At 36.6% G+C, this 72,089-nt stretch overlaps 2 protein-coding genes and 1 pseudogene across 2 annotated transcripts; 1 reads left to right on the top strand and 2 right to left on the bottom strand.

The window, feature by feature from the left end:
- Window positions 1-9,657: 9,657 nt before the first annotated feature.
- Window positions 9,658-11,393, bottom strand: LOC114255084 (annotated as a pseudogene).
- Window positions 11,394-33,535: 22,142 nt separating this feature from the next.
- Window positions 33,536-34,063, bottom strand: LOC105833454. Its single transcript, XM_012675203.1, has one exon. It carries the CDS (start codon window positions 34,061-34,063, stop codon window positions 33,536-33,538), a length of 528 nt encoding a protein of 175 aa, XP_012530657.1.
- Window positions 34,064-41,340: 7,277 nt separating this feature from the next.
- LOC105841122 (putative nuclease HARBI1) lies at window positions 41,341-48,717 on the top strand. The gene is made up of 8 exons (XM_036289619.1): window positions 41,341-41,750; window positions 43,117-43,210; window positions 43,288-43,383; window positions 47,430-47,524; window positions 47,691-47,826; window positions 47,956-48,075; window positions 48,208-48,430; window positions 48,542-48,717. The coding sequence occupies exons 1-8, from the start codon at window positions 41,341-41,343 to the stop codon at window positions 48,715-48,717; spliced, it is 1,350 nt and encodes a 449-aa protein (XP_036145512.1).
- The last annotated feature ends 23,372 nt before the right edge of the window (window positions 48,718-72,089 follow it).

Raw genomic sequence — 72,089 nt, 5'->3', positions numbered from 1 at the left:
CATTGGTTAACATTCTGACATCATGTTATCTTTCAAAAGTCTCTTTATGTTATCATTTTCAGAAGCAGGATATCTTTTAGAGATCTTTTTGACAACATATTGCTCACGTCATTCCAGGACGTCAAAATACGGTATATTTCATGACGTCAGGAATTTGTGACATTCGACCGTCATTTTAACGTCATAAGGGCGTCATTTCGTGACGTCAAGAATAGTCAGTAAATGACTATTTTGGGACGTCAAGATGACGTGAGCTTGCTACCTGGGAATATATTATTGTTTCTTTTTCGTTTTTTATCATTTCGTTTTTTTATTTTTGTTTCTTTTTCTTTTTTTTCTTTTTTTTCCCTTTTTTTCTTTTTTTTTCCGTTTCTTTTTCCGACCAAAAGAGGGATACAGCAATTGGTCTGAGTCAAGCGCTGTCTCTGACCTAGTTTACACCGAGCACTTGGTACGCGTATCAAATAGTAAATAACTAGTGAATGTGTTCAATCATTGGCTGATCAGCTTAAATTCACTACTGATACGCGTACCAAGTGCTCGGTGTAAATTAGGGGTCTGTCTAACCAGTAGCATAATGGGCGCTAGACAGAGAAAGAAATTGACCCGGACCATGTCTCCTCTTTGTCTTTCTGCTGGACACTTTTCAAGAGCTTTTTGCAGAAAATGCGCAGTCCATGCTTTATGTCGATGATTTTTACAAAATTTGGATTAACCCACTATTGCAGCAAGTTTTTTAATTGAAAAAGGCCCAAAAGAAATAATCAAACCATAATAGGTCCAAAATTTGGTTTATTTCGGACTTTCTATGAATGTCCGAAATTGTGACAAACGTATATCCCATGGACGTCCATTAAAGGACTTTCTATGAACGTACAAAGTTGTGCCAAATGTATATCTTATGGACGTCCATCCAATGTCCGACGGACCTTATTTGAACTCTTAATGGACGTCCGAATGTCCAGAAGCGGATATACATTGGACATACAATGGATGTCCTTGTGCTATCTGGGTAATAGAATATGCGAAAAATAACAAATATGCAATTTGCATATAATCCGAAGTCTACTGATAATAAATTATTATATTAATTGTAAAGGTACTCTATGTAATTACATGAGTAAGTTAAATTGCTCTCAAATTTCAGACAGTTCCAATTGTCTATACATTAATGGAAGGACGCACTGCTGAGAATTACATTGATGTTTTGAAAAAAGTAACCGATATTGTGAAAATCGTACCGAATGTAGCAATATCAGATTTTGAAAAAGCTGAACGAAAAGCGCTACAGACGGTTTTTCCCAGCGCTAAAGTAATTGGTTGCTTTTTTCATTACAGCCAGGTAATAAGAGATAACAATGCACATAATAATAAACAAGAAATACATACATGCTAATTTTTCTTATATTGCTTTCTTATTATAAGCATTAGTACATAATGCAGAAAAATATAATATTCTCAAAGGCGACAATAAAGAATTGGGTTGGGGTGCAGCAAAGCTGTTAATATCTTTAGCTTTTTTGCCCGAACCATTAATAGAAGAAGCCTTTAAAATAATACATAAAATTATTTTCGACGATTGCAAGTATTTGCAATCATATTTTAATTATTATAGGGAAACATGGTTAAATGGATTTAAGCCCGGTTCGTTTTGTGTTTTCCAACAAATACACAGGACGAATAATATTTCAGAGAGGCACAACCGGGAACTTCGAGAAAGTTTAAAGAAGCACTCGACAATTGTTGACTTTTTAGGTATATCGTGAACGCTCTATTGCAAATACTATTTCCAGAATATTTTTACTGTTTTTACAATTAAATATTATTTATAGGTAATCTGATTGAACACCAAAAAGATATTCGAAGTTTAACGAAGCACCCGAAATTTTGGGCGAGATCGAAACGTAGCACCTCTAAACATGGAGAGGATAAAATACAAGAAATTTGGCATCAATTAGAGAATACAACAAATTTAGACATGTTATTAATATTACATTCACTATCAGAACTGGTTGGAAAAGGAGAAATATATTAATAAACATTTTAATGCCTCCCATTCTTTTTTAATTTGGTTGTTTTACAGACTTGTGATTCCCTGGTTTCTCACGGCTCTTGCGTCGTTCATTTATAATATATGATTTTTTATTTTTGATGTTACTACGGTTGTCTCCTTTAAGGATCGATCCACGACTTTTTGGAAAGCTTTCCACCACTTCCAATCTCAAACCTCAATAACCATTATTGCAGAAGCAAATGATCCCGTAGGCAATAAATCCTAGCTGTTTACTGAAAGATAAGAAACGTACATCAGTTAGCAGACTACATGACAATACCTGTCGAAAGAATTGATGAAAGATTGACGGTATATAAACATTGATTTTACGAACCAGCTCTCGGTTTGTTGCGTCAATCTGTTGTCGCACTACTGGTAATACAGATCTACTCTGATATTCGCTGTTAGGATGTGACTTCATCTTTTGCTTACAACTAGGGCGCATTCAATGACACAGTAAGCTCAGAATTTGGAATTGTTCTCCGACTATTAACATTTTGCAAGCATATGGTTAACTGGAAAACTGGAACAAAAATTAATGAAAGAAAAGAATCGGTCCAACAACATCTACAATTACAGACAGCACATACATACATAATCTTTTATTTTATGAGAATATATTAGCTACTTATCTGATATATATTTGTATATTCTTCATTTACTTCTATCTTCCTCGTTTATGCTTCTTTCATCTTGCACAGGTTTCATCCCGCAGTTGATGATAATGGCACATTGATCCCAGTGAGAAGAAGGATGCTACAATTATGAATGATATTAATTATTTATCAAAACACGTATAAACACTGAAAAACTGAAATTGTTTAATCACATATAATAATCTCCTCATACATCTCATATATATATATATATATATATATATATATATATATATATATAAATCATAGTTTTTCATTTTGTTCATCTCTATACACTTTATGTTTTTACTTTTTGTCATTTTCATTTAATTTTATTTTATTTCAATGCTACAAAGTATTTTGCATTTACATTTATAAAATATAACGGCTATAATATAATTTATTATCAGTAGACTTCGGATTATATGCAAATTGCATATTTGTTATTTTTTGCATATTCTATTAGAGCATTAATAATGTGCACAAATTATTATGTTTTTAACTAATTAACATTAATTAATTAAAAACATTATAATTTGTTCACATTATTAATGCTGTAATAAAATATGCCAAAAATAACAAATATGCAATTTGCATATAATCCGAAGTCTAATTATCAGAATTGGCTAGTAACTAATTAAAAAGTTATAACTTCCTAATTTAATAAATATAAATAATGCTTTCCTAAAATAATTTTTAACTGGAATTAATTTGTTGTTATGTAACTTTTAACGTAACTTAATTAATTTTATGAGCTATTAACTTTAACTTAATTTAGTTAATAAAGAATATTAACCTCTCTTACTCAGTCTTGTTTATTATTACCCACATAGAAATTGACATCCAGTGGATGTCCAATGGACGTCCATTAAACCTCCATAGATCCATGGGACGTCTATGTCCATGGTGGAAGTCAGATGGACGTCCATTAGAGGTCTAGTAAACTTCCTTAGCTCCATTGGAGGTTTACCTCCATGGCGGAAGTTAGGTAGACGTCCATTAGGGATCCAGTAAACTTCCATGGCTCCATTGAAAGATTACCTCCATGGCGGAAGTTAGACAGACGTCCATTAAAGATCCAGTAAACGTCCATGGCTCCATTGGAGGTTTACCTCCATGGTGGAAGTTAGATAGACATTCATTAGGGATCCATTAAACATCCATAGCTCCATTGGATGTTTTCTTCCATAGTGGAAGTTAGATGGATGTCTATTAGGGATCCACTAAACTTCCATAGCTCTATGGAACATTATTTCCATGATGGAAGTTATACAGACGTCCATTAAGGATCCATTAAACTTCCATAGCTCTATGGAACATTTATTTTCATGGTAAAAGTTACCCAGACAACACGCTTGTCAGAATGAAAACTTTAAGAGAACTTTTTTAAGAAAACATTTAGATATCTTGGAAGTGATGTCCAAATGGTAACATTTATCAGAGACGTCTACTAAAATAGGTCTTTGAGATATCTCATGGAAGAGTTTCATTTAAGTTTCTTGAAAATGTTATCCTTATGATATCACAGCTAAATGATATCAGCTTAATATCTCATAAAAGATATCACAATGCTGTCCGATTTTTGAGCCGTCCATGCGCGTCGTAGTTGACTCAGAAATCAGACAACACTATAGCATCCTGAATGAGAGATCTATTTGATATTAAAAAAAATTATCATAAAGATAATGTTTTCCAAAATAACGGTTTGTCTACAATTACTGCGCACAAAAAATGCACAAAATCTAAATTTATCATGTACTGAATACAAAAACAGAATAATAAACTATTCAATTTTTCTTAAAATATATGATTTATATAGTTAAAATTATCTAATTAACCATTTGAACGCTTCAAAGTATTAATGCTAAATAGATCGCAATTTCCATCAAATTATTAAGGTTATGGAAAAAGATAAATTTAACAATGAAATTAATAAGTAAATAAATTAATGCTATTTATTTTTAATGTTTTGCAAAATTTAATTGCTTTTATAAAAAATAATATAATTGCGTCAGTTTATAACATATATGTATATGTAGACAATAACAAGTACCCATATCGATGAGTCAAATTGGCATAGCAGATAGAGTACAAGGTTTGTAATCCTAAGGTCCCGGGTTCAAAACCAGAGGCAAGTAAGAATAAAATAAAATAATTTAATTTAAATTTAATTAATTAATAAAAATTTGTCCTAAATTTAGTATGTACTGTTGATAAAAATAATTTAAAAGAAATAAAATTTTTATTTTAAATTTTTATTTTGTCAATCATCCATCGAGGCTCCGTGAAGCCTCTATTAATGATCCACACAACGTCTAATAGACCTCTTTGACGACCTCTATTGAAGGTCTAATAGACGTCCACAGTGCGGAACTGTGGATTTCTAATGGCTCTATATAGGACGTCTAATGGACGTCCACTGGAAGTTTAAACTTCCATGGCAGACGTCCATTAGACGTCTACTGGAGGTTTCATTTCTATGTGGGTACTTTATTATTTATATATACGCGCGCGCGCATATGTCAAAAAGGTTACTCAAACTAACAGATTACTACTTGAACAGTGTTACTAACCTGCAAAAAATAAAATGATGTTTCCATAGAAGTTTTCGTTGGTACCTTTTCGCCTCCATTTTTCGGGAAAATGTCGTGTAACCTTTAGATCTAACAGGAAGTAAGTGCAAGAACCAATCGTGTTGACGAATTTTACAACAGTTGCAAAGCTGCTTTTTCTGCTGAACGCAGCAATAGTCATTCTGAATATTTTTAAACATAACCTGTTTTTTTTTTAATTGAACTTGATGTACAGTTTATCTTTCCTCTTTTCCTTTTTCCATTAGAAAGAAAAAGAGAAAAGATAACTGTACAAGAATTTCAGGAAAAAAGATCTTGTTTATTTACTTATCTTATACCCAGACAGCACATGTAGATTATGAGAACGATAATAGGATATTGCGAAAGTATATTGCAATATTCGTATAATATTAGAGATACGTCTGTGATATGGCGAGTATATACTCATAACGTACTATGTCCGCGTTGCCTTATCCCATAGAATTTCGCTGGCAGTTTATGAGAATATACCGAATATATCTTAAGAATGTTATACGTATGTCTAAAGTATATCTTCAGTATATTCACAATATGTCTACAGTATGTTCACATTATATGGGCTCATGCATAATGAGAGGAATAAGGAACAAGGAATTAAACATACAGAATTAGCAAGAAGAAATAAGAAGAGGAATTAATCATTTCGCACATCAGGAAGCTATCGCAAAAAATGAAGCGTAATATCTGTTGAATACGCTGGGGTGCTTTGGGAAATTATGCTCAGATAATTGTAGGTTATAACCTAAATAATATATGTATATATACAATATATATATATTATTATAGTTTACGTTACTATATTATATCTTATGTACATACCAGAGTTATCTGGGCGTAATTCCTGAGAAAACCACGTTGTCCGTGAGTTCGTGTTCGCACGTTCACACCCTACACTTCACCACGTGTCTGCATCACACGGCAGACGAAAATGCGTAACGTTACAGATCATAGATAGCGTTGACATGATTCACTTTCGATATTACGCGGATATTTTGAAAATATGTGATAGATATACATGAGATATATCATGGGATATTTTACGGATGTTTTGAGTATATTAGATATAATCTCAGTATATTCAGTAAGAGTTGCGAAGTTCAGTCGCTATATTCTAAGTTTATCTTGAGGATATATCAAAATGACATTCTACTGAGACGTTATATGAATGTTTTACGTATATTCGGTATGCTCACAGTACATTACGTATGAGAGTATAATATTCGTACGATATCTGGTGCTGTCTGGGTATAATTCGACTTTATATTCATATTCAGACACCGATTTTGCCTTCTATTATAAGATAATTACAATTAAGAGATATAAAATACTTTTTGTTTTTAATATGTAATTTAAATTCCCAGTGAACACATTTTATAGCGGCAATATAACATGGAAGTTACATGTAATTTAACATTGTTATTCTTGTGATATGTAGGTGCTATATGACATGGAAATAACCTGTTACGTAATATTTGTTATACGCAAGTAATCTAGCTGTTATACATCGTTTTGGCGTTACAGTTATTCAACAAAAATTGTATAATCGTAACATAACACGTTCGTATCAATGTTATTACGGAACGATGCGTCGTAGTTGACTCAGAAATCAGACAACATTATAACATCCTGAATGACAGATCTATTTCATAATAAAAAAAATTATTATAAAGATAATGCCCACACAGCACACTTTATCCTGAGGATGTCCCAAATTATCCCAGACAGACGAAGGCGATCCCACGGATATCTCAATGAGTAGCTCCCGGGATATCCTACAAAAATATCTTAAAATATCGTAAAATATCTTAAGATATCATATGATATCTTATTAATATATTTCGATATCCCAAAAAAATATCTTAAAATATTATAAGATATTGTAAGATATTCATTAATATCTTACGATATTCTATTACATCCAAATAATATCCCATCATATCTTTTTTATCTCTACAATTAATGGAGCATAAATCAAGTGTAAAGAGAAAGTTAATTATAATGTAACAAAAGAGTGACAGAAGCGTAAATTAAATCTTTAAGAAACGTAGATTAAAACGTCAGAACATAAAGAAAATACACTTATGGAAACAATGTGGCATATTAATAATATGCTACATATACTAAAAAAATATAAAAAATGACATTAAAAAAATTTTTTTATTTTATACAAACAGAGCAAAAACAGATTTTTTAATAAGTTAGTCTACATACTATTTTGCGCGCCGCATATATAAAAATAGTAAAAAAAGTAAAAAAAAAGGTAAAACTTCATATTTATTTATAAAAATATAAGTTAACTATACATGTTTTATCCTTCTGACAACATCTATTGTAATGATCTATAACAAATATGAATCCATAAACAAGAAGTGTTTATGGATCACCACGAATCGTTAGAATGCGTACGGTCTTCAAAGTCAAGCGACATCGGCGAGAGTTGACACTTGGATGGGTGACCGTTTTTTCAGGTATAGAGATATTAAACTATTAAACATGCTTTAACGGGTACGACGGCTTGGCTGAAACATGTTATATTATAGTCTTCTTTCTTTTACAAAATTGCCGTAAAAATAATTAGAATTTTTTATTTTTTGTTCAAGTTTTTTTCAGTTCTTAGAAACTCTCAAAAATACTTAGAAATATTCAAAAATTTTTTTAATTAATCAAAATTTTTTATTTTTAAAATTTTTCCTAGAAACGTTTCAATTATAAAAAATCGAAACATTTATCAGAAATCCTGAAAAAAATTTTTTTAATTCTGACAAATTTTTTTACTAAGATATATTACGATATCTCAGGAAATCCCTTGGACATCTTCTGGATATTGTTTGAGATATCTACAGGATATCAAATCGGTGGACATTTGTGCATCCCTTGGATATCCCTCGGATATCGCAGACGGTCCACGGATATCCAACGATATTGCGATATCCCAAAATGACATCCCAGGGACATCCCTAGGATAAAGTGTGCTGTGTGGGTGTTTTCAAAAATAACGGTTTGTCTACAATTACTGCGCACAAAAAATGCACAAAATCTAAATTCATCATGTGCTGAACAAAAACAGAATAATAAATGTATACCATTCAATTTTTTCTTAGAATTACGATCTATATAGTTAACCATCTAATTAATCATTTGAACGCTTCAAAGATTAGTGCTAAATAGATCGCAATTTCCATCAAATTAATTATTAAGGTTATGGAAAAAGATAAATTTGACAATGAAATTAATAAGTAAATAAATTAATGCTATTTATTTTTAATATGTTTTGCAAAATTTAATTGCTTTTATAAAAAATAATATAGTTGCGTCAGTTTATAACATATAAGTATATGTAGACAATAACAAGTACCCATATCGATGAGTCAAATTGGCGTAGCAAGTAGAGTACAAGGTTCGTCATCCTAAGGTTCCGGGTTCAAACCTAGCAGCGGCAAGTACGAATAAAATAAAAAATTACATAATTTAAATTTAATTAATTAATAAAAATTTATTCCAAATGTAGTATGTGCTGTTGATAAAAATATTTTTTAAAAAATAAAATTTTTATTTTATTTTATTTTTCTTTGTAACTGTTGTGTAACGGTTAGATAACATGTAATTATAACATGTTATATTGCTGAGTCGGAAATTGTAACTTACATGTAAGTTACGTGTAATTTCAGAGTAACGTAACCTGTTATATTCGGTTACATTGCTGTTACACTGCTGCTATATTACTGTGTTCACTGGGTTTTGTTTTCTTATTTTTAAAGATTGTTAATAATTTATCTTATTTTAAGCAATTACGAATATTTGCAAAAGAGATAATATAAAATATTTTTTGTTTTTAATATAATAATTTTAAATCTTATAGTTTTATTATTTTATAAGAACTATGATGTAAGAAATAAAGTAAAATAACATCAAGTATGCATAGTATCAATTAATCAAAATTCTAAAAAAATTACTACGTGTTAATATATATAAGATTTTCATATTTCTTGGATATATTTCGACCCAAATGTGATTCTTTTATCATTTATCTTCATCAATGCATACGCAATTTTTATCTTTCTTCTACATCATAATTATTATATGAAATTTTGTGTTGTGTATTGCAAAGTAGATCGCTAAAATATTATAATGAAGATTATTATACTAAGAAATGTGATATTGATGTGTACTCTTTTTACAACAGTTTAAGTTTTATATTCTATGCTGTATTGTTAAACAGAAATATTGAAAACGTTGCTTCAGTTATGTAAAAAAATTTAATTATTACTTAAAAGGCTCTGTCAAATCTGTGCGATTTTGCGACGGACAACATCTAACGAAAGCTTTGTTTTTTTTTTTAAAGCAGAACTCTTATTGAATATCCATAGCGCAAAATCGTGCTGGTCTATCGGAACTCTTAACAGAATAGAACTAAAATCGTCGCAATTCTAAAATAAAACTTAACTTATCTATTGTAAAAAGACTAATTTTATGTGATATTATTATTACAAAAAATTTTGTGATATTTCTCTTATTATTAGTATTGTGCAAAATAAATAATCCTATTTGAAATGTGATTAATGTTTAAGTAGCTTGTAATATATAAAATTATTTAAATTAAGATACTTTGTGTTTAAGTAATTTTTAAGAAAAAACTATATTATTATATTATGTAGTTTTCCAATACAATTTTGTGAATAAAGTTTTTAAATAAAACTATATTTTTGAAAAAATCGAAAGTACACCATAACAGAGTAAGTAATAAACTGTAAAATATAAAAAGTAAGTTGTTAGATTGGATAAAATAAAACCAATGATTTATGAAATTATTTGACTTTTATTGAAATGGATACAAATTTTCTGCGATTCTGTCTCGTAATACGTGACCTTCTCTTCTCAGTCTTTCAAATTCTTGTTCATTTATATTATAATTACATACTTTATTGACATTGTCAGCGTTATTCATTACAGCCTGAAGCCCTTCATTTATAAACAAATCTAGTATCTCTTGATTTTCTTGGTTATTTAAGCATATGTTATGTAAAACGCATACAGCAATTATTATTGGTGCTATGAAGTCTATTCGATTTATGTCTAGATATTTCAAACGTCTAAATCTTCCATATAAAAGAATAAAACAACGTTCAATCACTTGGCGAAACTTGACATGGCAAGTATTAAAGTGTTTTTGTCATATTGTAATATTCCTTCTCTCAATATAAAGAGGTATACACCACTGCAAAACAGGATATGCTTTATCCCCGATAATAAATTGTCTGTCATCAAAGTAATTATTTGGATGATTCATGCATTCTTTGTATATTGATGAATTTCGAAAAATCCTTAAATCCTCTGATACTCTGCTGGGGTAACCCGTAAAGCAATCTAGAATTGACGTATATGTTATTATCGCATATTACTTGCAGAGTTATGGCATGAAAACATTTTCTGTTAATGTAGACATTAGAATTTATACATGGAGCCTTGATAAGAACATATGTCCCATCAATAGCACTAACTATGCCTTCTATTCCAGCACAATTTTGAAATGATAGCGCTATGCGTTGGCGTTGTTCATTATTTGACCAAAATACAATTTTTGGAGAAATCTCATTTAAAGCCGTTACAACTCGCATAAAAATAGCAGATAGTGCAGATTTTGCTAGGTTAAAACGACAACCGACTGATCTGCAAAACGATAAAAATGTTAAACAACAAAATAAATATTTTGTACTTTTTATAACTTAATTGCTTACCGAAAACTATCTAGTGTTGCTAATAACCATAAAAAAGCAAGTAATTGTTGTTTTGGATCTATAGTTTGATGTCCAGCTACTCGACTACTTTCTAGTAGAGGAGCTATTCGATTTAGAAGTCATTGAAAACTCGTTACAGTTATTCTAAAGTGGCTTTGAAATTCGGAGTAGACATATCGACAACTCTTTCGATAAAATGTTCAATGCGATGAGGATTGGTTACTGGATTATTAATGCGAACTTTCAATCTGTATAAATACAATTTTATTTCTTCGTCACTATCTTCATCATTATCACTGGTTTGGTCAAAGAATATTAATTTATTTAAATATAATTGATTGCAATTAAAATAGCTGCCTTAAAATTTTCCATTGATATGTTCTACCTACAAATAAATAACATTAAACTCTGATATAAAACTTCAAACATAGGCCCGTTTCTTTTAGTAAACTTTTCGTACAATTTATCTTTTTTCCTTTTCTTTCCCGATAAAAACTGTGCAAGTTCAAGTGCAAGTAAAAAAAACAAACTTATATTTTTTATATTTACATTAAAACACAGACCTGTCAGAACACAAACATAACCCAACAATTGTCCACAATGCAAATCTCTGCGTTGAATGACCGTAAAAACTCGATCCGGGCAGATTGAAAACGCGTGTCTAACCCCAAAAAACACACCTCTGTGAAGTTAGTCACCCAACTTCGGCTTTATTAATTTTCACTAATTGGTATCGTTTGGTGGTCGTTTGGTGGTGTTTGGTAGTCCAGTCCCATCGTTTGGTGGTTAGCCGTTCTCCTGTAATATTAAAAATAAAATTTGGGTTTGAAGTTAGCCCGACATTGTTTATTTTTGCACCAATTTTAATTTCAAGAAGCTCATTCGATTCGGAATCGTTTGGTGGTCACGAATATGCTAATGAAAACGTTTGGTGGTCAACCGTTTTCGTAGAAATTAAAAAAAATCGTTTTTGAGTGGCATCGTTGCAAAATTTCTCAAACAAATATTATTTTTCATACAATTTCACTTTTAAAGGAGTTATTGGATGTAAAATCGTTTGGTGGACACGAATAAACTAATGAAATCGTTTGGTGGTCATCCGTTTTCCTAAGAATTCGAAAAAACCGTTTACGATTGGCATCATTGTAAACTCACTAGGCAAATATTATTTTTCGTACAAATTCACTTTCAAAGGCATTATTGGATGTAAAATCGTTTGGTGGTCACGAATATATCAATGAAAACGTTTGGTGGTCAATCGTTTTCTTTAATATTGCAGAAAAAATGCTGCCGAATGGCCTTGCTGTAAAACTCCCTAGAGAGATTTTAATTTTTCAAGCAAATTTACTTTGCAAAGAATTGTTCAATGCCTAATCGTTTGGTGGTCGCTAATTTCGTAATTAAAACGTTTGGTGGTTAATGTCGTCGTGAAAAAAAAGATAAATGACGACGTGCGCGCGTTTTATGCGGATAGGTCATTACACGACATCGCGGAATTAGCGGAAAAAATTTCATTTTTCTACCAATTTCACTTTGCAAAGGGTCATTCGACGCGTAATCGTTTGGTGGTCGCGAATATCATAACAAAAACGTTTAGTGGTCATCCGTTTTTGTAAAAATTCGATAAAACCATTTTCGATTGGCATCATTGTAAACTCATTAAAAAAATATTATTTTTCATACAAATTCACTTTCAAAGGCATTATTGGATATAAAATCGTTTGGTAGTTACAAATATATGAATTAAAACGTTTGGTGGTCCACCGTTTTCTTTAATATTACAGAAAAAATGCTTCCGAATGACCTTGCTGTAAAACTCCCTAGAACCATTTTAATTTTTCAAGCAAATTTACTTCGCAAAGGATTATTCGATGCGTAATTGTTTGGTGGTTGCAAATTTTCCTTATGGCTTAAGGCTTACTACACTATTGTAGATCCGGGCTAACACGAGTCCAACAAACGACCAATCCGAGCACCCATTTACACCTACAGAACGCATACGGGTTTTACAGAACGCAACGATTTTACTCTGTTGACGCCTTTGAAAGTGAATTTGTATGATAAATAATATATATCTGGGGAATTTTAAGTGATACCAAAACTAGTGATACTCAAAAACGATTTTTTCTAATTTCTACAAAAACGGTTGACCACCAAACGTTTTCATTAGCATATTCATGACCACCAAACGATTCCGAATCGAATGAGCTACTTGAAATTAAAATTGGTGCAAAAATAAACAATGTCGGGCTAACTTCACATCCAAATTTTATTTTTAATATTACAGGAGAACGGCTAACCACCAAACGATAGGACTGGACTACCAAAGATCATCAAACAACCACCAAACAATACCAATTGGTGAAAATTGATAAAGCTGAAGTTGGCTGGCTAACTTCACAGAGTGTGTAAAAAACACACACAAAAAAACAATGCAAATCTCTGTATTTGACCGAGTTTTTACACTACGCCGTTCTGCGCATGTGTGACGTTTCTTGTCGAAGTCTCGAGCATGACGAAAAGTTGTCACCCGGGCAAAAATTGGTAAAACAGAACGCGGTTATGACGTCACATCTAGGTAGCCTGAATGATTTTGGATGAAAAATTGTCTGGAAGTTAATACGGAACGCACCCCTGCGATGCGCGATGCGCCAGCAAGGCTGTCGTTTCAGGGGGTCTATTACAGTTCTTAGATGAGATCACTCACTGTGAAAATGTGAAAAGTGAGCTACAGTGATTGGTGTATATTGTTAGTTCTAAAAGTATACACCAATCAGTGGAGAGAGTGCTGGAAATGTGAAAAGTGAGTGAACTCACCTAAGAACCGTAATAGACCCCCAGGAGTGGAGAGTCAAATATAGACACACGTTAGAAAAGGACGGACCTGATCTAGACACGTTGAAAAGAGAAGGACTGGGTACATTTTCTCGTCTTGCTTCTCGCCCCTACGCGCCGATAGGCACACGTATAGGCTAGAAAAGGACGAACCTAGACGTTGAAAAGAGAGAGCCTGGATACATTTCCTCGTCTTGTTTCTCGCCCCTTACATGCCTACAAGGTTGACGATGACGACCACGACGACGTATCTTAAACAAAATTTTTGACATTTGGACTTTGCAGCGTGATATCTCCTCTCATAGATTACGTAGAGGAAAAATAAAAACAGTTTTCTTATACAAATCGACCCCAAGCTTTCGATTGAGCCTAGTTAGAACTCGATTGGTTTAGCCGTTTCTGAGATCCGATAATCTCGGGTGTTCGCAAGTCGCGTACTCGCGTAAAAGAGCACGGTCGGACTCGCGCTGCACTTTCACTTGACGCGAGTCATTACCGTCTCTTAAAATTATAATTTATTAAATCAAGTATAATATTTCCATATGAATAATAAAAACACATATTTGTAACAAAGTTCTTATTAATAAAACAATTAAATTAATAAAATATAATTTGCAAATGTAATTTAAAATAAATATTTTATTTATATTTATTAAATTAAGAAATCTATTCTCGATTTTAACGACAACGTCGGTATCCCTACTGCCGTTACACAAATATTTTATGGTAAAAAGCTGTGCAATAATAAAATGTTAATAACACTAATGCATTAAGAATTACAGAATAGATCCTTGAATCTTGGAAGTATATTTTTTTATTAAAAAGTTGTTTGAAACGTAAATACATATATAATATGATTTTGTAATTATGTACATCAACAAGTTATGATTAAAAATTTTATTAATTTGTATATATAGGAAATACATGTACAAGAAAATAACAATTATTATATTTGTATTGTTGCCGTCATGATGCTGTATACGAAAATAATAAATCAGTTGTTGTCATGTTGCTGATAACATAACGTTTTAATTCATTGACTTATTTGCTCTTGAAATGTTGTCAACTAATTTCGTATATGAGCACTCATGTTGCTGTATTTAATATCGCGATGCATTTCAATGTTAGCAAATTTACAGCAAATATATGACAACATATGCAATGCATTAGTTTGCTTAATATGATTAATCACACATAGCTATCTGCCCTATTCAAAAAGTACGATAGAAACTGATAGAAACATATAGAAATTTGATCGAAATTTAATATGATTTTATCTGAATCTATCGTTTCTATCGGACACTAGATTTCCTGCCAGATAGAAAAGTTATAAAATTCTATCGTTTCTTATCGTATCTGAAATAAACGATTAAAACTTTATCTAAATACGACTACTTTTCTATATGATCCTATCTACTTATCGTACTGAATATGAAAATTACGATTCAAGGTCTATAAGACTCTATATGAATTAATCTGTAATTGTTCCTATACGTTTCTATCAGATGTATTCCAATTTCGGCGGACATAAAGTTCTATCGTTTCTTATCGTATCTGAAATAAACGATTAAAACTTTATCTAAATACGACTACTTTTATATACGATCCTATCTACTTATCGTTTTGAATATGAAATTTACGATTCAAGGTCTATCCCAGGTAGCAAGGTGACGTCTAATTGACGGCATTTTTTGGTCATTTTATGACGAACCAGACGTCATAATGTCGAGATAAAATGACGTCTAAATGTCGTAAAACTGACGTACATTTGTCTCATCTTAACGACGTCATATATTGACGTCAAAAATACGTCATTATTTTCATATTATTGACGTTATTTTCAAGAAGCTAGTATCGTACATTTGACGGTATTTTATTGTTATTTTTATGAAAAAACATAGGTTTTTAGGTTACATTTAATAAAGACGACATTTTAACGTCATTTTTATGACTATCCCAGGTAGTAAAAGCCGTTATTTTGACGTTTTAGAAAATATTTCGGGTACATGTCCTATATATGCAGTACTTGCATTATGAAAATATCGAAATAACATAATTATAATGTAAAAAAAATCTACGTTGTTTCTCAACAAGCATCACGACCCACTACACCATAGTCACATTTGGAATTCCAAATTCCTAACTTCCGCGGTCACCCATCCAACTCTGAACCGCCATCGACGTTGCTTGACTTCGAAGATCGTACGCTACTTAGCCCTTTGTGATGATCCATGAACACTTGATGATCATGAATACATATTTGTTATAGATCAGTTCAATAGATGCGAGGAACATGAAACTTGTAATTAACTAATATTTTTATAAATAAATATAAATTTACAGTTTTTTTCCTGATTTTTACATATGCAAAATAACATGTGGAATAACTTATAGAAATATGTTTTTGCTCTGTTCTTTTGATAAAGCTAAATTATACCTCAGACAAAACGCAATATTTATAAAATATTTATAAAATATTTATAATATTTATTTAAATATTTTATAAATATTTATCTAAATATTTTATAAATATTTATCTAAATATTTTATAAATATTTTTGTGGTCTTAGATTTGACAAATCATAAAAATTTATCATAAATATTATAAAAACATTTATGAAATATTTATAAATATTTACAAAATATTACTTATACAAATCTTTATCTTTTATTTATCATAAATATTAAATTTATTTATCATAAATATAAAATATTTAATTTATATTTTAATATGTTGAATAAAGATTTTTTTTTTGTATATATAAAATATGTGTAAAATATTTAATATTTTGAAAAAATAAATATTAATAAATATTAATAAATATTTATCATAAATATTATGTGCTGCCTGGGATGATTCTAAAATATTGATAGTATTAATTATATAAAATATTATATTAATTTTAATAATGTTGTTTATTAACCAATCTTTAAATAATGATAGTTATAGGTAGCAAGGTGTCGTCCACTAGACCTCAATAATTCGTCATTTGAGGTCAAATTGTCAATTATTACAAAGAATTATAGTTAACGTCAGTAATTAGTTACTAATAAAATCTTATTAATACGTCGTAAAATGATCAATTAACTGACGTTATTAATTAGTCAAGAATATGACGTCGGAAATACGTTGTAGGATGGATAAATGACTGACGTAATTAATAGGTCAAAAAATGACGTTACTATTACGTCTTAATTTGGTAACATGACGTCTGCGACCTTAAATGACGAATTATTGACGTCGTATTAACGTCACCTTGCTACCTGGGATAAGACTCTATATGAATTAATCTGAAATTGTTCTTATACGTTTCTATCAGATGTATTCCAATTTTGGCGGACATAAAGTTCTATCGTTTCTTATCGTATCTGAAATAAACGATTAAAACTTTATCTGAATACGATTATTTTTTTATATGATCTTATTTACTTATTGTACTAAATATGAAATTTACGATTCAAGGTCTATAAAACTCTATATGAATTAATCTGAAATTGTTCTTATATGTTTCTATCAAATATATTACCATTTCGGCGGACATAAAGTTCTATCGTATTTTATCGTATCTAAATTAAACGATTAAGGCGATGCTGGACTGCCTCTCAAACTTGATCGAGGTCGATAATGTAGAGTCATTCATGCACATCATTAATGAGATTTCGTATATATCTTTTTTATAAATTTGGAAATTCTTTTCCAGAATTAAAGTACACATATTAATATCCATCTGTGAATTGGACTTTATATCGAGAACAAAAAAAATTTTTTTTTATTGCTCTACTTATCGACTTTTTATGCATATATAACCTAAATTTTCGTTTCACAATTTCGTCTCAACTAGACACTAAAATCTAATTTTCGAAACTCGACACTGTTTGTTCTCGTCGTCTACTAGTCTGTGAATACGAATTTCGTACGTACAAACTGTAGATCTTTTATATTAAGCAAACATTGTTATGATGTGACAGCAAATTAACAATTTTTTCTCGTTTTTGGAGGAAATTCCACTCCACAGACTGATAGCAATGCGTATTCTTTTATTCCGGAGAAGGATTTCCAAATCTATAAAAGAAATAAAAAGATATTGTTAAATAAAAATTACTATCTTTTTGTTGGTAAAACAGACAACTCCAGCATCCCCTTAAATCTTTATCTGAATATGAGTATTTTCCTATAAAATTTATATGGCTATCTTACTGAATATAAAAATTATGACGTAAAGTCTATATAAATTAATCTGAAATTGTCCCTATACGTTTTTATTAAAAATATGTTATATACTATAATAGTTTTCTATCATTGTCTATATAATTGGAGATATTTTAAACAGGGAAAAATTATTTCGCAATTTTGCCGAACATAACATTTTATCATTTTTTATCGTGTCTGAATCAAACGATTAAAACTTTATCTGAATATAGAATTATCTGAATAATTTATATAGACTTTAAGTCGTAATTTTTTTAATCAATAAGATAACCAGATAAGATAATATAGAAAAGTATCCATATTCAGATAAAGTTTTAATCGTTTAATTCGGATACCATAAAGAACAACAGAATTTTCTGTCCGGCAGAATTATAAAATAACACAGAACACAAAAAAAAGGTTGGTCCGGCGGACTAGACTAGTCAATTCTTATGTATTTTGACCCGCTGAATACGAATCCAAAGTCAAAATTGCAAAGTTAGCTCGCATTTCCTAACCTCAAAAAAAAATTTTTTTTAATGTTGGCGGACCAGACTATATAATCAGTCAATCCTTATGTATTTTGACCCGCTAAATCCAAATCCAAGGTCAGAATAAAAGAGTTAAATATAATAAGAAAAGGGAGTGAATTTTCTACGCTATTCATTCACAGAAGCTCAGACATGTTATAAGTATTGAATTTTCCCCGGATAATGTGCTTACGCAAGCTTGCACGTTCCAAATTATACATTTAAGATCCAAGCTTTTACAAGGTGTTTTTTTGAGGTTAGAAAAAAATAAGCCAATTCAGCAATTCTGACCTTGAATTTCGATTCAGCGGGTCAAAATACATAAGGATAGACTACTCTGGTCCGCCGGACCAACATTAAAAAAAATTTTTTTGAGGTTAGAAAATGCGAGCTAACTTTGCAATTCTGACCTTGAATTCGGATTCAGCGAGTTAAAATACATAAGGATTGACTAGTCTGGTCCGGCGGATCACTTTTTTTGTGTGCCTGTGATAATTGTTCCCCCTTGAAATATCTCTTAATTATTATAAAGACAACGATAGAAAACGATTATTGTTCCATAACATATATTTGATAGCAACATATAGGGACAATTTCAGATTTATTTGTATAGACTTTAAATCGTAATTTTTCTATTCAGTAAGATAATTAGGTAAGATCATATAAGAAAGTATCCATATTCAGATAAAGTTTTAATCGTTTAATTGAGATACGATAAAGAACGATAGAATTTTATAAATTTTCTATCAAATTTCTATATGTTTCTATTATTTTCTATCCAACTTTTTAGTTAGTACGCGGCGCCGCCGATAGGCTGGTAGGCGATTACTCTCTCGTGAGTCAAATGCAGCCGACCTGCTATATAAAGACCACCCGCAATACGATTAAGACAAGCAATAATCAGTTTCTTTCGCTACGAGAGGACGATGTGCAAGACGACTGCCACATTACTTTTATAATTTACTCATTTTAATTGAGTAAACGATTCTGTACAAGAAAAGTAAAACGTTTACATTTTTTAAACTAGATTTACGATAGGTAATCTATACGAAAAATACGATACAGAAAGATAAAAAGTCTATCATAAGTTTCAGATAAGCAATCTAATATTTGCGAACCAAAAACACGATAGAATACGATTAATTTATATAAAACATGACGATAGAAATTGATTAAAAACGATAGGTAATCTATACGAAAAATACGATACAGAAATATAGAAAGCCTATCGTATATTTCAGATAACCAATCTAATATTTACGAATCAACAACACGATAGAATACGATTAATTTATATAAAACATGACGATAGAAATTGATTAAAACCAATAGGTAACTATATGAAAAATACGATACAGAAATATAGAAAGTCTATCGTATATTTCAGATAACCGATCTAATATTTACGAACCAAAGACACGATAGAACACGATTAATTTATATAAAAAATGACGATAGAAATTGATTAAAAACGATAGGTAACTATATGAAAAATATGATACAGAAATATAGAAAGCCTATCGTATATTTCAGATAACCGATCTAATATTTACGAACCAAAAACACGATTCAATTAGATAGAATTTTTTCTTATCTGATTCTATCGGATTTTTTGAGCAGGGTGGGTTAAATAGCATTAATTTAATTACTTACTTATTAATTTCATTGTTAAATTTATCTTTTTCCATAACCTTAATAATTTGATGGAAATTGCGATCTATTTAGCATTAATACTTTGAAGCGTTCAAATGGTTAATTAGATGGTTAATTATATAGATCATATATTCTAAGAAAAATTGAATAGTACATTTATTATCCTGTTTTTGTTCAGTACATGATGAATTTAGATTTTGTGCATTTTTTTTGTGCGCAGTAATTGTAGACAACCCGTTATTTTTGAAAACATTATCTTTATGATAATTTTTTTTAATATCAAATGGATCTCTCATTTAGGATGTTAGAGTGTTGTCTGATTTCTGAGTCAACTACGACGGCTCAAAAATCGGACATTGTGATATCTTTTATGAGACATTAAACTATCATTTAGCTGATGTTATAAGGATAACATTTTCAAGAAACTTAAATGAAACTCTTAATGAGATATCGCAAAGACCTTTTTTAGTAGACGTCTCTGATAAATGTTACCATTTTGACATCATTTCCAAGATATCTAAATGTTTTCTTAAAAAAATTCTCTTTAAGTTTTCATTCTGACAAGCGTGTTGTCTGGGTTTCCACCATGGGGCAACTCATGTACATTGCAAGCAAAGTAAAACCCACATGGCTTAGTGACTTGGACGGGATGGGTGCGGGAGGGGCAGGGCCGAAGGCCCCCTTGCACCCACCGCGCGCGCGCGCGCGCGCGTGTGTGTGTGTGTGTGTGCGTGCGCGCGCGCGCGCGCGCGTGTGTGTGTGTGTGTGTGCAAAGCATTCTATGTACCACATGGGTTTGCGACTTTCCACGCAAAACGACAGGTATCCTAATCTGGTGAGTAGTCAACTTTAACAATTAATATTTTGCTTACTGAGGCAGAGCGACGCTTTTTTCTACCAGATTCTTTCATTTCGTGCAAAAACGCGTCGAATGAGCATAATTTTATCGATTTTTAAGAACAGGCCCCCTAAACTGAACAATTACCATTATTTTTTAGATATTTTGTGTATGATGAAAATCTTTTCGTAAAATTATTATATTATTTAAGAAAAAAGATAATATTTTTATAGGTAACTTAATTTTACATTTTTTAGGGTTATTTTGGGAGTTTTATTAAGCAATATTTTTAAATTATTCGTTTATTTAACAGTGCCATGCCTTCAAAAATAGAAATTTGGTCTAGTGAGAAAAAAAAAATTAATATTTGAAATTGAGAGACGGCCAATGTTATGGGATCCGAGCTATGAAACATACAAAAGAACTGATTTAAAATATAATTAATGGAATCAAATAGCTGAAATATTGGGTTCATCCTTTACTCATAAAAGCATTTTTATTGTATTTTTAGGTGTATTTTATAAATTTATTAATTTTTTAAAGTTATATTTAATGCTGATCATATATTTCTTGAATATGTTGTACCAAAAGTATACAAAATAGAAATTGTTTGCTTATTGTAGTATTCGTGAAGTTAATTTTTTATATTAAACTAAAGTAAAAGTGTCATTCTCTGTTTATTTTAATTACATATTATATCTTTTACGTTTTACATCTGACATGGTACAACATCGTTTTATTAGTATTAGACAAACTTTTCTTACAAATTTTCGAAAAGAACGTGAATCAAGAAACAGGTGTAATGGAAAAAGTCCTGAAGAAATATATAAAACTAAATGAATTCTGTATGATAAGTTAAAATTCTTAAAAAAATTATGTGCTCAGACAGAGAGTTTGTCTAATTTACAAACTTTTTTAAATATTTCATATTCTGACAAAACAGAATCTTTAACAGATGATATTGTTACAACCCAGATAACACACGGACGTCCTTAGGACGTTCTCAAGACGTTCAGGACGGACTTCGCGGATATCCTGAGGACATCCTGATTTTATCTCGGGACGTCCTTAGGACATCCTGAGGAATAACAAACGAGCGCCACTTTTTAGTCCTCGGACATCCTGAGGACAGTCCACCGGACGTCCTCAGGATACCATAGGATTTCCTCAGGACATCCTCAGGAATAGCAAACAATGACCACTTTTTGTCAGATTTTTTAGATTTTTTAGGGATTTTTGATAAATGTATCGATTTTTAATAAGAGTTGAAACGTTTCTCAGAAAAATTTAAAAAATAAAAAATTCCGATTAATTTAGAAAATTTTTTAATATTTCTAAGTATTTTTAACAGTTTTTGAGAATTGGAAAAAAACTTTAACAAAAAATTAAAAGTTCAAATTATTTCTACGATAATTTTGTAAGAGGAAGAAGACTATACATGTTTCAGCGACAGTTGTACCTGTTAAAGCATGCTTAATCTCTGTATCCGAGAAAACGGTCACCCATCCAAGTATCAACCATCGCCGACGTTGCTTGACTTCGAAGACCATACACATCCTAACGCTTCGTGATGATCCATGAGTATTTTTTGTTTATGCATACATATTTGTTATAGATCATTACAATAGATGTTGTCAGAAGGATGAAACATATATAATTAACTTATATTTTTATAAATAAATATAAAGTTTTACAGTTTTTTAAAACCATTTTTACATATGCGCGCGAAATAGCATGTGAAATAACTTATGAAAAAAACCGTTTCTGCGCCGTATAAAATAAAACAAAAAAATTATTTAATGTCATCTTTTATAATTTTTTAGTATTGTTAATATGCCATATTGTTTCAATAAGTGTAAACATTCAATCTGACTTTGAAGTCAACATTTTTACACATTTGATTTTGCAATACATTTTAGAAATACGTACGATATATTCAAAGATTTCTCACTTGCTATATTAATTTACCCGTCTTTTTCAAAAATTACTATACGCCCAGGATATCCCTCAATACTAATATTTTAGGATGTCCTGAGGACTTTTGTAGGATGTCCTGAGGACTCTCTTAGGACGTCATAAGGACTGTCTTAGGATGTCCTGAGGACTGTCTTAGAATGTCCTGAGGACTGTCTTAGGATGTCCTGAGAATTTTCAGGACATCATATTCTTAGAATGTTCTGTGCTATCTAAAATGTCTGGTATTTATAGAGTCATTATATTTAAGTTTATCTTTAGACATTTTGTAGCTAATGAAACTCTTTATACAATATTTTAAGAATAACGTTTTCAACTAGAATACATATATCCTCAGGACATCCCAAGGATGTCCTCAAGACATGAGTAAAATTTTAATTTATATTAATACTATTACAGAATCTAAACATTGTAAACTTACTTTAGAAGTCTAATTTATACATAAAATATTTATATAAAATATTTACAATAATACAACTATTATATCTTGAGAAGATCCCGGGACATCCCGGGACATATTCAGGATGATCCTGAGGACGTCCTGTGCTATCTGGGAATAGAATATTCAGAATCTTCAGAAAATAATATTGAAAATATTGAATATTTAGAAAGCGATCTTGCAGATTTTACAGGAACGCCAGAACTTAATTTACATAATACACAGGTGAGACAGTTTATTATAAATCTCAACAAAACTTAATAAAATATATTTTATATATTATTAATTTTTTTATGTAATGAAATGTATTAAGCATATTCTTGAAATAATAAGTTATATTAATAAAATATATGATTTTATATTTAAAAAATTGTTTGCACCTAGAGAGAGAAATTTTTTAAATTGTATAATTTATTGTTGCATAACATATTTAATTTTAGCAATGGCATATCCCTGTTGATATTGAGAAAAAAAATGTTCATAGATAAAGCATCTTGTTCTACCACCAATAATTGGTCGCACTCTTTGTCTTCGCCTGATCATGATTCTCAATCAAGTAATACATCTGGTTCATCAATATCATGGTGGAAGAACATAAGGTGTGCTCGTTCTCGAGACGAATTTTGTACAGTTCTACGCAGATGCCAGATGCGGCCATATTTAAATGCATAAGAAATTCGATTGGTTGAATTTCTTATGCACTTTGCTTATAGACCAATTAATTTGCTTATGTACATACGTTATGCGTTATGCAAAAGTGTGTGCGGGGGCCTTAAAGGTTATATGATAACAATCAAGGGGCGTATACCTGTAATTTCGTGAATAATATAAATATCGTAATGAGTACGTGCTCAATTAAATCTTGTAAAAATGACTCGCGGAAAAAACCAAAAATATTCAATTTTTTTTATTTCCAAAGAATAAAGAATTATTATCGAAATGGGTGGTAGTTTGTAGAAAAGAAAATGTGAAAATTGGAAATCAAGTACTCTCCCAGGTAGCAAGGTGACGTCTAATTGACGGCATTTTTTGGTCATTTTATGACGAACCAGACGTCATAATGTCGAGATAAAATGACGTCTAAATGTTGTAAAACTGACGTACATTTGTCTCATCTTAACGACGTCATAAATTGACGTCAAAAATACGTCATTATTTTCATATTATTGACGTCATTTTCAAAAAGCTAGTATCGTACATTTGACGGTATTTTATTGTTATTTTTATGACAAAACATAGGTTTTTAGATTACATTTAATAAAGACGACATTTTAACGTCATTTTTATGACTATCCCAGGTAGTAAAAGCCGTTATTTGACGTTTTAGAAAATATTTCGGGTACATGTCCTATACATATATGCAGTACTTGCATTATGAAAATATTGAAATAATATAATTATAATGTAAAAAAAAATCTAGTTGTTTCTCAACAAGCATCACGACCCACCACACCATAGTCACATTTGGAATTGCCTAACTTCCGCGGTCACCCATCCAACTCTGAACCGCCGTCGACGTTGCTTGACTTCGAAGATCGTACACTACTTAGCCCTTTGTGATGATCCACGAACACTTGATGATCATGAATACATATTTGTTATAGATCAGTTCAATAGATGCGAGAAACATGAAACTTGTAGTTAACTAATATTTTTATAAATAAATATAAATTTACAGTTTTTTTCCTGATTTTTACATATGCAAAATAACATGTGGAATAACTTATAGAAATATGTTTTTGCTTTGTTCTTTTGATAAAGCTAAATTATACCTCAGACAAAACGCAATATTTATAAAATATTTATAAAATATTTATAATATTTATTAAAATATTTAATAAATATTTATCCAAATATTTTATAAATATTTTTGTGGTCTTAGATTTGACAAATCATAAAGATTTATCATAAATATTATAAAAATATTTGTATAAAATATTTATAAATATTTACAAAATATTACTTATACAAATCTTTATCTTTTATTTACCATAAATATTATATAAAATATTTAATCTATATTTTAATATGTTGAATAAAGATTTCTTTCTTCGTATATATAAAATATGTGTAAAATATTTATATATTTTGAAAAAATAAATATTAATAAATATTAATAAATATTTATCATAAATATTATGTGCTGCCTAGGATGATTCTAAAATATTGATAGTATTAATTATATAAAATATTATATTAATTTTAATAATGTTGTTTATTAACCAATCTTTAAATAATGATAGTTATAGGTAGCAAGGTGTCGTCCACTAGACCTCAATAATTTGTCATTTGAGGTCAAATCGTCAATTATTACAAAGAATTATAGTTAAGGTCAGTAATTAGTCACTAATAAAATCTTATTAATACGTCGTAAAATGATCAATTAACTGACGTTATTAATTAGTCAAGAATATGACGTCGGAAATACGTTGTAGGATGGATAAATGACTGACGTAATTAATAGGTCAAAAAATGACGTTACTATTACGTCTTAATTTGGTAACATGACGTCTGCGACCTTAAATGACGAATTATTGACGTCGTATTAACGTCACCTTGCTACCTGGGCTTATTTATGCGTAATGAAAATAATAGGTTATATTTTTCTAGAACGCATCTGTTTTGTTTATTTTGGTGCAACAGATATAGTCCATTTAATATAGTGTAACATAAATAAAAAATTAACTATTATTGAAAAATATAAATTATTGTGTTATTGTAAGCATAAAAATAACTCAATAGAAGCACAAGAGTACAACTAATAAAATAATGATACGTACGCCAAATTCAAATTGCCGCGACAAGATGGCGGTATCTGGCATCAATTTTTTATTGGTTACGCGCAAGAGCACACCTTATGTTCTTCCATCATGATAAATATCAAAGTTGCCAACATAGACATAGGCTACGGTCCACTTGACGCTACAAACGTTTCGAAGCATTCTTTGATTGGTCAATTCGTAAAAATCTTTGTTTCGATTGGTCAATCAAACGCTTCGAAGCATTTGTAGTGTCAAGTGGACCGCAGCCATAGTAAGTATAGACCGAGCATTTATTGTATAAGTGTGATGCATACGAAAAGAAAGACAAAAGATATGTAAGATGAGTTTCTTTCTCTCACTTCTCCGGCATTAAAAAGAGAAAGAAACACATCTTATATCTTTTTGTATTTCTTTTCGTATGCATCAACGCTTATACAGTGGATGCTCGGTCTATACTTACTATGGTTGCCAACAACTGCATCTTCTTCTGCCAGTTTGAAACCAATTTCACACAACAAAGAAACATGTATACAGGGAGTCCCAGAGCATACTGGTCACTGTTCATAAAAAGGTAGATGAGATCGAGATGAACATAAAAGTTCAATATTGTTGTGGGTTTGGTCTGCTAATAATCGAGATATAAATTTTTTAAATTATGCGAATGAGAGCGCGCCTTGCGCGCCGAAGGAAGGGCTCGAGCCGCTCCAGCCATAGCACGGCCTACTGTTTCAAGCATTGGCTGCCGACGGCGGCGAGGGAAAGAAGGAGAAGCGTGGCGTCGTCGCCGTTCCCACGTCTCGCCGCACCGCGCCTAAGCTCGCGTCGATGGCTGCTACGCACACTCGCGATTACATGACGAGATTATAAATTATTAATAAAAATAGGACAAATTTAAATCGTAATAAACTTTTGTAAATAAGAAAGTCGAAAGAGAGAAAGCGATGGAAACGTATGGAACCTGCAAATAATATAATATTTGCCGCATCAAATTCTCTCGCTTTTTATAGAATATTAAATTAACGAAGATTTATCACGATTGATTCTTTATACATTCTCCTTTTGTAACTATCTTATTAGAAAATTACGAAATGCACGAAATACTATCCCTAATATGCACTCTTTGTAAAATAACACGATAGAAAAATATTCACGTTTGATCTGACGACTTCAGGATAAATTATTCGATGCAACTTCTACGGTGATTATAGGTAATTAGAGATCAATGTTATGTCAAGTATCGTTAGTATGGTTAACTAGAAATGATTTTCTCTTGTATGTGATAGAGAACTTCGAATTTCTTCTATCGTTAATACATTATAAGTCATTGAAAATCTGTCGTAATTAATAATGCAATTAAAGGTAGAAGAAACTGTAAGTTTTCTATGGTTATAAAAGAAAATCCTTCGTTGTGTTAACAATACATGATATTGAACATTAATTTTTAAGCATAATTATCATAGCATCGCGCCTAAGCTATCGTAAAATCGTTACATCAAGAGGGAATATTTTTCTGTGTTATTACAAAGAGTGTAACATACTATGGATAAGTATTTCGCGCATTTTAATATGACACCTCTCTCTCCCCCCCTCTCTCTCTCTCTCTCTCTCTCTATCTCTCTCTCTCCCCCTCTTTCCCTCTCAAACACTACGTAGTACACAAATACAATAAATATTACCACGTTTAACAACATCTTTAGTTTGTACTATTCTACTTTCATTATGTGTAATTTGAATAAAATTTTAACAATTATCATTTCTTTATATTTTTAGTGTTACACACAATCGAAAAAAAAATTATCAAAAATTATCACTAAAACTGCGATAAATAATCAGCACGATACTTTCTTTCTGAGTGTCGTATCGTGTTTAATGTTAAAAATGTTAAAAAATAACAATCTTGTTAAAAAAATTTTATGACATTTAATGAAACTCTAATAATATTGATTGGAACTGTTGTTGAAAATGACGTTTATCGTGTTTCTGTAAATACTTTAAAGGGAAAGATATTCCTGCTAAATTACAAAGTATAAAAGTACAAAGTTCAATTTTACATACGAATCAAGAGTAAATAAAAAATTCAATAATGAATAAAAGAATTCAGAGTTTCTTCTACCTTTAATTGCATTATTAATTACGATAGATTTTCAGTGACTTTTAATGTATTAACGATAGAAGAAATTCGAAGTTCTCTATCATATACAAGAGAAAATCATTTATTGTTAACCATACTAACGATACTTGACATAACATTAATCTCTAATTACTTATAATTACCGTAGAAGTTGCATCGAATAATTTATCCTGAAGTCGTTAGATCAAACGTGAATATTTTTCTATCGTGTTATTTTACAAAGAGTGCATATTAAGGATAGTATTTCGTGCATTTCGTAATTTTCTAATAAGATGGTTACGAAAGGAGAATGTATAAAGATTCAATCGTGATAAATCTTCGTTAATTTAATATTCCATAAAAAACGATGAGAGAATTTGATGCGGCAAATATTATATTATTTGCAGGTTCCATACGTTTCCATCGCTTTCTCTCTTTCGACTTTCTTATTTACAAAAGTTTATTACGATTTAAATTTGTCCTATTTTTATTAATAATTCATAATCTCGTCATGTAATCGCGAGTGTGCGTAGCAGCCATCGACGCGAGCTTAGGCGCGGTGCGGCGAGACGTGGGAACGGCGACGACGCCACGCTTCTCCTTCTTTCCCCCGCCGCCGCCGGCAGCCAATGCTTGAAACAGTAGGCCGTGCTATGGCTCGAGCGGCTCGAGTCCTTCCTTCGACGCGCAAGGCGCGCTCTCATTCGCATAATTTAAAAAATTTATATCTCGATTATTAGCAGACTAAACCCACAACAATATTGAACTTTTATGTTCATCTCGATCCCATCTACCTTTTTATGAACAGTGACCAGTATGCTCTGGGACTCCCTGTATATGATATACGTAGAACGTGCAGCTGTATGTTTTATGGATAAACAATGGATCTCATATGGAGTGCATTTGCTGATACAATGGATATACTATGAATGCTAATTTAAGTACATGTGGATATCTCATGGACATCCAATATTCATGAACATATATATAATGTATATACATTGTATATTTTTGTGCTATTTGGGATCCAAATATAAAAAAGGTTGTCCAGAGAGAGAGTAAAAACATTGCCATTAGTGCAAGTTTCACTTAGCATTATTAGGAAATATTAATGAAATCGAAAAGGACATTACAATTCAAGGATTTCGTTCTTGTATTCAACCGAATTGTAATGGATTGGAGAGTACGACAATTTCTGACATAGGTATGTAGTATATTTATTCTTACACATTTTAGAATAATGTATAATATATACAGGGTCATTCAGAACAACTTTAGGTCCGTAAAATGACGTATTCCTGACACAATTGTAAGACGATTTTTCTTTTACCAAAATTTGATTGGAATCGTAGTTTTTGAATTATAAGCCAAAATAGTTAGCGAATTACGCGTCGAGTACAGAAGGCAGGCAGGAGCGGCGCGCCACGAGCGCAACGCGGGCGCGGCTGACTATCTGCGTCAGCTGACGAGTGATTACCACGGCGTAAGTTGCTAACTATTTTATCTTATAACATAAAATTATGCTTTAAATAAAATTTTGGTAAAGAAGAGATTGTTTTGGAATTATGTTAGGAATACGTGTTCCTTAAAATCACTGTAATAACCAAAAGTTGTTCTGGATCGCCGGCCGTCGGACGCTGTAACCAGCTGATTGCTACACGCGATATGTGTGTATGCCGTGTTTGTGTAAAAGAGAGAGGGGGGAAGACGTTCATACACACGCACGCATACACACACACACACACACACACACACACTCTCTCTCTCTCTCTGTCTTTCTCTCTTTTACACAAACATGGCCGCGCCCGCGTTACGCTCGTGGCGCGCCGCTCCTGCCTGCCTTCTGTATTCGACGCATAATTCGCTAACTATTTTTGCTTATACTTCAAAAACTACGCTTTCAATCAAATTTTGGTAAAAGAAAAATCGTCTTAGAATTGTGTCAGGAATACGTCATTTTACGGACCTAAAATTGTTCTGAATGAACCTGTATTACAAATTTTCAAGTCATTTAATTTTAAAGATATTTCATTATATTTGAAATTTATTATTGCTTATTGAGAACGTTTTAAAAATAAATATATATATGTGCATGACGCAAAAATTCAATTTGCAATATAATTTTCTGTTAAAAACTAAATTTAAATTAAGTGATTTTAAAATTAATGCAATTTAATAAACAACAATTTTATTTATTATTAATTATAAGTTTAAGATGTAATTGGCAATAACTTTTTTACTTAAAAAAAATGTTCCATAAAAAAATATCAGTCTCAAGTTTTGATAGAATCTTTATTAATGTATTTAACATATTTAGTGGTTTTTTAATTAATAATTTAAGTATATTATATTTTTTATTATATTTTATATTGCTGTTTTCACATTAGATAAAAAATTATAATAATCAATATGTTTTTTTATTTTCAGGACGATTTATCTTAATGGAAATATATTCTACTTCTGGTGATGGAGAACAATATGCTGTCCAACTAAAACATATACCAAATAAAATCAAATTTTCTTTCATGACGGATGAATATAATCTCGCCGGAATAATTAATTTTAAATCACCTGCAAAGCAAACTAGGCATTCAACGGATCAAGATATTGGTCACTACACTGCTATTAGTTATCGACGTAAGAAATGGATAAAATATGATGATTGCAAAGATGCAGAAAAAATTTTAAATGATAATTATTTTTCTAGTCCACATATTATTTTATATATTGCACAGTAATTTTATAAAAAGTTAATGTTAAATAATTCTTTACAATTTTTTAATATTACATAAATCTCTCTCGTTATAAGCGATGTATAAAATAATAACATAAAATAATTTTTAAAAATTATGTACGTTATCAATATATATGTTAGAATATATATGCGTTCATATGACATGCGCAATGTTCATATGACAGCGTGAACGATCACATACAGCAAGTAATAAATATAATGCATGTTTAAAATCTTTTCTAAAAAAGGGCATGATATCAATACTCGCATCTCTCGAAGTATTGTTGTCGCTTTTCCGCGGTGCCGATTGGTTCTCTCGTTGCGCTTACTTCGTGTTGCGAGAGTAATCATTGCGATTGAATTTTGACAGCTGTCAAATTTGTATAAATGGTTATTTATACAATTATTATAATTTATTTTTGAAAAAGTTAAGTAGCGCGTCTGTGGTATCTAGTGCAACAAAAAGATAATGCGTTCGCAGAATAATCTTGTGAACTCGTCAATTGCATTTGTTATCAATTTTTTTTTTTTAACAGAATTTTGTTTATTTTGTTGTGAGCGAAACACTCACAACCAATAAAATTATATTATAAAATAAAGAATATAAAATATTAAAATTATCATATAGCCGAGGAAGGCTCGCTAACACAAGGTGACATATGCCTCGTGCGCTGTCGGCCGGTCATCGCACTGGTCAACGCACCAGCCACCTTGAGGAATTTAGCGAAGCTAGCTTAGCAACAATCATGCCACCGGAAATGTATACCTGCATTTTGGCAATTGTTGCTAAGCTCGCGAATATTTCCCGCGCGCCGGATGCGCGCGGGAATGACCATATATGGTCGTGCAGAGGGCCCGATGCCCCCACTAATAATTAAATCCGTGACACTATTTAAGCTGCTGCCGAACAGCGACCAGCGGGATCAGTGATAAGATATCAAGCCGATACGTACGGCCCGCACGAGTAAATTACGCTCGAGTTCGGGACTTAGCCGCAAGCGAACCTCGAGCGAGCGAAGAGACGACGCGCTAACTCCGAGTCACGCGCCGTATCTAATCAAGTGTAACCCGACGCGGCACCTTCGCCGACCGCCACTATTGTACATTATAAACTGAATAAACCTTTTTATTAAATTTACTTAAAATCAGTGAGTGAGTGATTTGAGGACCCTGCCAACAAAAGCCGCCTTTTTCCACGAGTTCCTACTCCTTGGGCAGCAACGAATCCCTAAAGATCTTTTGTCGCACCGCAAGGTACGGCAAAAATCATTTGTTGTACTGCAAGGCGCAACAATTTATTATTGAGAAACTACTTTTACAGCAAATATCCTTATAGAAATGTAATACTGGCAGTATTAAATTTACCAGTACTTATTACTTATTTTGAGTATTAAAAATACTAATGTAGGCCTGATAATTACCTTATCAAGCGCGTTTGATTTGTGATGTGATGCGCACAATAAGGACTCAGTCAGTATAAGTAAATACTAGTGATATTTATTGATATGTATTACACTATTGACTGTGGGCTCGCAAGTTATATTGCTACTTAATAATTTGTGCTCAGGATAACGTTTACTTGCGAACTGACTCGAGTCGCGGGAACAATCTCTCCGGTGCCCGGGCTTCGGCGATATTCGGAGCATCTCGATACGGTCCGCTTTTCGTGTACATGCTCGATGCACGTGTACCCTAAAAGGAGCTCTTTTTCTACAACGTTCTCAACATCCCGCCCCCCCCTTCCTTTGAAAGGTCCTACTTTCAATCTTAATGAATCGTCACTACGCCTAAAATTATAATTTCGCCGCGTTACTAATACAATAACCACGAACACGTTACGAAGTCAAACAAACTAAAATTTCTGAGCCCACAGAGTTATATCATTATACAATAATTTTAAGGATCTAGCGGTAAAATACATAATTTAGTTATTGGTCTCGTTAACTGGCCCCGTTGTGTAATAACGTTGGCCGTCCTGGTCACTCCGTCCGCTCCTGGTATTAGCTTTGACACTCGTCCCATAATCCACTGCAACGAAGGCAGACCTGGCTGCCGAATCAGCACCAGCTGCCCAACCTCCAGCTGCCGTCCCTTGTTGCCACGCCACTTCGTCCTTTGCTGCAATTGATGCAAGTATTCGTTGTGCCATCTCTTCCAAAAGTGCTGCCTCAACTGTTCGATCCGCTGCCAACGAGATAATCGATTAATGTCCAAATGCTCTAAGCCCGGTTCGACAAGGCTATGCAATGCGTCTCCAATCAGAAAGTAACCTGGAGTCAAAACGGGAAAATCATTAGGATCATTCGATAGGGGTGTTATAGGGCATGAATTCAATATTGCTTCTATCTGCGTCAACAAAGTATACAGTTCTTCATAATTTAACGCCGCCTGGCCGATAATCTTCTTCAGATGATTCTTGGCGAATTTTATCGCTGCTTACCACAGGCCTCCAAAAGTCGGCGCATTTGGAGGTATAAAATGCCAGGTAATATAATCCGCCGCCAAAAACCTCTCCAACCGACGCCTACGTTGCTCGCTGACGAATAGAGCCCGCAATTCCTGCAACTCTCGGCAAGCTCCCACGAAGTTAGTTCCGTTGTCCGAATAAATGTGAGACACCTTACCTCGACGCGCCATAAATCTTTTTAAGGCGCCCAAGAACGCCTCGGATGACAGGTTGTCCACCAGCTTCAAATGCACTGCTCTCGTCGCGAAGCATACGAAAATTGCCAGGTATGCCTTCCTGGTCTTGGCATTCCGTCGTCTGCTCTCTTTGATATATAAGGGCCCACCGTAATCGACGCCGCAGATCTGGAATGGTCTTGATGTCCAGACTCTCGAGGCTGGCAGGTCTCCCATTATGCACTGTGACTCTCCCGGTTTGATTCTAAAGCATGTTATGCATTTTCCGATAATCCTGCGCACCGTGCTCCTTCCTGCGATAGGCCAGAACTCCTGCCTCATGGCTGCTTAGGTCGCCTGCGTACCAGCATGCAAATTCCTCTCATGCGTCTGGCGAATTAAATGCGTCAGCGCATGATTAGCGGGCAGCAAAATTTGATGCTTGGACGCATATGCCAAAGCAGCATTCCTTAACCTTCTTCCTACTCGCAACAGCCCCGAATCATCCAAAAATGGCGTCAGGCTCAACAACCGACTATTCGAAGCTACTGTCCTTTCTCTGCCAAGTCTTTTATTTCGTTTGGAAAATGTAGCATCTGCACTCGTCCGCATAAGCCGTACAATGCCTCCTTCAGCTCTCGGGCGCTCAGTCCCTCCGTTTGCCTCTGTACTCCCAAGCGACAGTTCCTACAAAATCTTCTGCACAGCGCTGCCATCCGAACCAATCTGTCCAGCTTCTCATATCGCTTAAAAATATAATCCTCTTCCATGGAGTGCGTCTGCAGAACAAAATTCGTCAAAACCTGACGCTGCTCGGGCAAGGACCCGCTGTCAATTTCTTCGCCGGCTCCTGGCCATTCGGAGTCCTCTCGCTGCAACCACGCCGGGCCGTTCCACCACAACGATGCTTGCACAAGCTTAAGCGGTGCCTCGAGATATAAGGTCGACCGGGTTGTCCTGCGTACTCACATGATGCCATTCTTCTATTTTAGTGCAACGCTGAATTTCTCTCACTCTCTATTGGCCACAAAGGTGTTCCATCTTCTTGATGCCGAATTCAGCCAGGCCAACACTATCGACGAGTCGCACCAGAAAAATGTCTTGTCTACCCTTTGAGGCAAGGCACCAATTATCTTGTAACGACCCGTTTTTCCCTACGGTCGTGCGGGAAGACGGAGTCAGGGGAAATAGGTCAGAGACACTGTTAAAGCTTTTGTTATTCTTTAATTATACCGTTTTTATTGAGGTAATCTAAGACAGTATAATATAATACAAAAGATAACAGTGAAGTAGAATGTCCGCGGCGCGTTTGTCACAGATGCCGAAGCTTGGCTACCCGCTATCAGAGAGCGTGGTCTACGCGGTCGGTGAAATTCTGTGCCTCGATCGGCGTGACGTATGCAGGGTCTTCGGTGAGTCTCGCGATCGTCGGCGGTCTCGTGCGTATGAGTGTGTTGGTGGGGGTGACGCGCGCGTCCGGTGTTTGGGAATGTTTTTTTCTTTAATGCAATTAATCTTCTCATAGCAATACGTTCAGACTCTCCCAATCTAAGGAAACTGTCTTCCTTTATTGGCAACTTAACTATGAACCTACCTTGCGAGTTCCTTTGTACGTTTTTACAAAAATGCGTCTCGCATTCCTGTTCCTCTTTTGTCAGCGGTTGCTTTGAACCATATTCCTCCAACTTCCAGAACTGCGATAATTGATCATTCAGCTCCTCGTTGGTTACTACGCTTTGGCATTGAATGCGTGCCATGCACGTTCGCGAGGCTAAGATCCTGCCTGCCACCAACCAGCCCAGGTGTGTCTTCTGCAAGGTAGAGTGCTCCCTAGATTGTCTTTTTTTTTTGTTTACGCGGAGGTGAAAAATCTTCATAAAGGACCATCCAGGAGACCAGACCACAACGCGGTCGTGGCACCAGGAGGCCCAAGACACTCGGGTGCCCGTACACCCGAGTAGTGTGGGATTCAATGCGTGCACATCGCTAACGATACTGCACGCATAACCTACCCACTAAAAACCACCCCCTCGATTTGCCCTCCTCTGGCGCTCAATTGAATCCCCCCCCCCCGGTACAGCACAGCTATTTCATCAGTAGGGGGGGACTTGCGACGCCACTAGCTTTTCGCTTCCGCTATTGGTCTACGGGATTGCCTACTACTAGCCTTATCGAAGGCTTTTACTTCTTCCCGAAAGCTCGGAAGCGGGGGGTCGCCAAGCCCCGGGTATTAAATAATACCCACCTGCGCTTTTAACCTACTATAATTGCTAACGCATTTCAATGATACAATATCAGATAGTTATGTACATATTGGAAGCGGGGGTGCGCCGGACCCCGGATATAATAGAGTATATCCTCCTGCGCTTTTAGACTTAATCTTAATACACAGTACACTATAGTACTGTTTCTACCGAACACATTTTGCAATTTGTACTTAAGTCTACCTCATAGGTTTATATTAGGGGTTTTATTTAATATCTTATTCTTAACTTAATTTAGGTTCGCACTTATCCTATACATTAAACTTGTATTTATTCCTTAATATTAATCAATTATACTTATAATATGTCACATCATATTCCATTCAGTGTTGATCCAGATGGCACTATTAAGGTGGCCTAAGGTTTTGCTTCCTTTGTCTATCGTGCTCCGCATCTTCTTTAATTTTCATTATTACTTCGCAAAATTTAACGAGAGCATTCCATTTGTCTTCATCGTCCACACATACGACTATTAACTCCGTAAAGTCCAAATCATCCCCAATTTTTTGCTTGAGCTTATTTCTTTCCTCCGCTCAAGTTTCGCAGAACTCCAGTGTGTGCTGTGCGTCATCAGAAACGAATTCGCAGTGTGCACACCGGAGTATCTGCTTTACGTATTTTGAATAGATTCTCGTTGAAGCAACCGTGGCCAGTTGCCATCTGCGTAAACCTAAATGTAACATTCAACTCAGTTTTACCGTACCATTCATAGAATATGGGCATAATCGTTTCACGGACTCTAGCTCCCGGTGTTTGCTCGTTCACCTCCTCAAATCCATGCCTCCATGCCTCCAGCGTAGAAGCTCCTTCTTCTTCCCTTATTAATTTCTTAGCTCTATTGGTTAGTGCTGTTGTGAGCGTTTGTTCGTTTTGGGAATTCTTTTCCGTCGGTAGTTGGGATTCGTCCTGCCTTAAGGGTTAGGACCCAAAGGGTGAAGATTCGGCTTAGTGTATGAGAGAAAGGAAACTCTTCTTACTTGTTTTTTCGTTGTCTTTATTTCTTTCTCGTGCGCTTACAATCAGCTGTGTTGATGTCACGTAACACTCGCGATAAGGTTTACGGTACGCGATGTTGCTCGGACGTTGTTATGATACTCTCCGCTCGGTCACGGCGTGGTCGCGTTTATATATTATGGCTTATATGGTTTATATATCTGGCGCAATTTCGGGGGCCAGTGACCGGGCGTCGGTAGCTTCGGCGAGGCTAAGCGTTTCGACATCGGAACGCGGTAGCCTTGCGGTTTGATTTTGCAGCGTAGAGCCTATTTCTAGGGCGATACGAATTGCTTCCGAGCGCGCTGTTGTAATCTCACGGAAGTTACTTGGGATTTCCGTGAGCGCGGCGGATTCTTGTGCGTCTTTCGAAAGAGGTGCTTCTTGCAACGTGTTTCGAAAGATGCGTGTCGCAATTATGATAGATATGGTTGTAATCGGCTTACAACATCCCTCCCCCGTTAGATAAGAAAACGAGGGTGCGATGTTTTCGCCTACAGCTTTGTTCTTAGATGACAACCTGCTTTGCTAGTTTGTTTTGTATATATTATGTAAATCATGATGGCTATTATGATTAAGGCGGTAACGCCGCTGGTTGTCATTGGATATATGAATTGTTTTTTCCGGAAGAACGGCTCTTAGTCACTCTCCAGTTCTTGTTTAATTTTTTCTATACTCATTTTTAGGTGTCCGAAATCGTGTGGGTTGTCAGAAATTTTTCTCAAGTGTATACTATCTGTGTGATTATCTAAAGGAATTTCGTGTATCATTGTAATATTTATCCTAGGCATGTATGTGTCTAGGATTTTAGAACTGAGAGTTTTGTGTGGTTTAATAATTAGTTCAGTTGTAACTATCTTGCAGTTTTTGATTATAGTTATTTTTCCGGTATTGTTTAACATTTCTTTGCCTTCGGGGTGGTCTAGGCATTTTATACTAATTTCTTTGGGTTTTGTTGTGGAGTACAACCAAGAGTCGTGAGTCTTAATCCAAATTGCGCGTTCGCTTATGGTTTATATTACAGTGTAGGTTACGATTGTGTATATTGTGACGTGACAGCCGCAGGCTGCTGTCCGTCACAAGGCCCTGAGGGCCCTTACGCAATAACATCACGCGGGCCCTGCGTCCTCCCGCTCGGGAGCGGACGCAAAAGCGTATTCTCTTGTACTTTTGTGTGTGTGACGTCCCACGTGCTGTCCATCTAATTAATTGTTAAGATTTTTGCGAGCGTTATACCGCGGGTGCGGCGGAGATCGGTGGCTCTGAAGATCTCGTTATAGTTTTCGGACGTCTCGTCTCAACGGAAAATCTTCCCGGAGATTGCAGAGCAACGGACAACGAGGGAGTCAAAGAAGACCCTTTCTAAGCGGGGGTCCGCAGGTAATGCCGCCTTTATCTTGCCTATCGTTTGTGCCATGTAAGAATTCCGATACTGCCGCTGAATCACGCTTTCAGGACCCAGCGACGGCGCGCGATGCCGACATCCCGACGGGGCGACTGCAGACCCGATACCGCGGGAAGTCCGGCGAAAGAATCACGACAACTCAAGATCCGCCGACGCCCCGTCGAGGAGGAAATAACGCCCCGATGGCGGAGGATACGACGGGCGAGGAGAGAAGAGTCGGCCGCGTAAGGAAGCGCCAGGATTCCCGTGCCCGGGGCCCATAATTATCGACTGCCGTGCGTGGATCGATCAGTCGGCGACAGCGTGGGCACCGCGCTCTGCGCGAAAATCGATTTTCGCGAAATTAGCCAATAAGGGCCTGGAGCGCCGGAGGCAAGGTGGGGCGCGCCGCCGAGCGGCTCCCGCGAGATCCAGGATTCCTCACTCGTGCTGCGGACTTAGAAACTAAAACTGTGCGTGCGTTCCGAGATCCCGAGCCGAGCTGTAAGAGAGGACGCAGGGACGGAAGTCATCCCGACCCGGAGGAGGCCAACAGGAGAGAGGCAAAGTGGTGAGACGAGCGTCACACGAATTGTAAAGCCACCGATTTCGCGGGTTGGGCGAGCCGTGAGGAAGTCGCGTAATTATCGCAGTATCTTTCGGCGTATTTATTGGAGCCACGAGCTCGCGGATTCAGCGGAGCATCGTTGTCTCGCCCGATCGCGCCCGTCCGCGTGATTCCGCTCCGTGCTGTACATTTCATAATAGCTTCGCGTTGCGTGTGCGTCCCGATCCGTAGCCGAGTCAATCGTCGTTTCGTCCGGTCGTCGTGTCGCGGGTTATTTCCGCGTTGTATCTTGTCGCGCCTTAGAAAACTTAGTCGTTGATATTGTATAATTGGGTCGATCGCACTGTTATTGCGAGCCCTTCGGTGAGTGCGCTCTGATCGTTATCGACGCAATCGTCTTGAATCGCCCGACGGGCGAGTAAATAATAATTATCGCGCTTATCATTCGCGAGAATCGTTAGAGCACGGGAGAACACGAGTCCGTCGCGTGTCGCGCGGGCTCGGAGTTGCGATCCGTCCCGTTCGCCCTTGACGAGGTCGTCCTCCTGGCGGGAGTTGGCGTCCACCAACGACGCCGGGTCAAGCGTAGACAAGTCGGAGAGTTCCCGCGTACGCATCATAACCCGCTCGTTCAATATACCGTTCTCGCAATATTCGATACCCAGCGGTCGTCAGCTGATAACGCGCGCGACCCATCACCGCTCCGCAGAGTCGCCCACTACTGTAATTCTTACGGTCAAATACAATTGTTAATTTCTCTATTACATTTGTGTCGTGTAAGTAATTCTCTCGCCTTCCCGATTCCATCCGCCCGCACCGAACCTCCCCCTCTGCCATTTGAGGGCTGAGCAGCTGGATATCGAAGCCGCTAACACCCCGGTCGCCTAGCGTGCGCCCGTCTTTCCCGCGATTCAAGTATCGTAACATTCGTTTGCGATTTGGTGCACACAGAGTGGTACGCTTAACGTACCTGGCGCCCAACTTAGTATTACGTCGGGAAACCTCACGAAGATAGTCGCCCCGACACCCGGGCGGCTCAGGGCCGCGACCAGAGACGGAGGCGAAGTTGGCCGTCGCTTGCGAGCGGCGGTTACAATATACATTTGTACTTCGCAGATCGCATTCGTGTTTATCTTATTTATCGCATGCGTCGCCTCGCATATATGTTCGGTGTCTATTTTATTACATCCTCGCAGGTCGCTTTCGCTGATAGTTATGTACGTTTGTTTTTCCGCGTTTATTGCTAGATATTCTGTAGTCGTTTTTACAGATGAGAAGATGTTTAGGTGATTATGCACCAGTAACACTATTATTCGCAAGTTTATAGATCGGAGAGTTGCTAATGGAAATCTAAGTATCGTATACATGTTTTTTATGTCGTAATAGGCGCTGATGTTAACCAATTTTTCTATTTTTAACCAGTCGTGATTTCGCATGCCTGTAGGAAGGTAGAGTCCCTGGGGCCAGGTTAAACTAGCCTCACGGAGGGCTTCCATTATTCGGTCTATATTCGCGATTTTAGGGTAAAGTATTCTCTCTTTTATATATGCTAGGTATTCGATAATTTCGGACGCGTCTTGTAGTAGGTCGTTCGTCAGAGCGTTAAGAACTGTGAAATGTTCGTCTAAGTCGTATCGTCTGTTATGTATTAGGTTTTGGTTTTGTATTTTCTCTAGGAGTGTCGTCAGTGCGTTTTCGTTTTCTTCGATAGTTTGTTCCAATGTATCCACGTGGGCTATCGTGGCGTTGATTACTTTTAGTTGATTTTCTACGGCGTGTTTTGTTGTCGCGTTGTTGTTCTCTAATAGCGTCAGCTGTTCGTTAATCGTTTTTTCGTCGTCGGCGTCCATGGTTCCAAACAGTGTCTTGGCTATACAGCCTACTCCGTCTATCAGTTTGCGCCGTTTATCTGTCGGCGTCCTGTATATCATCTGTATAGTGTGTATCAGATGTTTTCTCTTATTGTGTCCCTTGTCTAGGATTCCATGCAGGTTCTTGCATGTTTTTACATTCGCTAGTAATGATTTGCACATTATGTCGGTGTGTTCTATACTTTTGGTTATATGCTCTAGCCTAGGTGCTAGTGATGCGATGTTCATCCTTATCACTAGTTTTCAATGGGCTTCGATTTGGTGTAGTCGTCCGATTTCCTCATAATAAATCCCTGAGTTGTCCTTGAATTTTTCTATGTAGTACGCTGGTTGGGCTGATAGTCCGTCGCTGAGGCGCGTGCAGGTGATTATTCTGCAAGTTCAAGGTGCGTTATCGTCTCAGATGCTCAGACTTCTATCTTTGGTTTTTTATATGTCAGCGTTTTAGGTCTTCTTGTACTGTCGTTAGTCTTTATGGAGTTAGTCTTGGACTGATTTTCTTCCGTGCGTGTCGCGAAGAGAAAAAGAAAACTATAAATATGCGTTTTCTAGTGCCGTCGCCGCCTCCGTCGCCTGTTCCAGGCGTTATTGCCCTGGACGATTTTGCTCCCGATGAGGGGAAAATTTTTGAGGTATTTGAGGACTTCGTAGAGAATGCGGGGGAGTTCCTCATGGACGATGGGGAGATTGAGGAGGAGAGTGTTTTGGACGAGGTTTTATCTGGTGAGGAGTCTGATGAGGAGGACCAGCGTCACGATTCTCCCGAACTAGATTTGCCTGGGCCGGAAGTGGATTTTGTTGTAAATCCGTATTTTTTTCGTCGCGTACTTGACGATATGGACATCTTGGACATCGAGGATGAGTCTGGTGATGAACGGGATTCCGATTTCGGAGTCCCTATTGAACGCTACATTGTGCGTGACGTTTCTCCCGATGGGGAGGACAAGGAGTAGGTGATTTTTTCGATCTTCAGCAATTTGCATACGTTTTTGAAAATTTCACTTGTAAAATTTGTACCTTGGTCTGTGAGTAGTTCCTCTGGTATTCCGTGTTCAAAAATTATTTTAGTTGCAAATGCTTGTGCCACTGTATTTGCGTCCTGACTTTCTATCGGAATCGCCTTGCTGAATTTTGTAAGAATATCTTGGAAGGTCAAGATATATTTATTTCCTGTGGTCGTTATCGTTAATGGTCCCACGATATCCATAGCGCATTTTTCAAATGGTTTTTCGGGGGTATCCGTTATCACCATAGGCATCTTTGTTTTTGCTTTTAATTTGTTTTTCTGGCAGTGTTCACATTTTGCGATGTAGTCTTCCACATCTTTTGTGATTCCTCGCCAGTTATGGTCTAATCTTATTCGCTTCAGTGTGCGTGCAATTTCTTGATGGCCTCCTAGAGGAGCGTCGTGATATTCATATAATATCTGTTCCTTTTCTTTTTCTGTGTATTTCCGGTTTGCTGTTTCTTCTTCTTCTTCTTGTCGGTTTTTATCTTCGACGGTGTTTACGTGCTCCGTGTCTTCTATTACGGGGTGTCGGCTCAGTGCATCGGCATTGGTATTGTCTTTGCCTTGTGTATTATCTCGTAATCATATTCGGCGAGCTTGAGTCTCCATCTTATCAGACGAGATCCCGGGTCCGTCACATTAAATAGCCATACGAGTGGCTTGTGATCTGTAATTATCTTGAATTTTGTGCCGTATACATATGGCCGAAAATGTTTCACGGCCCATACGATCGCTAATAATTCTTTTTTGGTCGTAATATAATTCTATTCTGGGCATCGATTGTGTATCGCGAAATCTAGTGAAAATAATAAAAGTGAGCTCTCACTTGATTGGGTAACTTTCATCGTAGTGAAAATGTGATATTTCTCACGTGAAATTGTTCGACAACAAATTTCATGACGAATATGTTAAAAGTGATCAAAAGTGTGTCGAAATTGATCGAAATATGTGTTTTACTTAAATTTTTCGAGTTTCAAGCATCAATATGGATTATATTCTCCTGTTTCTTATGAATGAAAACGATGAAAATGAGAATAAAATAAGAATAAAAAATTTAAATTTAATAAGAAGGAGATTGAGAGATACTCAAAATTTATTTGATATTCCGGATAATACGTTTATAAAATTGTACAGGTAATACAAGTATAATTTATAAAAAACAATTTATTTGTATATATCTAATTTGTGCAATATAGATATATGTATAAATATATATAAATATTTATATTTATATATTTATGTATATTGCACAAATTAAAAATATATTTATGTGTATATGTGTATATAAATAAAATTTGTATGTCAGGTTACCTAAAATAGCGATTCAACAGCTAATAGAAAAACTAATAATTTTTATGCCAATTTCAAAAAGAGTAACTGCAATTCCTCCATATTTACAAGTAAGTATAGTTATAAAAATAATACAATTTTTTAAGTTTCTTATTTATACTTTATATGGTTTTTTTAATAATTTCAGATATTTACAACAATTCACTTTGTTGCATCTGGTTCTTACCAACGAAGAGTAGGACAGGATTTTTTATCCTGTATGAGTCAAACATCCATTTCCGTTGCTATTCATAATACAGTGCTTGAGCCTAGTTGCCCTTTTCGAGCCGATTCCCGAACGCGCCGCCTCCTATGCCCCCACTACCGCGCCTACCGCGCGCGGCCTTGACGGCCGAGCCGCCGATCTCGCCCGTACGCTTTGTCTCAGGAGCAGCTCTGTATAAGAAATAGTGCCCTGCACCACAAAATTCATTAAAATTACTCTAAGGAAATAATTTTTGTTTTTATAAACAAAAAAGTACTAACTTTTTTATTACTAATTTATTTTATATGTAGTATAACAATATGTAAAAACATAATATATAAATTAGAATTTTGACAATAGTTTTCCGTATCACCCGTGAGGTATTATTACTGATACTTTTTTTTAAGTGGTTTCTCCAGTAGGCCTAATCCACTAAAAAATGAAATATAATATATAGCTTGGCAGGAAAACAAAATTTTATATATTGTAAGATATATAAAAACGACAGGAAAATCAGAAGAAACCGGAACAACCAATTTGTATAAAAATTTTAATTTAATCTTTTGAGTTGTTTGCACGATTCTACTAGGGATGGTATATCCACAGATATTTTAAAAGTATTAGTTCGTATCAACGAGGACAATGATGCATCGCTCAATGAAGAACGTTTTTCTGATTTTATTAATTTTATTTTAGAAAACGAACATTTGCATAAATATGTGGACCCAAACACGAAGAAAATTCGAAGACCGAAATTTCTAAAACAATAATACGCTGCATCTAAAATTTTGAAGAATTCGACTCCTTTTTCTAATCGCTCTTTCAATGAAAAATCACATTGCAAATCGCAAAGTTTTGATTGAAATTCTGGACTTTGCTCTTTGATTTGCACATTAAGTGAATTTTCAAAAAGTATTAAATCTTTTCTTAGTTTCGAAATCATTGAAACGCGTATGAAATTGATTTATTAAAGAATCAGTTAAAAGAATGTGTTAGATGTTAGATAGATGAATTAAAACTACAATCTTCTTAATAAATTAATTTTATTCCTCCAATTAAATTAGATTTTTACTCGTCCACATATTTCGAATATAAATTTTTAATTGTAATGTTTATGAAAGATATATTTTTTAACAAGAGAGGATTGATAACAACACGAAAGCTAAGTATCGTTGTTTACACCTTTTCTCAAGTAAATGCAGTGTCAAGATTACTTGTTAAAAACAGAGGAAATAACATTTACGAATACGACTCCATTATATTTTGTTCTAATAATAAATATTAGTACGTTTAGAACTGTCAGATGAAACGTTAATACAAGTAACATCTCTCACGTATTGTACTATTATTATTAAATAATTTTAGCACTTTTTGCTTTTATAATATGGAAAACTTACTAATGTAACACGAAATTCTTAATACATTCTCAATACGTTTTGTTAGTGAAATTTTATATCTTGGATTTTTCAATTTCGCGGCTTTATTGTAGGCGCGAACTCTTACCGCGCTTCGATATGCAATTGTTTTTCCTGCAATTGTTCTCCTCCGCTGTTTCTCAACGATCAGTCTCACCAGCGAAACATGCGTGTTAAAAGGCTCGTGCTGCATAAAGAGTTTTCCATATTATATACTGTAAAAAGTGATCTTTTTATACAGTGATAGTGTGTGTACAATAGTGTGTGATACGTGTAAAATGTTATATGCGACAGTGTTAAATGTGTTACTGATTAACAATAAAACGTAATAGTGTGCATATTCTTTTCGTTATATTTGCATCTTCTAGTCAATCTAGTCAATCTAGTCCACTAGACATTTAAGAAAATGGATAAACAACGATACGTGCAATCATATGATAAGGTATGGGAAGAAATATTTTTTCTTGATACATTGATAATAAAACCACTTGTCTTCTGTGTGGTTATCAACCTTCTCTCGTTAAAAAATATATCCTTCATAGGCACTTTGAGAAAAAACATTTTAACGAATATTCAAAATATGTGGACGAGGAGAAATATAATTTAATTGAAGGATTAAAATTAGTTTATCAGGAAGGTCGTAGTTGTAATTTTCCGAATGATAATGTTACATCTTCGTTAAAAGCTGTTACAGCTTCATATGCAATTTCAAATCTCATCGCACAAAATTCTAAGCCATATACGGAAGGAAAATTTATAAAAGAATGCATCATTGCAGCAGTAGAATCGTTCGGAAATTCCTTGACTCGAAGAAGCTGCTAGCATTCCTTTGTGTAACAACACAGTAAAATCGCGTATAGATAATATTGCTTCTTCCTTAGAACAAAAATTAAAATCTTTATTAGAATCTTGCGTATTTTTTTCATTATGTCTCGATGAGAGCACCGACAATCGACATGTGAGTCAATTGAGCATTTTTGCTCGAATCGTTCAAAACGATTTTTCATATGTCGAGGAGCTCTTAGATTTTGTTCCATTGCATAATACTACTACGGGTCTTGATATTTTCAATGCCGTAAGTCAAACGCTTAAAAAATTTAATGTGGATTTTTCTAAATGTTCGGCCATCGTTACTGATGGTGCAAGAGCAATGACAGGTTCAAAAATAGGATTCTTCGGACAATTAAAGCAGCGAGGTTTAAAATTTCCTGTAATACATTGTATTATTCATCAGGAAGCATTATGTGGGAAAGTCGTTAAACTGTGTATTATAAATATAATTAAAGGCGGTCACAAATTTCTTTCTCATCGACAGTTTCAACGCTTTCTCAAGGAACATGATGCAATTTACACAGATGTGCCTCTGTATTGTGAAGTCCGGTGGCTTAGTGCAAGGAAATGCTTAGAAAAATTCTTTGCAATAAGAAAAAAAATCTTTCTTTTCTTGCAAGATAAATTTTCTACACAATTAAATGATGAATTAAAATTCTTTTTCGAAGATTTAGATTCACTTTGCGAACTTGCAATAATTACTGACCTGACAAATCATTTGAATATTTTAAATTTAAAGCTGCAAAAGACCAACCAAACCATTTCACAATTAGTTGCTCAGGTCGATTCTTTTTGTAAGAAATTGGAATTATTTAAAGATCAAATTCCAAATAATGAACTGCACTTCTTTCCTTCTTGCCAGATTTTGTTTGAAGAACACGGCACAAATTGCAATTTTATAAAACACGTTTCTTTAATTGACTCTTTAATAAATCAATTTCATACGCGTTTCAATGATTTTGAAACGCTGAGAAAAGATTTAACACTTTTTGAAAATCCTCTCATTGTGCAAATCAAAGAACAAAGTCCAGAATTTCAATCAGAACTTTTCGATTTGCAATGTGATTTTTCATTGAAAGAACGATTAGAAAAAGGGGTCGAATTCTTCCAACTTTTAGATCCAGCATGTTATCCACGTCTTAGAAATTTCGGTCTTCGAATTTTCTCCATGTTTGGGTCTACATATTTATGTGAATGTTCGTTTTCTAAAATGAAATTAATAAAATCAGAAAAACGTTCTTCGTTGAGCGATGCATCGTTGTCTTCGTTGATGCGAGCTAGTACTTCTAAAATATCCATAGATATACCATCTCTAGCAGAATCGTGCAAACGACTTAAAAAATCAAATTAAAATTTTTATACAAATTGGTTGTTCCGGTTTCTTCTAATTTTCCTGTCGTTTTTATATATCTTACAATATATAAAATTTTCCTGCCAAGCTATATATTATATTTCATTTTTTAGTGGATTAGGCCTACTAGGGAAACCACTTAAAAAAAACGCATCAATAATAGTACCTCACGAGTGATGTGGAAAACTATTGTCAAAATTCTAATTTATATATTATGTTTTTACATATTGTTATACTACGTATAAAATAAATTAGTAATAAAAAAGTTAGTACTTTTTTGTTTATAAAAACAAAAATTATTTACTAGAGTAATTTTAATGAATTTTGTGGTGCAGCGCACTATTTCTTATACAGAGCTGCTCCTGAGACAAAGCGTACGGGCGAGATCGGCGGCTCGGCCGTCAAGGCCGCGCGCGGTAGACGCGGTAGTGGGGGCGTAGGAGGCGGCGCGTTCGGGAATCGGCTCGAAAAGGGCAACTAGGCTCAAGCACTGTCATAATACAATAAAGGCATTAAATGACTTAATGGGACAATGGATTCAATTTCCAATATCGAATAGAAAAAAACAACAAATAAAACAAGAGTAAGTAGCATACAATTTAAGAGAAAGAAAGAGAAATTAGAAGAAAGAAAGATTATACATATATATATAGCATAAATAAATAAATAACAGTAAATATTAGTAAATAAGTCTTTCGGTTTATATATATATATTTTTATCATCTATTGTATTTTAAATTTAATATCAGATTTTTTGAAAAAACTGGATTTCCTGGAGTTATTGGTGCTATTGACGGGAGTCACATAGCTATTTTTCCACCTCAAAATGAAAGAGAACATTTATTTATTAATAGAAAATTATATCATTCTTTAAATATAATGATTGTACGTATAAATCAAATAATATTATAATAAATATGTAGTAACATGTAACATGTACAATTACAATAACTTTGTGATATTAATTATGATTAATTTTATAATTACAAAGATAATCAAACATTATATTATTAGGTTTCTTCATATAATGGTGAAATATTGGCAGTAAATGCACAGCACGGAGGAAGAACACATGATTCTAGAGCCTTTCGTTCTTCAAATCTTTTTCATCATTTAGAAAGCAACAGGAAGCAGGTGAAAAAGGTTCTTGGCTTATAGGTAATAATATTATTTATTGTTTAATATTATTTAGCTATTTATTCGTTTTTAATACAAATAAATGATAAAGTAATTTTTACTTTCAATTTTGTTTAATCTTATATACAGTATAGAATATATTTTAATGTTTTTTTAGGAGATTCAGCTTATCCACTTTTGCCATTTTTATTAAAACCGATTTTGAATGCACCTGAAGGGTCACCAGAAGCTAAATACACACAACATTTTGTTAAAGCACGATGTGCAGTAGAAAGGTGTATTAGAGTTTTAAAAGGACGCTGGCGATGTTTAAGAAAAGAACGTGCATTGCATTATCAGCCAGAAATTGCAGGTATTAAATAATATATAATTTAATTGAAAAGGAAAGAATATAAAAGAAAAATGATACAAGTATCATAATGTATGTATATTAAAATGTTAATATAGTTTTTATTCTTTTTAGCATGTATTATTATTGCATGTTGTGTTTTACACAATATTGCAATAAAGTGGAAAATTCCACCAGAAGAAATATTTTTGGATGAAATAGATATTGAGCTACCAATACCAGAAAATATAAATAATAATAATGCAGAAGAAATAAGAAGAAATATTGTTCGGTGGTATTTCACAGAATAGCTTTATTATGTAATATGTATTTTTATAAATACATGTATCACAAAATTTTGATATTAATATTAACTTAATTGCACTATTTTATATATATGAAACGCAAACATTAAATAAAATACTTATTAAATAACATGAAATAAATCCATTTTTTATAATCTTTATACATATGTTAAGCGCAAATATTAATTAACTAAATATTTTTTTCTTTAATTCTTTGGGAGAATAGTCTATACTCTATTTTATAGAAAAAGTATTAAGATATATTTTGTAATAAGATATATATATTCTTAAAATTATTAAAAAGTAACTTGACAAATTATGTTTATCTAAATTATAAAATAAAATGTTATAATCACAGCAGATAACATTTTATAAAAATATAATTTTTTTTAAACCTTAAGAACTTAAGACTAGTTTGATTGCACTTTTTTAAATTGCAATTTAAAGAACATATATAGAACAGTTTTAAACAAAAAATGAATAAAAAAAATCATTATCGCGATGCTTATCACAGCACAACTATCTTTGACGTCTTAAGGAGAACACCTGTTGAATACCTGTTGAATATCTGTTGAATTTTTATAATATTGTCATTTTATAGTAAGATTGCGGTAAGTAAAATAAGATAGTTTACTAAGTCTATTTAGGATTACCTTAAAATTCTTCAAGATATTGTCCAACAAAATGTTCTCTTAAACATGTTAGTTCTTTGTTCATATTTTGTAATTGTTGCAGAATTTCCTTATGAACAGTTAATATTTCTTTTATTACTTCTAATTTTTTTCTTTCAGTGTCAACATTTTTTGCTTAATGTTTTCAGAGTTGGACGATTTCTTCTCTAATAAATCAATGGCAGTTGCCATAAGTCGTGGTTTTTTTATATCTAAATCATATAAAAATATATATTAATTAAAAATATTAAATAGTATAATCTATATTACATATATAAAAGATTTTACGTACCTTCTAAATTTTTTGTACATGTGCGTTTCTTTATATTATCTTTAGAAGTAGATGCTGTCCCTTTTTCTTCCTATTAATTAAAATCGACGAAATAATATTACAAAACTATCATGATTATTAAAAAAACATTAAACATATAATATGTATATCTAAAATGTTATACATACAGAAACATTTTCTTTATTTTCAATTAAGTGTATATCCTGTTTTCTTAATGACGAAGAAAAATATTTATCTTTTCTTATATCTTGATCCGGTTGCCCTTTTTGTCTTATAGATTGTAAAATGGAATCAACTGGATCCTAATACACATAATACAAATGAAAAAACGATAGGCTGGTAACAACGCCCTTATGAAAAAATACTATTGGACTATTGAACTATTCGCCAAAAAACTAGTGAAAACTATTGGAACTAATAGTAATACTATTGGACACACTATTAGTTTCAATACTTTTCAGTAGTTTTTTGACGAATAGTCCAATATTCCAACAGTACTTTTTCATAAGGGCGCGCGCGCGCGCACGCATACACACACACACACACACACACACACACACACACACACACACACACACACACACACACACACAATTATAATTGTTTTTGTGATTTTTTATACCAAAATGTCGTCGATTTGTGGCTTTCTTTGAATAAGAGAATTTATCTCTGACGTTTCATTTAAATATATATCATGTGTGTTTTCTTCATCAGTATCGTATTGTATATGTTCGTTGAAACTTGGCGTTGGATTTGGATTTTGAATTCCACCTTCAGGTATTCCTGATAAACCAGTAGCATCTGGTGTCAAAAACCTTATCAATGAGTTTTCTACTGCACTTAAGTGTAAATGTTTTGGTGAACCACCACCCGTGCCTGCCATATAACTTTTATGCTTCGAAACTTTTTTTAAAGTATTAGCTTTCCAATCCCTCCATGTCTAAAAAATATAATAAATCCATGATAAATGAGAAAAATAACTAATTTGACATAATAAAATAAGAAGCAAAAATATAATTACATTATAATAAATATTACAAATAGATGATATACATATATATATATATATATAAAGATTACCTTAGACCATTCCTTAGCAGTCTTGCATGGTCCACATCCTGCAGTATTTAATACTGAAGATAATTTCTCCCAAAGTTCATCCTGTAAATATTTATAAACAATCTGCATAATATATATATATATATATATATATATATATATATATTCTGTATAAATATGTTTTTCTATAAATATTTATACAAAAACTAAAAAGGAATAATTAACATGGAAGAAATAATAAATATTTATGTACTTACCATTTTTCGTTTATTTTCATTATTATAACGTAAACGTCCTCTCTCAAAATCAGGGTATTTTTGCATAAAAGTAATTAAAATTTCTTTTTGTTTCTCGGTTACGTTCATTGGGGGTTTATGGGGTTAATCACAAGACGAAAACTAAACGTGCTATTATAAGCTTGTATTTTTTTTTTTTTTGAGAGCTTAATGTGTCTGATCTTCTGTAAATATTCGACGTATAACACTGGGCCTTCTCTCGTACTCTTTCACTGGTGTTAATTTACTACACTAACTGTTATTTTAGAAGCTTTTATAAAAGTAAAAAGAGGTTATAATTCTTTATTTTCACATATGTAATATTTCACTATTTCACGTTTCATTCCCGTGAGCATAGGGATATCACATTTTCACTTTGACGATAGCCAAACGCGCGTATTTTTTCACGTGAGATGAAACTACGAAAGGTGAAGAAGGTCGACAAAGATACACAATCGATGCCCTGCTCGATTCATTATTCTGCTTGCGTAAGCGATCGGGCGGTCTTGGTTGACGGTGCCTTGAGATAACACCGCTCCTACCGCGTAATCTGACGCGTCGGTGGTGACGAGAAATTCTTCACTGAAGTCCGGATATTTTAATACCGGTGCGGTAGTTAATTTTATTTTGAATGCGTCGAACGCATTTTGTTGCGTGGTCGTCCATGCGAATTTTTCCCCCTTTTTTGTTAGCATTGTTAAGGGTTTCGCTATTTTCGAAAAATTTTCAATAAATTTCCGGTAGTACTCCGCTAGTCCAATAAACGCTTGCACGTCCTTTACTTTTATAGGGGTGGGAAATTTCTCCACGGCGTCCAGTTTTTTGGGATCGGGTAGAATTCCGTCCTCGGTGATTACGTGGCCTAGATAGTTCACCTCCTTGCGCATGAACTCGCACTTCTCCGGCTAAAGTTTCAAGTTACTGTCTCTCAGCCGTGTCAACACAGTGGCTAGCCGTTTGTAATGCTCGCTCAGGCTCGGCCCGTAAATAACAATATCGTTTAAATATACTAGATATTTATTAGGCGTTGGAACGTCGCAGGAACATTCCTTAACCCAAACGGCATTCGATTGAACTCGTAATGCGGTGTGGAGAATGCCGTCTTCCCCTTATCTTTTTCTGCTACTCATATCTGGTGATATCCGACAGCGAGATCGAGCGTGGTGAAATACTTTGCATTTCCGATTGATCCAATATATCTGTTATGTTCGGGATCGGGAAAGTCTCCGATCGTAATTTCGTTGAGTTTTCGGAAATCTACTACTACTCGGAATCTCAGTTTTCCTGTAGCGTCAGGTTTTTTCGGGACGACCAGTAATGGTGCGTTCCATTGGCTTTTGCTTTGGCGGATTATTATTTGTTCTAGCATTTCACGGATTTGTTTATCTACTTTCGTTTTTTGTTTTTCGGGCAGTCTGTATGCTCGTACATTCACGCTCGCAGATTCTGTCCTGGTGTGTATCTCGTGTTTCACGAGAGTTGTGTATGTGAGCTTATCTCCTTCTAGATAGAAGACGTCGCTGAACTCTTCGCATAGTGCTTTCTTTTCCTCTTCGTTTAAATGTTTTAATTGAAATAGTTTAATTATGCGCTCTGCGCGAGGTATCGGTATCTCTTGTTTTCATGCATCTCGGATTACGTTCGCCAAGTGGATATCCGGTGCGTTGTTTATATTTATTTCTTCAATTTCAACACGAGGTAATTGTAGATCGACCTTTCTGTCGTTTGTATTTATAATACTTTGAGCACGTGTGATTTTCGGGTTCTACTAGGCAGCTGCCTAAGAATACTTCCGGTGCCATCTTCTCGGAGTTGATGACTCCTAGAGTGTTTATACTTGCTGTGATTTGCACTATCGTCTCGCTCCGTGGCTACAGAGTGACTCGGCGGTACGGGTACAGCTTGAATTCGGTGTCGCCTAATCTTATTGTTTTGGTCCTATAGTGGCATGTGATTTTATTTTTTCTTGTGAAATCAGCTCCTAGTATGCCCTCATATTCTATTGGGGCATCGTCTCGTATGACGTACATGGGATGCTTTATTTTCTTGTCGTGCATTACCACGTTCACGGACGTTCTTCCTAGTGTCGTAATAGAATGCCCGGTTATTTCGGTCAATTTGATGTGTTCATCACGGATTTTGGTTTGTCCTTTCAGCGTTTTTAATTTTATTAATGACACGGTTGAGCCGGTGTCAAATAGAAATTTGATCTTGCCCCGCTCTGCTTCGCGTACGAGCAGTGTAATCATGTCGAGGCCAGTGTCGCTGCCCCGTGCATGCTTCACGTGTGTCACACGATATGCATCAGCTGTGCGCGAGGAACTTGCGTCATCACTCGAGCTGTCGTCGCTGCTCGCTGTCTCGGTATGCTTAATCATTTTTATTTCCTTGCTCGCTCGCTTGCTGTTTTTTATCCTTTTCATAGTTTTAGGCTTTTCGCTCCGGCGGTCATCGTCCTTTTTCTTGGGTCGACCATGAAGGGACCAACACTCTTTTCAGGTGTGGCCTGCCTTTTTGCAATGGTCACAGTATAGTTCTACTGTGTTTACGCGAGGCCGTCCCTCCGGTCGCGGTAACTCGAACCGGTTAGCGTATTGGATGCTGCGGCATTCTCGCCCGTCATGCCCATTTTTGCCGCACTTTCCGCATCGCAGAGTATTCCGTGCGTACTTGGGGCGGTGCGAGGGTCTTCCTTCCGATTTCGGTTAGGTTCTCTTACTTTTTCTTCGGCATTGGCGCCGGATATCGCGTCCTGCAGCGTTTTGTATCGCTGGGCGCGTACCAGAAGTTTGATGTCTTCGTGCAAACCGATCTGGTAGTTGTACAGGGCCTGCTCCTTAATATTGTCCAGGATGGCTCGCTGTTGTTCGATAGTGTGTTCTTGCCCTCTTCCATGGACTCATATAGTTCCATGGCAAGAAGGTCCATTCGCTGTCCGAATTCCTGCGCGCTTTCCGCGGGTTTCTGCTTGAGCGAGTTAAACTCTTGTTGCAGATGTGCGGTGCTCTGTTTGGAAAGGTACTCATTTTCGAGTTCTCTTTTCAGTTGTTCGAAGCTGTGTACATCGCGCGTGTAGAAAACTGTTGTTGCAGATGTGCGGTGCTCTGTTTGGAATGGTACTCATTTTCGAGCTCTCTTTTCAGTTGTTCGAAGCTGTATACATCGCGCGTGTAGAAGTCCATCATTGCCTTACCTTTAAATTTCGTGCATAGGATGGCTTCTAGCAGGGTATGTTCGTCGGCTGGGTGTACGTTTTTCATCGCGTATGTACCGACGCTAATAAATTCGCGGACGCGGTTTCGCTGTGTGCTGTCGATGTCCGGTATCATATTTCGCGCTTCCTTCATACTCAGAAAATTTACTGTCGATCCGCGCTGATTTCTAATGTTATTTGATCCGTATGACAAATCTAAGACGTGATCGTAAAAATTTTGGGGTCTCAGAGGTGCTTCCGTCCTTCGCTGATAACCTGGATCTCTTCTACTTAGACCTAATTGGAATTTCAGGTCGCGTAGTTCATGCATAACATCATGCAATAACATTGTTTCTCGTGGCGGGAGGTTCGGATTTATCCTCTGTGCCGGTCGTTCTTCTGCATGGTCATTTTCCTCATGCAGAGAATTATGAAGTCGTAATATTTCTGCATCTACTTCATTTTGCGGTATATTTCCGGACGCTTCGGCGGGAGAGTGAGCTATTGTCGTGGGACTGGATCTCAGTCGATTGTCGGTCCGATTTCGTCCGTCTAAGTCACGCGTCGTATTAGGTTCGGCGCTTATCAAACTAAACTCGCGTGCGTTCGCTGTGGTTCCCCGTTCGGTGACGACGTGTGTTCCGCGGTCACCTATAACACGTAGCGCGTGTTGCGTCGCGTCTCGTATATCGCGTAACGCGGTTTCCGCTATGCCTACTGCCTCGTGTTCTGGAGAATCTATTGTATCTCCCGAGGGCTGTTGGCCTTCGTTTCGCGGACTGTCTCCGTTATGGGACATTAATTATTTGTTTGAGTTATTCGAGACAGTGTGTAGCTTGCATGCTGTATGTCTCGCGGTCGTCTCCCGAGTATTATCGGTGGAGTCGGATTACGCACGGCTAAGCGTCTTATCGCGGTCGCGTGTGTACGTGCTAGAGCGTCGTACTTGAATCAAAGTTTTACTCGCTGATACTGTATTATTAATTGGCGCATATATAAAAAAAATCTCTTTTTTACAGGCGTTTTCTTTTGTGGATAAACTTCGCGTTGCCTCGTTTTTTCGCGCAGTGTCAATTTTCTGCTGTATTATTATTTCTCGGTCGCGTTGCCCTTCGCACAGGACATTACAATGAGTGCGCAAATATCTGTTACAATTCTGACTTACATTAGTAGAACGGCGCGCATGGCGGTTGTCGTAGGTCAGCTCGCTGGATGGACTGGCGCGTACGGTGTTGTAGTAGGATGTGCTGCTTTTCCTCGTAGTCTACAGTTGTCTAGTCGTCGTCCCTTGTTGTGGTCCACCTCTCGTTGGCTGGTCGGCCGTTCCGTCCCCCGGCAGAGAAGCTCGTTCTTCAAGGACACTTAGCACCGTGTAGTGACGCGTTGGCACAGATCTTTGCACTTACGCACTGAATAACACGATGGTGCTGTCTCAGCTCGTCTTACTGTCGGTTGGTCTTCTTCTCGCAGGATTGAGCTTCCTTCGAGGTTTAGGATTTGCTGGTCCTTTGCTAATTCTTTTTCAGTTTCTTCAATCCGTTTTTCTATCCCTTGTTCTTGACGGCTTCTTGAATCCCACCGCTGCCACCAATTTTGTTGTGAGCGTTTTGGGAATTCTTTCCCGTCGGTAGTTGGGATTCGTCCTGCCTTAAGGGTTAGGACCCGAAGGGTGAAGGTTCGGCTTAGTGTATGAGAGAAAGGAATCTCTTCTTACTTGTTTTTCCGTTGTCTTTATTTCTTTCTCGTGCGCTTACAATCAGCTGTGTTGATGTCACGTAACATTTGCGATAATGTTTACGGTACGCGATAAAATCCTAAGAAAGTTAGTATTTCCGAAAATTTCTTACTTTTACACGGTCGCCAGGTCGGTGTATTGCCCCGCCGCCAGGGTGTGGCCCTATGCGTCCTTCGGCCGGATGCTGAATTGTGCCTACAAGGCTATGGAATGCGAAAGTCCTCGCTCGCTTTGTTGTCTCGAGCTCGTCTGCGCTGTCCAGATCCTTTGGTAAGCCCCTTTTCGTGGTCCGCGTGGAATTAATTTCGGGGGACGTAATTTCCCGCCACAACGTGATACTCATCCAGGATGGAAATTTTAGGTTGCACAAATAAAATAGGCTCTCACAATTATCACTCAACTCGATTTATTCAGAATTAACACTCACACGCACATTTACGCAACGGCTTTACAATCGCCTACGCGTGTGTCGCGGTTTCTTTGTCTCGACACGCCTCTCGCATAGCATGTCTCGACCTCGCGATATTTTAACGCGCTCGCGATTTTTATTAGCGCGGAAATAGCCGACAAGACTCGCGGGTTGTCTCGCTTACACTCGCGTGTCGCGCCCGTTACTGCCTTTGCACTAATTATTGATCATTAATCGATCACGAAATCGCGCGGGAAAACGGACCCTTGCACGTACGTCCGTCCTCGCTGAGATTTCGATGCAGACTTTTTTGGGTCCGGACGCTGAGCCGTTTTGTCTCATGCATCCCTACCACTCGGTGTCCCCCGATTGATCTGTTGTTGTCAGGCTGTAGTCTGTAGCCAATCGGGGAGTATCGAATGGTATTCTCTCTCATTCGTACTCTATCTCGCCTGCATGTCATGGTGTTGCATGCGCAGTCACGCGAAAATCCTATGGCATCGAGCGAATGGCGTCGATACGCTGGTTATGGCGCAGGTCCGTTCACATGGTCTGCCTTTTAAGCTTAAGGTCCATGGCGCTACTTAAAACTGTTAATTACAGTCTCTCATTAAATAAAATGTTTGATCAAACATAAAATAACAAAACAATGAAGAATTCGCACTCGATTCATATTTTCGGTGCTTGATATAACTTTACGGACTTGAGCCATTCATGTAGTGAACGCGGCTTAAGCGTTACTCAATAATCGTTCTAACGATATAATTAATGCAAAACTGAATATATTTTTTAGAAGAAATGTTCCGAATCGCTTATCGTAGCGTCGTACACTTCCCATAGCACGGTCGCGATTCTTTCTGGCCTTTCGGATATAGTTATCGTAATAAAAATATGGTAGGACACATTCCACCACCTAATGTTAAAATACAGGACCACTGTTTGAGGAATCTCGATTGTGATTCGACGATTGATCCGCCTCGCGTACATTTTTAACGCTACGTTCCGGTATGTCCATGGGCGTCCTCGTCTTGTCATTTGGTGTAGAACGGGTTGCCCGGTCTTCAGGGGTCTGCGCTCTCGCGGTCCCTTGCAACGTCTCGCTTTATTCGAACGACGATTTAATGGAATTTGCGACTTTTTAATGGAACATGCAGTATCAATAAATGGTGCATTAACATGCAACTGAACAAAATCTTTATTTCGGACGAACCGTTTTTATATAGAATAAACTTAAAATTATACACACTCGCATGCACGCTCGCCATTCACTCTTGCATCCTTGCGGCTCAGTTCGCTCGTCGGGATCGAGTGTTTATTTGACCGGCTTTACGCGTTTCTTATTACATGCGGTCTTTCAACAAATAATATTCGCGCAATTAATCGCGGGTAAGATATTTTATATATCATTATACAAAACAAACGTTTATAAACTATGTGCGTTGCTATGCTCGCAACGAATCTATCGCTATCGCAGTGACTGTCTTTCAACAAAAGATAATTTATAATGTTTAATGAATATAACGCAAAATAATTATTATGCGGTCTCGCCGCTAACGCAATGACAATCTTTTAATAAGAATAATATATGATATAAATTGAACTTTGGCACACAATAAATAATATGCGGTTTTGCCGCAGTCACACTGACTCTAACTTAATATTATTAATATAAAACTTAAAATTATACTTTGCGATCTCGCTGCCGCCACATATACAGTGTCAATGTTTTTAACTTGTCACAGTGAAAATTGCGATGGCGGAGGAATATCGCATTCCCCCTCGTTTCCCCCTTGCTGCGCAGCTGTCGGCTCGTTCCTCGGGGCCGGTGAGTCACCTGCCGATTCCTCGTACATCGGCCTCGGTCTCGCCGTGCTGGTCGCCGCATCGGGATCGGGTGTCGGGTTCGGTGCTTGCGTCGTTCTCGGTGCCTCCTCCATCCTCGCCACGTTGACTCGGAGATCTCGGACCGGTGCAGCGTCGGCAATAGCTGGCGGCTGCAAGGTAATGGATCGGTAATCTTGCTTATCACTATGTAATCATCGCTTGTCTCGAACGCATTATAGCACGACTTCAGTTTAAGATGCGCCTTGTGCTGCGAACCCGTCTTCAGCAGCCCGATTCCCGCAATGGCAATGTTTGTCGTTTTGGTTTTCAAGTTCAAACGTTTAACAAATTTTGATGTTACGAAATTCGACTGAGATCCGCTGTCAAGCAAGAAGCGGCCTGCGTGCACGTTACCATGGCGATTCTGAATCAACACCACCGCCGTAGACAATAAAAATGAGAAGCATTAGATCTACCAGCCGACCCAACCGAAGCCATGACTGACTCGAAATCATCGGAATCTCTACCTGTCTCCGTCGCTACCAACGCCAGATCTCCATTTCCCTCAAGATGTAATAAGCTGTTATGTTTACCATCACAGTACCTGCATAAACGCGATCTACAGTCCTTGACTTGATGATTACCGTGAAAACAATTAATACACAATCCGTGCGATTTGACTTCCCTCCGACGCTGCTCGACGGTTAAACTTCGAAATCGTTGGCATTGAAATAAGAAATGCGGCTGCCTACACATCGGGCATTTGTCCTTGATGGTTGTTAAATACGAATTTGCCGCTCTAAATCTTGCACCCGCGCCAACCGGATTTACGACCTGCCTTTGGTTAAACGTTTCTAATGCCTGACATTTGTGCACCAAAAAAATCTATCATCTGCTTTAAATTTGGCATATTGCCATCCGGCAGACTAGCCCGCCATTTCTTCAGGGTCAGCCCATCCACCTTAGTTGTTAAAATATATATAATAATGTCGTCCCAAAAATCCGCCTGTCGACCCAATGATTTCAATGCTCTCAAATGCTTTAACGTACCGTTCGCCAACTGTCTCAATCTTACCGAATTCTCTTTGCTTAAATTAGGCAATTTAAAAATAGCCTGAATAGGACTCCGGACTATGACGTGCTTATTATCGTAACGTTCCCTGATCAGCTCCCACGCATGCAAGTAATTTTTCTCTGAAATTTCCATTGAATGTATCACCTCCGCGGCTTCTCCCGCCTGCTATCTTCAAATAATGAAAATGCTGAACGTTTGTGAGTTATTGTTATTCTGGATCATGGACTCCGAACGTATTCCGAAACGGCAGCCATTCCTCGTAATTGCTCGTGAAGCTTGGTAAATTTATTTTGGGTAACATCATGTTATTGTTTGCGCCCGCAGCTGCCGAATACTCGTTAAGGGTTGATGCCCGAGAGTCACCGTGACCCTGAATGATCAGTTGAATTTTAGTACTCAAATCGAAGAACGCGTTCTCGAATACTTCACGATCTGATTTTTCGGCATCCACCAATACTTCTAACTCCGTCTGAACATTATCATATTGAGACCAATATTCGTTAAGTTTATCTGCCCGCAATTTAGCTTGTATAATGCTCTCGGCCGAGGCGGCGAATGTATTGAAATAATTCTTATGCCGTGTGCAAGCCGTCTTGATCGTCGCGCGTTTCTTTCTCAACGTTAATATGCTATCCTCTCTACTCATTGTGTTAATAAGCCAAGACTGGCGCGTTAAAACTAAATTTACTCAAATGCTCGTTACAATATGTATGGATATCAGAGATTGACCTTGTCACTGGTTATCTCTCTCTTGTCAATTTGCCAAAAAAAAAAGAAAAACGTCCGCCGCCTTGCGCCCTGCTTACTATGCTCCGATAGCGAAATGCCTTGTAGCGGCACAACACTTCTCGTCTCTTCGGCGACCGCTTTCTCCGTTTATTTCAAGCTCTCCTCTTGCCACATGTTGCGTGGAATGATGCTCCCCTGTCGTGCGCCGGCGATCCGGCTCGAAGGACCAATGGTAATTACCTTATCAAGCGCGTTTGATTTGTGATGTGATGCGCACAATAAGGACTCAGCCAGTATAAGTAAATACTAGTGATATTTATCGATATGTATTACACTATTGACTGTAGGCTCGCAAGTTATATTGCTACTTAATAATTTGTGCTCAGGATGACGTTTACTTGCGAACTGACTCGAGTCGCGGGAACAATCTCTCCGGTGCCCGGGCTTCGACGATATTCGGAGCATCTCGATACGGTCCGCTTTTCGTGTACATGCTCGATGCACGTGTACCCTAAAGAGCTCTGCTTCTTTTCTACAACGTTCTCAACAAGGCCAGAGTAAGAGAGGAACGAAAGAAGTAAATATGTTTGTAGGCGATGTCGAAGTCGAACAAATCAGTCTTGCAGTCTCTTTATTATGGTCCTCGTATAGAACCGTGTCTAATACTTATAAAAATACTAATATAGGCCAGAGTGAAAGAGGAACGAAAGGAGTAAATATGTCTGTAGGCGATGTCGAAGTCAAACGAATCAGTCTTGCAGTCTCTTTATTATGGTCCCCGTATAAAACCGTGTCTAGTACTTACAATCTAAGAGAGAATCTATCCATCGACCCGCGCTCTCCTTAACATAGGCCCGCCGAAAAGCCTCGCTAGCGGGAGGAAAGCTCCGTTAAGTCTTTCTTCTCAAGAAGATATTTGTCCCAAGGAAAGAGAGCAAGCTTCAAATCATAAAGTTAATCGGTCAGATTCCGAAAACATCTTTCAAATCGTTGCTAACACTAACAACAGTGCTTTTTTAATACTCAAAATAATTACTGGCAAATTTAATACTGCCAGTATTACATTTCTGTAAGGATATTTGCTGAATTAGCGTTCGCGTAATATTCACAAGTGAAATTCATACTGTGAACTGCAATTGTTATTATGGAATCATAATTATCTGGACAAGATAAGAAAACCTATAGTAACATTTATAATTGAAAATATTCTCGGCGAAGAGGATTGAATCATCGTGTTTTATAAATTAATTTATATAGTTTTCAAGTGATATATTTATTAAATTATATATTTTATGTTTATAATTATATTTCATGCTTTTATTTATATAAAATTATTTCTGTTACGTCTGGCCGATTTTTCGCGCCGACCGTCACGATTTGGGCAAGGATCGCGCCTTGCAATGACGCGTTGCCACGGTAAGCGAACGCCGGCGGATTCACGCGTCCTCGGTGCCGGGCCCGGGCAATCACGCACTGCGAGCATGCGGCCCGCTCTAGCGGCGCGCATGCGGCCCGCTCTAGCGGCGCGCATGCGTCAATTAAAAATGCTCATAACTAACGAGCCGCACCAAAAATCGAAGAAACTTAAAAAGGGGAGTGATCCTCCCCCTAGCCGGCTTTTCCCTGAGGCACCGCGATCCCGAATTATTAATAGTACTCGCGCAAAACGACTAATTAACTTAATTAACTAATTACTCTTCGGAAAGGAGGCAAGTGAATTTGCACTCGCGCGAGACTATTTGGAATAAAACAGTAAGGCCCGAGCGCCCTTAATTAAGTAATAAAAAGCCTAAATAAGTTCCGAACACGAGGAGAAGCACGCCGTACCTCCGTGGTACAGAAATCTCCTATCCTCAACTCCGTTAATGCGGCCAATTAAAATAAGCGGACGATAGTTGCACGCCCCGCGACTTAGAAATATGAATAGGGAAGCAAAACTTCATCTGATGACCACGAAATCGAACGCGATAATTGACTAATCGCTAAATTAAATGACAGGCATCAGATGATTTATTGCTCTCCTTTCCGCGCTCTTCACCCCCGAACGCCCTCGGTTGCGAATATATAAACCGCGATTTTCGGGCGAAAATTGAGATTTTGCCTCCTTGTCTCGCGCCGAAAGGACGTTGGACGTATTCCTTAGCGTTTCGTGGACTTATAATATTTTCATAATTTCGCGTACGGACTTATAATATTTTCATAATTTTACGTACGGACTTAGAGTATTTTCCAATTTACACGTTCGAACTTAGAATATCTTCAATATTTTCGCGTTCGAACTTAGAATATTTTCGAATTTACACGCTCTAACTTAGAATATTTTGCAGTACTCGGAAAGACTCGAGGTGGCAACTTTTCCCTCGCTCTACTAATTAGTTTTTTTTTCTATTATAGATCGCAACTAGCGATCTCAGCGAGCGACGTGCGTGCGAACCCTATCAGTGCGACATCAGCGAGCGTGCGTGCGTGCGTTACCTATCACCGCGAGCGAACATAAGTGTGAAGGTGCAAGTTCTTTTTTTCTTTTCCTTTTTTTTTGCTAAAGTTTAGTAAAAGCAGTGTTATCAAAATTAAAATTTTTTTTTCTTTCTCTTTTTCCCCGCGTCGCGGAATTGTGCGTGCGAAACAATTGGTGGTGCTTTAATCCCCCTTCCTTTTATAATTTATATACAATTTTTCTTCTTTCTTCTTCTCTCCATTCATAGACGGTGAGAATAGTGAAACATAGCTCAAAGCTGCAGTTCCTTAAGGAATGTAGCGGCCCTCGTCACTCGCTGAGTGAGCGCGTTTCAACGTTCGCTCGCGGCACGCGGGAGCATCGTGCGCCTTGTTTTTCTCTCTCTCTGTCGCAGTCTCCTATCCTATCAAGGACGACTAGCCAACGGTGCGGGAAGGTGCGCGCTGAAAAGCGTACATCCTTTCCCGGCCACCGCCCCTGCGAAGTCGTAAGATTTTAGCGTAGGCGTGCTATGCGTTCCGACATTTCTGATAGCACCGGAGCGGACACCAAAGACGGTGCCGCTACTTAACCAGGCGCCTCCACCCAGATCTATGGTGTGAGGTATACGTCTCTCGATCCCTTTCTATCCACGCCTCCAGACGATCCAGCATCCGTACATTAATAATAGTAGTCGTCGCGCGAAGCATTCATCGATCGCGCCGCCCGATTATCCAAAGTATTAAATTCCCACCTTGCGAAAAACTAATTATTAATTATATCTTTTAAAATAAAACGAGAGAACTAACGAAAGAAATGACATTCCCCGCAACAGGATGGGAAGGTCACGTCGGGGCGGGCGAAGGGCGCGACTGAAAAGGCTCGTCGATCTGTTAAATAAGGACAGAGAGATTAACCGGCCGTGCTCCAGCGACCCTTCGGCAGGGCCGTCGCACGAGTTACCTCCGCCCCGGGACTCATCGGAGACCGGCGAGCCGGCTTTGCTCGGCAGCGGCCCCGAGCAGCCGCAGTCGAGCGAGTCATTCGACTTCTCCGGCCCCGTCATAGTCCGCCTAGAGGCGATCACCCCTGGGATTCGCCTCCCAAACAGAATAATTTTAATAGGGCCAAAGTAATAAAACCAAATTTATAAAAGAAACCGCTATTAATTTTCTTTCTTTTACTACTTCTTTTTCCGCTGCTCCTACTCTCTCTCTCTCTCTCTCTCTCTCTCTCTCTCTCTCTCTCTGTTTCCGCTCGGCAGAGTAGAGTGACTTATTAAAAATTCTAACAATAAAAACTCGCGATCCCTGACCCCGCCGGACGTAACATTTATATAAATAAGTGTAGTATGTAATATAATTTTTACAAGTGTAAATATTTTTATACATATATTTTATTATTATTTATTTATAATATATTTATAATCATTTGTTATATTAAAAAATTAATTTCAATTTTTTGTATAACATTTATAATTCATATAATAAGCATATAATTATTTGCATATTATATCATCATATTTGATATTATTTGATATATAATTTCTCTATTAGATATATAAATAACGTGTATCTATATTATTTATATAATTTTCACAGTGATTATCAATTTTCAAGAGATACTTTTATATACATATAACTGAGCGTTCGCGCAATGACTGTATAGGAGCGTGAACTGCCATATTAATTTACTTGCTTACTCTGTATGTAATGTATAAAAGGAAAATAAAGTACAAATAAATAAAATTAGTGTGTATATTTATACCTTTTTATTATCCTTCCTATCAATTAATAATACCATAATACTATAAATTTCCATAACACAAATGATAGATGATTAACATAAGCTCAAATTATTAAGTCATAATTTCAAGAAAAAATTAGGGAAGTAGAAAAAAAAACTAAAAAATTTCACAACTATGTATTACGGAAATAAAAATATAATGTTAAAAATAGTATTGATAATAATTTCTCATATATGGCTATCTCTTGCCCTAAGAAATAGTTTGTATCTTATATCTGTAACGAACCACGTTCCTAAGCGGCTAACAGCGACCGCGCGGCCCGGCCGACCACGCGCCGGGCCGAAAATCGGGCAAAGCGTGCCCGCCATAAGAACTTCACGCCACCGAGATGACGCGCATCTCGGAAGCACTTCGCCTCCCTCCTCTCGAGCCAGCATTCCGGCCCGAGGGGAGATGTTACCGAGAGGAGGCCGAGGAGCCCCGAAGATTCCCGAACAGCTGCCAGGGACCATGTATAAGGCCGCCCGGCAACAATAATCTTCACTTCTCGCATCCCGTCGGAATACGTTCCGACGAGAAGCCAGACCTAGAGCTACGATCTACGGTGGAGTGTTCTCCGTCATCGCCAAGAGTTCTCGACCGAGCTCAATCTCCTTTCCTTCCTTCGCTGGCAAAACCACGGGGTAGAGCGTGCTCTGTCTCCGCCGAGCGCTCTCGGCCGCTAACTATCATCCTTACCGACCATCCTCACGGCCCGGTAACCGGCACGGAGTGTTCTCCGTCTCCCCCCGAGCGTACTCGGGGCCGACGCCGTTCCCTGAAACCAGCCCGCGATCCGCAGAATTGCCGAAGCAATTCAAAGAAAGTACGGGAACGCGAGACACCCGTTTCCGCACCGCGCGCCCGCCGATCATCGAACACCCGGGGCCGAAAAGCACCGCTCCCGCGCCGCACACCCGCCAGTCACCGAACTCTGAGCACCGGGCTCGAGACACGTACCGCCCGCCGCACCGCGCACCGCGGACATCCCACCGGGCCGAACAACTGATCGGCTGGCTGTCACGCGCACCGTCGCTGATCACTGTAACATAACGCGCAATCAGACTTTTGTATATACACCGCTGTAAATATTCGCGAAATGAATGTAATGTAAAATAGCAATAAATTGTGCCGTTAACCGACAATCACGTTTTTGCTATCTCTTTTTCGCCCTAGACCTTTTTCCCGACGAGCTAAAGTTCCGCGCGAAAAACGGTTGTTACATATCTAATAGTTTGTATCTTTTATAAAAAGTTTTATGTATTATATATTTTTTTTTAGTAGCTTTTACATAATTCTAACTCTAAAATGTTTATAAAAAACAATTACATTTTAAGAATTTATTTTTATAAATTTTACAAATTGTTACATAAAAATAAAAAGTGCAAAAAAATAGTTGTTATATAAAAATAAAAGTGTTTAAAAATAAAAAGGCATTCTTTTGGTAAATAATTATTGTATCGCCACGACCACGACAGCGACTGTGAATGCGACCACGACCGCGTCCACGATAATAATTGGAAGAACCTGCTGCATTTTGCTGCTTCTGCTGAAGCTCTCGTCTTAATAACATCATTTGGTTGCGTATTTCGATAACGCGCTAATGTGACTGTTGTAAAGAATGTTGCTGTTAATGTATAAATTAATTGTTTAAAGATAAATTAGAAAAGAAAAAAAGAATCAAAAATTGACAAATTTTTAAACTACCTTTAAATTACCTATTAATATTAAACAATTGTAACGGACCGTATTTCCTACGCGGACTTTTAATTCGCCGGGATCGGATGTAGGAAAGGTCCATGAAACAATAGACGTGATTTCAATAAAAGAAATAATATAATATATTTAAGTCTTGAGATCTATGTACACTATTTGCAGGTGAATATATATACAATACGTCGCACGGTTGAAAACAGCTGTTCCCGGTCGCGTGAATCGTTTGGTGGTAGTCGCGGTGTACGGCGACAAGCCGGCGAGCAATGCCCTGAAGCGCGAAGCAATGCTCCGTGACGCGATGAAGCGAGCGGTGCGGCGGGCGGTAGCTGCCGGAGCCTCGAGATTGTTGGTGCGCGGTGCGCGGCGTGGGGCGCGGGGTATTTGCGCGCTGAGTATGACTTGCGTCTGGTGATCAAGGAAACGCCGGTCGATCTCGAGATCTCTCAAGGGAGACGGAAAACACTCCACCCCCTTGGTGTTCGAGCCAGGTGATCGGGCACTAAAGAATATCCGAAGCCGAGAACTCTCGGCGAAGGCGGAGTACGCTCTATCCTCTGCTACGGATGCGAAGAACTAGGATTTCGGATGCGAGCGGTACCGAGAGCTCTCGGTTAAGGCGGAGAATACTCTACCCTAATAACCGTATCGCAGGAGGCTTCTCTTGGTGGTACTCTGGTCGGGATCGGAGCACCAGAGCACGGTCGGATCGAGAAGTATCGTATCCTCCACCGGAGCGGCACCCCCCGCTCGGGTGGAGGATCGGAGATCCTCGTGGATCTTCGAGTCTCCCCGCGCTTGCTCCTTGCCGTGGAGGCTGGGAGAGCGCGGGGGAATACGCGGAGCGGAGACGAGCATTGTCTCGACGCTTTTGTGCGGCGTTTAGGGCGGGCCGGTGCCCGTTTTTGCGGCCCGGCGGGTGTTCGGCTGGGCCGTGCGCGGTCGGTGATGCTGGCGAACAGGAGGTTCGTTACACAATATATATATATGTGTGTATATTTATAGTATTATTACCGATTATTACATTTTGTGATTGTTGCTGCTGTTGTGCTTGCTGTTGCCCTGACTCTTGCTGTTGCCTTGACGTTTGCTGTGACTGCTGCACACCATGTCAACATAGTTTCCTTTGGTGACCTAAAAATTGTCTCTCTTTACGCATATTTTTACATTTCTGTCGAGAGCGTTTTAATGCGGCTCTACCAGGATGCCTTTTTAGAACGCCTTCAATATAAAGCAATTCAAATAACATGTAGAAATGCAAAAAAAGTAATTTAAAAGTTTTTAATTAAATTTTTTGTCCACGTAAAATTTATTATCACTAAAATCTGATATTTTATATAATAATTATATTAACTAATATTATTATTAATGTCTTTGATCAAATTAAAATTAAAATTTAATAATTAGCTAGTTTTGTTTATTTACAGGGTTCCGTTTGCCCACACCATATTTAATATATCATATAAATGCACACACGCGCGCGCTCAGGATATGATGCGCACAACGTTACGCACACATTTACGCACATATGACACATGTCCACAAATTATATAATATATAATATAATGTACGCTATCAAGATATGTGTTAACAATCCTCTCTACTAGTAATGATGCATTTTTACGTTCATTGCGTGATAGTAGAACCAAATTATAATTCAATCTAATCGAATGCAAAAAATATTTAATAGAAAAAGAAACGTGTAAAAATCGAACAGAATGCAAATTTCTTTGTTCATTGGCTCTATAAGTCGAACTTTAATATCGTGTACTTTAATTAACTTACTCCCTCTTATAAATAGGCAAAGAGAATAAGAAAAAAATTGAATTGTTGTCTATTTATATACATTAATTTAATATTAAATTTAATATTAAAATTCTAATAACAATAATAAGATAATAAAACTTAAATTAAATCAAAATTCAAATGTAATTGTAGGCTATGAACCAAACCGGAGTTTTAATGTTGAAATTAATATAACTAAAAGTTGACATCAATCTAAATTGGAAAAAGATCCTTGTGAGGCACAGCCTTTTACCGCTGCGCAAGTGTAACCTGAATGTACGTGTGGTGCGGTTAGCCATTCTCGATGAGTGAGTCCCAGATGCGCACAGTAATAAACAGACACAGCAGGCTGAATGAAACGGACAAGACACAGACCAAATGCGCACAGACCAAATGCGCACGGACCAGATGCACACGGACCAAATGCACACAGACCAAATGCGCACGGACCAAATGCGCACAGACGTAAACCTATGTAATGCAGAGAATGCTTTGCCACACACACACACACGCACGCACGCACACACACACACACACACACATACACACACGGCGGGTGCAAGGGGGGCTTCGCCCCCCCCCCTCTCCCGCACCCACCCCGTCGGTAGAGGTGCCCGAAAAGTCGCAACCCATGTGGTAAGTTTGTTGGCTACTGTGTCCGTTTGGTCTGTGCACATTTGGTCTGTGCGCATTTGATCCGTGTGCATCTGGTCCGTGCGCATGTGTTCTGTGCGCATTTGGCTGTGTCCGTTTCACTCAGCCTGCTGTGTCTATTTATTACTGTGCGCATCTGGGACGCTCCCTTCTCGATCATGAATCAAAGAGCACACTTAGACCGGGTTCTTTTCAGAACCCGCGCGCGCGACACTCATCAATCGACGGGGCTCTCTCAATCACGAAAGATGTGGAAGACTACATCGCAAAATGTGAACACTGCCAGAAAAACAAATTAAAAGCAAAAACAAAGATGCCTATGGTGATAACGGATACCCCCAAAAAACCATTTGAAAAATGCGCTATGGATATCGTGGGACCATTAACAATAACGACCACAGGAAATAAATATATCTTGACCTTCCAAGATATTCTCACGAAATTCAGCAAGGCGATCCCGATAGAAAGTCAGGATGCGAATACAGTGGCACGAGCATTTGCCACTAAAATAATTTTTGAACACGGAATACCAGAGAAACTACTCACAGACCAAGGTACGAATTTTACAAGTGAAATTTTCAAGAACGTATGCAAATTGCTGAAGATCGAAAAAATGCAAACTACTGCATATCACCCAGAGAGCAACGGAACAATGGAAAGATCACACCGGACTCTAGCAGAATATTTGCGTCACTACATAAATACCGATCAAACAGATTGGGACGAGTGGCTACCGTACGTTATGTTTACGTACAATACGACACCACATACCGTAACCGGGCTTACCCCCTTTGAACTGATATATGGACATAGAGCGACTTTACCTACAGCCCTAAACCAACCGCCTAGATTGACATATTCCTACGACGACTATGCGCAGGAGCTACGAGAAAAATTGCGAGCCTCAAGCAGAATAGCAAAAGAAAAGGCACAAGAAGAAAAACAAAAGGCGAAGAAGCAATACGATAAAAAATCAAAGCCAGCAATTTTTAAGGTCGGAGAAAAAGTTCTACTCTTCGAGGAAACCGTAAGACGCGGCCGATCGAAGAAATTAGACGCAAAATGGATCGGACCGTACAAGATAATCACGAAAAATAACGACGTCAATACAATAAAAATGGGACGAAAAACTATACGCGTACACGCGAACCAATTAAAACTATTCATAGAAGAGTAAAGGACTCACCAAGTAGCAGATCCGGGTACCGCTTCAGGAATAGTCACAAAATAATCCAAAGAAAGAACACAACAAAATGGTACACTAATAAAACTTACACACAAAAAAAAAGAAATCATAATAAAACGCGACACTACAAGCTAACTACAAAAAAAAAATCACAAACAAAATCCAAAACCAAACACTCATACACAACAGACGATCTTGACAAACGCTTTAACAAAACGACTTACTGCAAGACGCGACTGAGATTCTCGAATAGTTAGCACTAATAAGTACCAGCGCTATTGCGAATTATAAAAATACTTTATCGTCTGTAAAACAAATGTAATAAATAAGATAGATACAAAAGCAATATATTGTATATACACAACCACAACAAATATTGTAACACGAACCATCTCCCAAGCGAGCGTGTAATCTGAGTAAAAAAGAAAAAAAAAACGAAAATTAACCAAGAGCCTTTTCTTCGTCGAAAATGACAACCAGCGGCGTTACCGCTTTAATCATAATAGCTATCATAATTTACATAATATATACAAAACAAACTAGCAAACCATCAAGGCCTAGCAAAACAGGTTGTCATCTGAGAACAAAGTTGTAAGCGAAAACATCGCACCCTCGTTTTCTTATCTAAAGGGGGAGGGATGTTGTAAGCCGATTACAACTATATCTATTAAAATTGCGACACGCATCTTTCGAAAGACGTTGCAAGAAGCACCTCTTTCGAAAGACGCACAAGAATCCGCCGCGCTCACGGAAGTCCCGAGTAACTTCCGTGAGATTACAACAGCGCGTTCGGAAGCAGTTCGTATCGCCCTAGAAATAGGTCCTACGCTGCAACATCAAACCGCAAGGCTACTGCGTTCCGATGTCGAAACGCTTAGCCTCGCGGAAGCTACCGACGCCCGGTCACTGGCCCCCGAAATTGCGCCAGATATTATAATATATAAACGCGACCACGCCGTGACCGAGCGGAGAGAAACATAACAACGTCCGAGCCGCGTCGCGTACTATACACCTTATCGCGAGTGATACCTAACACCATCACAGCTGATTGTAAGCGCAAGAAACAGAAATAAAGACAACGAACAAGCACGTAAGAAGCGTCTTCTTTTTTCTTATACACCGAGCCGAACCATCACCCTTTGGGTCCCAACCCTTCAGGCAGAACGATCCCAACTACCGACGGGAAAGAATTCCCAAAACGAGCAAACGCTCACAACACACTGTATTTACGTATTCAATAATTAATTAAATTAACAGTGAGAAAGAGGGGGAAGAGAGGGAGAAAGAGAGAGAGAGAGAGAGAGAGAGAGAGAGCGAGAGAGAGCGAGAGAGAGAGAAAAAATTACCACTATCAATACGTGACATGTATTACCTTTCGTATTATTTGTTCATGGGTTCATCGTTTTCGTTGGTAGTAGGAGAGCCGGCTGCACAAAACCTCCCTCATCGAACATCCGGCTGAATTTTATTCGAATCGATAGCTTTTTTAGTGGTTAATCGTATGCCGGGTTTTATATGCCCTGAAACTTGACCAAAATGTTAAAAAAAGGCCACTTTCGGTATGATTTTTTGAGATAAAACCCCCTGAAAGAACATACAGCTGAAACTTGGACCAATCGATTCAGGATGTTAAGCACTTTGATAAAAAAAGTATGCTGCCGCCCCTCACCTTGACAGGAACATGGCAGCAATCCTTAAACGTGACGTATTTTCGTACCATACTTCCCTAACAGAACATATGATTCTTTTTTTTTTTAATGTAGCTCGAACATTCTTGAACATTAAAAAACAATGCTGCCATCGCTGGTCTTGACCAAAAATTTTTGTGCCACCCGTAAGTTGACTTTTGGCTGCCAATTTGTAACGGATCAATACTTTTAACAGAATATACGAGTAATCTCTTGCCATGTATTTAAATAGAAAATAAGACAATCTTCGACGAGAACTGTATTAAGAACCGACTATGAATACCGCCTATACTAGCGCGAAAATTTCCGTCGAATATTTTGTGGCAAAAATAGTTTGTGATAAATAAGCTGCGCGTACATTGGTAGAGGTGTGGAATGAAAGAAGGTATATTTATATAACATTCATGTTTTTTTTTATGTATATGTTGGAAAACGTTGAAACAAAAAATTCTTCACACTATTTACATTAATGCAATGTGGCTAGATGCTACAAGCAAGACGTGCGTCAAATTGAAATCAGAAGAAAGTGGATGGATTGTCGTTGACGGTAATCTTACGCCACTATGGTTCCACGGAGATCCAATTCCATTAACAGTTGAAGACATAGTTATAGAACATAATTATAGTGACGACGAGGACTATACTGTCGATAGTTCCGATAGTGATAGCGATTTAAAAAATCCTCGTGATTTATGTTTATTATATATATATAATGTAAAGGATTTATGTTTATTATATATATATAATAAACATAAATCACGAGGATTTTTTAAATCGCTATCACTATCGGAACTATCGACAGTATAGTCCTCGTCGTCACTATAATTATGCTCTATAACTATGTCTTCAACTGTTAATGGAATTGGA

The sequence above is a fragment of the Monomorium pharaonis genome, chromosome 1 (assembly GCF_013373865.1).
Source record: "Monomorium pharaonis isolate MP-MQ-018 chromosome 1, ASM1337386v2, whole genome shotgun sequence".
NCBI lineage: Eukaryota > Metazoa > Arthropoda > Insecta > Hymenoptera > Formicidae > Monomorium > Monomorium pharaonis.
The sequence above is the reverse complement of the archived record's forward strand: the minus strand, read 5'-3'. Positions and strand labels throughout refer to the sequence as shown.

Bases quoted from the DNA above. Each gene is read 5' to 3' on its own strand.
- LOC105833454 (XM_012675203.1), bottom strand. From the start codon at position 34,063: ATGAGGCAGGAGTTCTGGCCTATCGCAGGAAGGAGCACGGTGCGCAGG.
- LOC105841122 (XM_036289619.1), top strand. From the start codon at position 41,341: ATGCGTTTTCTAGTGCCGTCGCCGCCTCCGTCGCCTGTTCCAGGCGTT. The intron at 43,384-47,429 runs GCTATTCATAAT...ACTAGGCTCAAG, and splicing joins GTCAAACATCCATTTCCGTT to CACTGTCATAATACAATAAA. The intron at 48,076-48,207 runs GTGAAAAAGGTT...TCTTATATACAG, and splicing joins TAGAAAGCAACAGGAAGCAG to TATAGAATATATTTTAATGT.